The sequence below is a fragment of the Apus apus genome, chromosome Z, assembly GCF_020740795.1.
Source record: "Apus apus isolate bApuApu2 chromosome Z, bApuApu2.pri.cur, whole genome shotgun sequence".
NCBI lineage: Eukaryota > Metazoa > Chordata > Aves > Apodiformes > Apodidae > Apus > Apus apus.
The window spans coordinates 2,288,107-2,348,440 of NC_067312.1; the positions used below are offsets into that span (position 1 = coordinate 2,288,107).

Genomic DNA, 60,334 nt, shown 5'->3' on the forward strand with positions numbered 1-60,334 from the left:
ATTCCCATGGAACCTCCTGTGCTCCAGTTGGCACCCACTGCCCCTTGTCCTGTCACTGGACACCACTGAACAAAGCCTGGCTCTGTCCTCCTGACACTGCCCTGAACGTGTCTGTAACCATGGATGAGGTCGCCCCTCAGTCTCCTCTGCTCCAAGCTCAAGAGACCCAGCTCCCTCAGCCTTTCCACATCAGGGAGATGTTCCACTCCCTCCATCATGTCTGTGGCTCTGCCCTGGGCTCTTTCCAGCAGTTCCCTGTCCTTCTGTAATTGAGGGGCTCAGAACTCGACACAATATTCCAGTTGTGGCCTCACCAGGGCAGAACACGGGGAGGAGAACCTCCCTTGACCTACTAACCACCCCCTTTCTAATGCCCCCCAGGATGGCACTGGCCTTCCTGGCCACCAGGCACATTGCTGGTCATGGTCATCCTCCTGCCCACCAGGATGGTAGCCTCCCATCTCTCTATCTGAGCTGGTTTTTGAGCCATCAGCGACTGGTTCTACAAGTGCCCCGGCAGTTCCTTCCAAAGGGAAACTCTTCCCCACCTCACTACTCCAGAGCGCGCTCCCGTTATCGCAGCGTGTGGCACCAAACACAGCCTGGGTTCTTGTGTGGGCCTGAAAACCGGGGGTGTGAGCGAATGGCACGTATGCAAACAGGTGTCAGTGAAAGGGGGGTGGAACCACTTCATGTAAGCCCCATAGAAGCAGAAATCTTGGCGCAGGGTTTGGCCTCATGTTCCTACAGCGTGTGATGGGACCTGCTACGGCAAGAGAAAAGGAGCCCCGTCAACAGAGGGGCTGTAAAAGTAGGGCTGTGCACCAGAAAAGGGAATTAAAAAGCAATCCTCGTGCTAAATGCAATGCTGCATCTACTTCCAAATCACATGTGGTTTGGGTTGGACGGGACCTTCAGAACCACCCAGTTCCAACCCCCTGCATGGGCAGGGACACCTCCCACCAGCCCAGGCTGCTGGTAGAAACACATCTCTTCACATTTCAAATCCTTTATTTTTCCAATAGGACAATGAAAGAAAGATACAGCACTATCATCTAAAATCAAGCAAGAGATTCACTGCAGCAAACGTGGCCTTCTAGACCACTTCCATGAAACTACTGCAAGCAGGTGGAATGGAAAGCAAAAATGATGTCAAGTCTCTGAAACCCAAAGATGATTTGGTTCATCGAGCGTGTTCTAACAATCAGAAAAGTGCACAGGGAGGACAGTCCCTTCTCTCATGCATCAGGCAGGTCAGTAAAACAGAATTACTTCTCATTGATGAAGAGTATAACCAAGTTCTCTTTGTTTCCTTTACCTGCAGCCTCTGAGAACACTGTTCTTCCAGCAGTTGTGCTCTGCACTGTCCAGAAACCAAGAGGGAAGGACTCCAAGGACCCACGCAAGAGAGCCCAGGGGCTCCCAGAAGACTGGAGCAAGATTCCTACATTTGGGCAATTCCAGCATCTTGTGTTGCTGTCATTAGAGCAGCTGGGTGGGTAGAATTTCTCTCTGTCCTACGAGCAAAACTGAATCGAGAGCATTTTGCACAGAATTCATTGCCAGTTTAGACATCATCTGAGGCTGATCATGCTCAGTTTAACTTGCCCGAGTTGCCTTTGCCTGCAGAATCAGCCCTTCAAAATAATCAGGAACCTAAAACCTTCTGAACTTCAAGAATTTTTGTGCACATAGTTGCAGTATTTTATAGGTGTATTTCAGTCTTTGGCACCCAGGTACCTGTGCAAACCAACTCATGGGAAGTACCACGTCACAGAGAAACCTTCCCTCAAAGAAATCACACTTGAAGTGAGTTGAGAATGATAATTTTTTTTCAAATATTTTTGATTTCTTGGTTCTTCCTCCACAGTATTTCAATAAAACCAGACAGCTGGAATGCTGAAGTACTTCAGATTTGCTGAAGTACTCTGGTCCCTAAATATACCTAATCTGACATTTTCTGGAAGCCTCCAGGGTAACTGAAGCTGCTAGTTGTTCCAGTAAATTCTGCTCAACGTCCACCACAAGGTGCCCAAGACCTTCTGCAAATCTTGCTTTTAGGGAATTTAATACATTTCCAAACAGATGGATGTTTTCTAACTAAACTGAATTGATAAGAGAGATTGTTCTCTCAGGTGAGGACTTCATTATTTTCTGTCTACTTCTTGGTCTCCAGCAAGACTTGGTGCACTGCTTTGTATCCCAGCAGGTGATCTCCTGCACCCCCGGCCAGACTCAGGCAGTTCCTTTCTCTTCACCTGACTTTTACATTCTTTTTTACTTAACTCTTCACAACAGCATAGGATGATTGACCTGTTCTTGGAAAAAAAGCTCAGTGAAGTGCCTCATTTAGGCCAGCTTTGTGATACAGGTGGCTCTTGTGGAGGGTTTCACTGCAAGTAAGAACAGAAACACCATCCCAGAAGGCACAAACAGGAGGATTTAACAAGCAAGACACCCCTGCTTTATCTGGGGGCTTAAATCCAGAGCTAGGATCCAAGTTCAGCCTGTGGCCACATTTACTATCCAGTTTATTTTCCATGTTGATGCACTTCCTTGCATAGCAACATCCTAAATAACTCACACTAATTATGTCCACTTTATAAACTGCCTATGTTGACAAATGAAAGGAGCCCCAGTCCAGCTCCTCCTCTGTATTTTTTTTCCACTCATGTTCACAGCTGTTAGAGGTGAATATTACTCCAAAACCCTGGCCTGCTTATCAGAATTCCAACATTTCCTTCAAGCTTCGCACTTTCCAGGTTTAGAACATGAACTTTGATGCTAAGGGTTGAAGAGGAACTGGTTGTTTGGGGTGAGGTGAGGAGTGATTGCTTTGAAAAACCCAATCCCCACAGCAGAGCTGACGTCCAACTCTTCCCAGGTGAAGTTCTGAGGGATGAAGAACAAGGTTCATTGCAACAAGGTGGGTGAAATATCCAAAGATCAGGAGGATCAAACCAATCAGAAACTAGCGCGGCCTCTTTCCCTCAGTTCTGCTTCCCAGTCCCTGTCTTTTCTACTGCACAGTCCACAGGAGAGTGTCTGTGAGAAGACACAGGAGTGCACAGTTGGTCTTGTCATCTTTTTATTGTCTGAATTGCAGCACATCTGCACACTCAGAAGAACAGAACCAGGTTTTGGTATCACCAAGGGCAGGTACTTCACCAGCCTTGGGCAAAGATCTCTCTGTGATCCACTGACCAGGTGGGGATCACGTTCCAAGGATCATGCAAAAGCTGACTGAACAGTGACAGCAAATTCACCTCCTAACATACCAGCTCATTAAGAGAGCAATTAGTAACAGGTAAAGTCTTCCTGGGAGTTTTCTGTGATTTGACTCATTATGGAAGCCTGGAGAAGAGAAGGCTCCAGGGAGACCTTAGAGCACCTTCCAGTGCCTGAAGGGGCTCCAGGAAAGCTGGGGAGGGGCTTGGGACAAGGGCAGGGAGGGATGGGATGGATTAAACCTGGAAGAGGGAGATTTAGGTGAGACATGAGGAGGAAATTCTTTGCTGTGAGGGTGGTGAGACCCTGGCCCAGGTTGCCCAGGGAAGCTGTGGCTGCCCCATCCCTGGCAGTGTTGAAGGGCAGGTTGGATGGGGCTTGGAGCAACCTGGTCTGGTGGGAGGTGTCCCTGCCCGTGCAGGGGGGTTGGAACTGGGTGATCTTTAAGGTCTCTTCCAACCCAAACCAGTCTGTGATTCTACGAAGTACTGGTTGTAGCAACAACCAATATCCAGCTGCCAACACTGCAGATAATTTTCCAGCTTCAAGGGCTACACAAACAAAAAGAAACACATACAAGAAGACCTTTTCAGGCAGACACCCTTTAGGTAGGACTTCTGGGAACTGGGAAACCTTGAAGAGCAACCCAACATGACTGGAATGGTTTTGGTCTGAATTTCAAGAGAGCTCTGGTTTGGCAGAGAAGACAAATTTGATTCCCTCCTCAGCACAGGGACACCTCAGATGCTTCCCAACCACACTGCCATGCTGGGATGCACCAGATGCACCTTCCCAAGAGAAGGAAACTTGGGAATTGCTGAGCTCACATTTTTATCATGGCATCAGGAGTTTTATGACCCTCTTCTGCCTGTCCACAGGTTTTCAAAGATCTTGTTACCACTCCAAATATTTCTAGCTCAGAAGCCTACAAACAATTCTATGAAGCAACTTCTTCATAAATAAAGTCCTGCTTTATTACAATCCTAATTCCACAAGCACTTTAAAGAGATTTTACTTGGGTTTTTAGGTGTTGGGGTTTTTTTTTCCTTAAACTGATCTGCACCATTTTAAAGCAAAAGAAAAATAGAAAGCAACAGTGATGCCCCTGCTGCTTCTCTGGAGGAGAGAGAGGGAAAAGATACTAGGGAAAAAACAAGTTTACATCTCAAATCCAGACTCTGCTTTTAATAATTTTAAGCACAGCATTAAGATCCATGGATTTGACATGAAAATAAAAAGAATAAATCTCTCTTTTTCATAATTGAACCAGGATGCTGATCTTGCCACAGTGCAATTCATGGTTCTTCAGCCAGGTCAACAACAGCAACAGGTTTTCAGGTGCAAGCCTGAAGTGCTGCACTAGCAGTTAGTGATGCTAAAATACATTTGCCTCCCTGCTTATTCCTAAATTATTGAACCTAAATCCTAATCACACCAAATACATTCCTGGATGGGAAGTAATTCCAGTGGGGAAAAGGAATAAATTAAGAACTGTGCTGGCTGCCATTTCAGTGGCTCAAGGGACCTTTTTTCTCCTGTTAGGGATGAGGGGTTTGATTCAGCTAAAATGTGCAAAGAAAAAGGAAGTCTCCCAGGCGAGGGAAGTATCACCAGTTCACTGCAGACACCAGGGAAATCCTTAGGGATTGACTCCTTTAATCCGTTTTCTTGTCGGAAGCCTCCGTGGCTCTCCCAGCACTGATTCCATTGGCCACACCATTGCTTTCAAACTGGAAAGAAAAGACATCAGGATTAATGGGATGGCAAGGAAAAAAAAAGACCCAACCCCAGAAGAGTTGGTGAAGGGAATGACTTTTGGAAGCAAAGCCTCTGGAGGAACCTGCAGGAAGAACCAAAGTGGTGGTGCCTCTAACTCCAGCTCTGGGAGGAAAGGATGAGGGCAGAGCCAACACGGACATCTTGGCTTTGTTTTTTGAAGAGATGAGCAGCAGATGCAGGATCTGCAGAGCTGGAAGGCTGTCACCCCAACACGAGTGGCAGAGCTTTGAGCCACCTGCTGTGCTGTGCCCCTTGCTGGGCTTCCTCCTTCTCTGGAAGAGCAGCCACTCATGGCCAGAAAATCAGAAATTCACTCCCATGTTCCCAAGATTGGGTGCAGCTCCTGTCCTTCCAAGCCCTACCAGAAGCTGTCTTGAAGCCACTCTTTTGACCTGCCCCAGAACAACCCTCTTTCCTAAGAAACCACCCAAAAAAAAAGTCTGTACAACACCCAACTATTCACTCTCGTGTGGTGCCCACCCCAAGTGCCCACTGGGTACTTTATCCAGACTTTTCCCTCCTGAGTTAAATCCATAATTCATCTTACTCTGTAAATTCCCAGCTCATCCTCCTGATCTCTTTTGGTGCCTGAAGGTGCCCGTGGATTTCCAGTGGTGGCTCCTTGGCCTCCTCCTGTGGTTGTTCTCTCTTCCACAGCTTTCTTGGGCCAAACCCGCTTGATGAAGGGCGCGATGACGGGGTAGATGTAGGGCTCCAGGAACTTCTTGTAGACCCAGAGGAGAACAGGAATGACAATACAGGGAATGCACACCATGGCTTCCTCTTCCTTTGTGGCAAGGCTGGAGAGGGGAGGGGGAAAAAAAAGCCCACAACTCAGGATGACATTGTTTGGAAGCCATGAGCTAAGAGAAGTGCAATAATCAGTAAGGGTTGTAGTTGATGTGCAGATGAGGGGGGATGGTTTTAATATGGAAGAGGGGAGGTTTGGGTTGGACATGGAGGAAGAAACTCCTTGCTGTGAGGGTGGTGAGACATGGGTTGTCCAGGGAAGCTGTGGGAGCCCCATCCCTGGAAGTGCTCAAGGCCAGGCTGGCCTTCCCCAGGCTGAACACCCCAGCTCTCCCAGCCTGTCTCCAGAGCAGAGCTGCTCCAGCCCTCCCAGCATCTCCGGGGCCTCCTCTGGACTCTCTCCAGCAGCTCCATGTCCTTCCTGTGCTGGGGACCCCAGCCCTGGCCCCAGCCCTGCAGGGGGGTCTCAGCAGAGCAGAGCAGAGGGGACAATCCCCTCCCTGGCCCTGCTGGCCACGCTGCTGGGGATGCAGCCCAGGACACGGGGGGTTTCTGGGCTCCAGCGCACGGTGCCGGCTCATGGGGAGCTTCTCATCACCCAGCACCCCCAAGGCCTGCTCCTCAGGGCTGCTCCTGGTTCATCCCACACCTGTGCCCGGGATGCAGCCGCTGGAATCCCACCCCCGCCCCGCCCGCTCCCGGGTAACGGAGCCGCGGGCAGCGAGGCCAGCCCGGCCCGGCCCCGGGGAGCCCCAGGCGAGGGCTCGGGAAGGGATCCCGGGGAACGGCCCGTCCCGCCGCGCTCACCTCAGGGAACCGCCGCCGCCACCGGCCCCCGCCGCACCGGAACCGACCCCACGCTTCCGGCGGGTCACGTGGCGGAACGGGAAATGCGTCATCCCCGGGAACAGGCTCCTCCCGCCACCGCCTCCCGGGACCCCCGGGCACCTCCTCCCTCGCATGGAAACACTCCCGGGGGCCTCTTCCCAGCCTCCTCTTCCTCCCACAGCTCTTAAAATCGCCCGCCCACCGCCCCTCCAGAATCCTCCCCGCTGAGGGGCCGGGCTCTGAGCGCGGCACCTCCTTCCCTCGGGGCTCCGGGACGGGAGACCCCCCGGGAGCCAGGGGCAGCCCCCCCAGGGAGCCCCCCCAAGGAGCCCAGGGGCAGCCCCCCCAAGGAGCCCAGGGGCAGCCCCCCCAAGAGCACAGGGGCAGCCCCCCCAAGGAGCCCAGGGGCAGCCCCCTCCAAGGAGTCCCCCAAAGAGCACAGGGGCAGCCCCCCCAAGGAGCCCCCCAAGGAGCACAGGATCCCCCCAGGCAGGTGGTAGAACAGAGACCTCTCCCCCGAGAAGCAGACACAGCCACTCTGTAACTTTTACTTTTATTCCCGTACAGCCCTACTCCCGAGCCAGGAGCTTCTGCTTCTTCAGCTTCTTCTGGGATATCTGAAAGAAGAGAAGAGGAGGGAGATGAGAGAGCAGGGCCCTCCAGCTTCCCGCCCAACAGCTGGGAAAGAAGCTGGAGACACCTCAATCCCCTGGGAGAAACGCTGAGGAGTTACTTGACTAAACCTCCCCCAGCGTGGCGTTGACGGGAAGGTTGCTCAGAAAGAACCATCACGTTTGTCACGGGTGTTCCAAAGGTGTGCCAAGACTGTCATCACAGCAACCCTTCCCATCTCCTGCAGGGCCACTGGGGGCAGCCGGGCTGACAACACTTGGTACCTTTTTCTTCTGAGCGACCTCCTCCTCGGGCTTGGGGACGATCTGCTCCTTCTCGGTGAGGATCATCTCGATGTGGCAGGGGGAGCTCATGTAGGGGTTGATCCTGCCGTGCGCCCGGTAGGTGCGTCGGCGCATCTTGGGGGCCTTGTTCACCTGGATGTGCTCGATCACCAGGGAGTCCACATCCAGGCCCTGGGGAGGGATGGAAACACAAACCTGGGACTTCTCTCCCAACAACTCACCATCCACACCTTAAATAAACCGCCACCGATGGCTCAGAGAAAAACATCTTTTTCATGGTTACTCCAAAGGTGTCCTAAGATTGTCATCACTGCCATCAGCTGCCAAACCAGGAGCACAGCACAGAGACACAAAGTGGCCACGAGTCCACAGGTCCCGCTGTGCTTTGTGTCTGGAAGGCTCCACATGACTGTTTCACCCACAAAGGAGGCCTGGCCCTGCCCCCTTGCCCACCTTGAGCTCGGCGTTGCTCTCTGCATTCTTCAGCATGTGCAGCAGGAACTCGGCGCTTTTCTTGGGCCACCGGCCCTGGGTCCAGCCCCACTGCTTGGCCTGCAGGGAAGCACAGGATGCTTTGGGAAGGGACCTTCAAGATCATCTAGTTCCAACCCACCTGCACGGGCAGGGACACCTCCCACCAGACCAGGCTGCTCAAAGCCCCATCCAACCTGCCCTTCAACACTGCCAGGGATGGGGCAGCCACAGCTTCCCTGGGCAACCTGGGCCAGGGTCTCATCACCCTCACAGCCAAGAATTTCCTCCTCATGTCCAACCTAAAGCACCCTCTTCCAGTTTAAGACCATTCCCTCTTGTCCCATCACTCCCTGCTCCTTCCTTCCCCTGCCCAAGCCTGGGCAGCCCATGGCAGCCACCCAACCCAAGCAGGGACATCAGCTGAGAGGCTGAACCAGCAGGAGCCCCTACCAGAGCAAAAAGTTCTCTTTTTCTCCTGCCACAACCCAACCTCCCCTTAACACACCACCAACCATTACTTTTTGAGGAGACCACAACTAAAACCTGATCAAGGACTCAACACTGCCAACACCTGCTACATTTGCAGGGCTAGAATCAAGAAACACCCTTTTCCTCCCTCTCTTCATTTCAGATGGAATGACCACCACTCTCACCCCCACCCCCCCAGTCCCACCAGCAGTCCCACAAGTCCCACCAGCCCCAGCCCCACCTCTACCAACAATCCCACCAGCCCCAGCCCCACCCCCAACCCCACCCCCAGTCCCACAAGTCCCACCAGCCCCACCCCCACCCCCAGTCCCACAAATCCCACCAGCCCCAGCCCCAGTCCCACACCCACCCCCAACCCCACCCCCACAAGTCCCACCAGCCCCAGTCCCACAAGTCCCACCAGCCCCAGTCCCACCCCCACCACCAACCCCACCCCCAGTCCCACAAGTCCCACCAGCCCCAGTCCCACCCCCACCCCCACCCCCAGTCCCACAAGTCCCACCAGCCCCAGCCCCACCAGTCCCACCACCAGCCCCAGTCCCACAAACCCCACCCCCACCCCGAGTCCCACAAGTCCCACCAGCCCCAGTCCCACAAGTCCCACCAGCCCCAGTCCCACCCCCACCCCCAACCCCACCCCCAGTCCCACAAGTCCCACCAGCCCCAGTCCCACCCCCACCACCAACCCCACCCCCACCCCGAGTCCCACAAGTCCCACCAGCCCCAGTCCCACCCCCCCACCCCCAGTCCCACAAGTCCCACCAGCCCCAGTCCCACCCCCACCCCCACCAAGAGACCGAGCCCCAGTCCCACCACCCCCCAGCCCCCCCAGGGGGCTCCCCCAAGCGCAGCTCCCGCGGGCTCACCTGCGCGCACCGCCCCACCCCCCCGTTGTAGCGCCGGAAGGGGACACACTGCTTCTTCAGGGTGACATCCTTCAGGTACTTGGTGGCCTTGCGGATGTGCATGCCCTTGATGGCCTGGGCGGTCTCACGGGTGTTCTACCAACACAAGGAGCACAGCACCTCCTGCTCAGCACAGCTCTCCAGGCCACCCGGGGAACAAAGAACCCCCTCCTCTCTGTCCTCCAGCCTCTTCTTTCTGACACAAACTCACTTTAAAACAAGCCCTCCCACCCCAAAAATAAAATTAAAGGGTATTAACGAGGCTTTTATTTTTGCTAACCTCCTTTTCCAACCCTTGGGACAACTCCTGCTCTACTCCTCCTGCAGCTCTGGCACATCTTTATTAGTTCCTACCTAATCACTTGATCCTTCCAACCCAGCAAAATTCCAGTTCGGAAAATTTATGCTTTTCATAGCTCCTCTGTGGCCACTCATCCAAGAAAACCAGGAGCCTGAAGACTGAATTCCTACTGAAACGTGAAATGTGGCACCTCAGAGGAGATGAGAAAACAAGGTACAAAAAATCTACTCGTCCCTGTAAAGGAATCTTAAAGGAAAAAGAAAAATGAAGGATGAAGTAGAATCGGGAGTGTAACTTTCATCCTCCCTGATCACAACAAAGGAGCAAACCAGAACAACTGAAACCTCCTCCCAGCAGCACCGAGCAGGAAAAGCACCTCCCCGGCTTTGCTGTCAACTCATCCCAGTTCTGAATTCCTAGACCTTTCCCAGAGGAATCCACGTCCCCACATCACATACCTCCCCCTCCACACTACCTGACCAGCAGCGGGATCGTACGAACCCGATTTTTTCCTTCCAACCGACCCGAAGGCGAAAAGAAACGAAACTATTATCTAACAATCCTTTAATTCTTCCTCCTAAATTCACTGCAGCTCTATTACTTAAAAGTATTTTATCATCTAAGCCAGACACGAAGCTTTTTAGGACGCACTATCCTGATTTTGATTCTGTGGACAGAACAAGCACAGGCCATAAACTCAACGAGCACCTCTAAGGACCCACGTCACTTTAAAAAAAGCCTCTTTAAAAAAGGAAACCAGCAAGATCAACCCAAAGAAACCCCCCCTAAACCCACACGAGTCTGCAGGTCCCACTGCCCACCTTGAAGTGCACCCGCAGGTTGGACCCTCGGGACTTGCAGGCTGAGGAGACAAAAACAGACCGACAACCCTGGGCATGAAAACCTCCCGGGCTTGGGAGAAGTTCTCCCCGGCGAAGCCCCACAAGGAAAACAACTCACACTTCGTGGGGTTCTCCGGATCCAGGGAGTAACGCACCATTTTGGGAGCTCAGCTGCGAAAAAACAAAACACAAAAGACAAGGAAACAATTAAAACAACCCCATCTTAAGCTTCTGCCACAGACACGCGGATTCTTCCCCCTCCCGGCGACCCGGATCCGAGGGAGCTGCTCAGAAATCACAGTTTCTTTTCACGCTTTAATCCAAAGGTGTCCTAAGAAAGTCATCACCGCAGCCACGGCCTCTCCCGCCACCCCGGCCCCGCCGCCTCCGGCCCGTCCTCCCGCCGCGCCGGCCCCGCCGATACCGAGGGCGTCCGGTGAGGTGAAGCGAGGGGGACTGAGCCCGCGCCCCTTCGTCGCCTCCCCGGGGCGCCCTGGGCGGGATGGAGCCGGATGGGGACAGGATGGGGCTGGATGGGGAGCAGGCCCGGCCCGCCATGGCTGCCTCACCTCAGGGCGGCGGGGGGAAGGGAGGAGCGGGGCACGCCGGGAGCGCGAGAGCCGCCAGATCCCGCGAGAGAAGCCAGATCCCGCGAGAGCGCGGCGGGGCGGGGCGGGAGCGTCTGCGAAGTGCCCGCCCGTGCGGGGCGGGGACGGGCCTGGGGGGGCCGGGCTCTGAGACCCCCAGCCCTGCCATCCCCCCAGCCCTGCCCCGTGTCCCTCAGCACCACATCGACACGGCTTGGAAACCCCTCCAGGGATGGGGACTCCAGCCCTGCCCTGGGCAGCCTGGGCCAGGGCCTGACAAACCTTGCCAGCAAGAAATGCTGCCCAAGATCCCATCTCAGCCTCCCCTGGCACCACTGGAGCCCATTTCCTCTTGTCCCATCCCTTGTTCCTGGGGAGCAGAGCCCGACCCCCCTGGCTCCAACCTCCTCTCAGGCAGCTGCAGAGCCAGCAGGTCTCCCCTCAGCCTCCTTTGCTCCAGGCTGGACACCCCCAGCTCCCTCAGCTGCTCCTCCTCACACTTGTGCTCCAGCCCCTTCCCCAGCTCCCTTGCCCTTCTCTGGACACGCTCCAGCCCCTCCATCTCCTTGTCCCAAGGGGCCCAGACCTGACCCCAGGATTCCAGGGGCCCGGCACAGCTCCGGGGACGCGCGGCGGGAGCCACGGGAGATGAGGCCGAAACGCCCGGCTCTGTCGCGACAGACGGCGGCGGGAGCCGCGACAGGGCCAGCCCAGCCCCCCGGGCCTGCGGGGCCGGAGCAGGGATGCAGGGGAGGAAACCAGCTGCTGGAAGAACCTCTTCCCCTTTCGCTTCGGCTGCGCCCGGGGCGAGGAGTGCTCGGGAAATGCTGCCCGAGCGGCCGCGGGGCTTTGGAGGAAGAGTTTCAGCCAGAGGAGGGAGGTATTTTCAACTCTCACAACTCTTTTCACGCGGCTGGAAACGGCAGAGCTCTGGTTCTGGCTGCAGCTCTCCACTTCCCTGCCTTCACAGGTGCCTTTTGCTTTGCTTCCCAGAGAGAAACCTGCTGAAAAGTCTCTCAGAAGCCTCCTCAGAACCTGTCTCAGAGCAGAGAACCCTGCTGGGATGTGGGAGAGGATTGTTTCTTGGTTTGATGCATGAAGTTCCTGTGAAAAGAAACAATTAGGAGGCCATACTCACAAGAACATACACTGCCTTTCAGTCGTGGATGATTATTTTGAGGTACTGGAGATCATTTTTTCACTAATGAGCATGTCCATCACCATCTAAGGGATTAGAAGCCACTCAGCACCTGAGGACACTCAGCCCTCTTGGAATAGTGGTAAGGTGAAGGAGGAGCAGAGCTGCCCAAACAGATGCACAACAGCCTTCCTAAGCCAAGGGTGAGTGGAGGAAACATAAACAGACATGATAAAGTGTCCCCTCTGGGGTCTGGTGGCTTTGAGGAAACAATAAATACGGCAAAGGTTGTCAGGCCCTGGCCCAGGCTGCCCAGGGCAGGGCTGGAGTCCCCATCCCTGGAGGGGTTTCCAAGCCGTGTAGATGTGGTGCTGAGGGACATGGGGCAGGGGTGGCCTTGGCAGGACTGGGGGAATGGTTGGGCTGGATGATCTTAAAGGTCTTTTCCAACCAGATTCTCTGATTCAAAGGCAGCAGCATTTGGACAGGTGGTAGGTGAGCTCTGCAGCTGAGCCACTCACCACAACCACATCCCAAAATCTCCTGACCCAGGCAGTGAGTTCCAGGATCAAGACCTGTGGGAAAGGAGAAAGTACATCCCCAGAACATGGACTGACCACTGCCAGCAGGACAAGACACTGTGGGAGTTTTGCTCTGCATCAGTAATTCTGTCTTGGTCGCTTAGAATTGTCCTGGCTGGAAAAGGTCTCCTTGTCTCCAGGCTGGACACCCTCAGCTGCTCCTCCTCACACTTGTGCTCCAGCCCCTTCCCCAGCTCCCTTGCCCTTCTCTGGACACGCTCCAGCCCCTCCATCTCCTTCTTGTCCTGAGGGGCCCAGACCTGACCCCAGATCCCTCCCGAGGTGAGGACACAGCCCATGGAGCTGTGCCTCAGGACGTCTGTGTGTCTGTCCCCACCGTCACCGTGACGCTCTCCCCAGCTGCTCCCAGCCCACCAGGTCAACACGCAAACCCCACAGCAACCCGTGAGGTTGTCTCAACACTCAACGTGTTTTGACACATTGTCCTCCAGAGACGGGTTCACCCACCCCCAGCACGCCCAGCTAGGAGGGAACCACCAGCAAAATAACCCTCTGATGTGACTCCATAACCTTGTAGCTGAAGTTCATGTTTGCTCAGCGCGGTTTTTGGCACCCCAGCGCTTACGCAGGTTCTGCAGGACCGTGACTGCCCGTTGGTGGCTTTTAACTGCCAGGATTGGACCACCTGGAGGAGGAAGGCAGGAAGGGAAAACATCATGGAAGTGCCGGCTTGTAAACACTGTTTGGGAGAAAGTAAATCCTGGGCATCCATTTGCTCTAACCCGTCTTGGCTCATAAACTGCTTGAGATTTGTGCTTGGTGAACGCAGCCAAAATATTCCCTGGATCAGGGATCCTGCCCACCTGGGCATCCACAGCTTGGGCACACATTGAAATTTGAGGAATTCTGTTTCAATATGTAAGAAGCCGTGTAGATGTGGTGCTGAGGGCCATGGGTGTGTGGTGGCCTTGGCAGGGCTGGGGGAATGGATGGACCTGATGATCTTCGAGGGCTTTTCCAACCAAAATGAGCCTATGGTTGAATGAACATCTACTCTTTTCCAGACCCACTGTCCATGTCCAGCCCTTCCAGCATCTTGTCATCTCAGTGTCTGGTTTCTATGTTCATTCCTTCCTATTCTTATCAGAGCTTTTCCCCAAGTTTCTCCTCTCTCCTGCTCTGTTGCAGCATCTCTCTCTCCACAAGATGCAGACTTCCCCACCCTGATCCCAAATGTCACTTCTGATGTCATCCCTCCCTCTTGGCTCCTTCCCTCCTTCCAGTCATCCAGCTACCTCCTCCTTGGCTGTCCACCAGCTGGGACACAAGCCCCCTCTCTTGGAGCTTTCCTTGTCTGTCCATGCTCACTAATCCTCTCCAGCCAAGCCACCCTCCCCCTTTCCAGCCTCTCCTCCCTGCTCCTCATGGTCTTTTCCAGCCCAGTCACATGCTGGTCCTCAGGAAGGTCTTAAGATGGGTCAGGATCTCCAGGAAAGGCTGGAGCAGGGACCCCATTGGGCACCACACCTCCAGCTCCCACCCATCCAACAGCCACCCTGTCACCCAGCCCCTCTGGACGTGCCACCAACAGCATGGGATGGGATGATGGGATGGGAGGCAGAGGCCCTGGAGCTGCCTTGTAATGGAAGGAAGGAGCATTCCCTGTGGAGAGCTGGTCAGTGGGATCCTGCACCTCTAACCCAGGCCAGGCAGGGGCTCTGCTCATGCCTCCTGCATCGTGCTCTGCTTTAAAAATGTCACCTGGCACAGAAAAAAACCCTCTTGTTTTGCCTCTGCCCTGACCTTGGTCTGTCTGCCAGCCTGTCCTTGGACTGGGAGTTCCTGGGATGGGTGTTGATGATGTCTGTGCATCACAGGCAGGAACACCAGTACAAAGTACTTAGAAGTGCCCTGACCTTTTCTTAATTAATTACAGAGCCACTAATAAGAGCCACACACTCAAGAAGCACAATAAATAGAAGTTGGGCAATTAGGAATAAATGGCCAGAGGGTGATGCAGAGCCTGGTGGGAGAAGCAGTATCCAGGGCCACCTCATTCCTTCCCATCCTCTTATTCCACAAGCTGCAAAGGGATGTGAGGGATGACTTTTCCATTGAGACACCAGGGAAGGGGACTGGATTCAGGGATGGGATAACTGAGGGTTCTCAAAGCTGGTGAAAACTGAAATTGATGATACTGCTGGTGTAAGGCCAACACCTGAAGAGGCCACAGTAGCCACAGGATCACTCTGGTGGGAAAAGACCTTCAAGATCATCGAGTCCAGCCACTCCCCTAACTCTGCCACGTCCACCACTAAACCCTGTCCTCTGGCACCACAGCTGTCTTCTTAGATGTCTCCAGGGATGGTGGCTCAGTCACCTCCTTGGACAGCCTGGATCACCAAGTCCAACTCCTGGCCCAGAACAGGAGAACCCCAAAGTTCATACCATGTGCCTGAGGGCATTGTCCAAATGTTTCTTGAATATTGTCAGGTTTGGTGCCATTACTGCTTCCCTGGGGAATCTCTTCCAGTGCTCCTCCACCCTCTGGGTGAAGAATCTCTTCCTAATGTCCAGCCTAGACCTCCCCCTGCACATCTCAAGGCTTTTCCCTGTCTCAGGCAGATCCCAGCACTAGGTCCTGCTCAGATTTGAGAAGCCAAAAGGTTCAAAGGAGTAGATAGATGAAAAGCAGAGAGCAAGTGATACCAACCCTGATGATCACAGCATCATCTTGTGCTGCTAATTTCTGTGCCCCAGACTCTTTGTCCCACTTTTTCTGAAAACAAAACAAACCAGGAGATGCTGCATAAAGTCAGTGTTTGTGGTTTAAAACATCATCCCTCCTTCCTGTGATTCACAGTCAGACACTTTTAGAGGGTCTCCTGAACACCCACCACATCAAGCAACCAGGACCACAGTGAGAAGAAGAATGTGCACCAGCTGCCTGACCCAGCACAGCCCAGGAAGGAAGAATTCTCTGGGATTTGCAGCCATAAAACCGGGGTGAAAATGAGCACCAAGGGTGAGAAACATGATGTGCTTTTATGGGGTTTGGCTGCAGGAAGGAATGAATTAACTGGCTGTAAGAATTAACTCTTCTTCTATCCTGTAAGCACTGGGGGGGTTGAGTGATGGACTCAGAGGTTCCTCCTTTTTGTGCCCATCCAGATTTTACAGGATCCCTTTTGAAAGCCCAAGTGTCACCCAGATGAATTCCAAGTGGATTGAGGACTGCAGAAAACCAAGCTGTACTCAGGGAAGTTGTCACAGAAGGACATCTCAACTTCCTAATGATTCTGTCAGAATTCCAGCTTGCAAGGTCTTCAGCTGCTCATGACCAGCAATGAGCCCAAGGCAGAGCTGTGCCTGGTCTGACAAAGCCCTCTCAGCAGGCAGAAGAGCTGCTGCCTGCTCTGCCAGTTCTTCTGGTCTCCTCTGGAGCTGCAGCCCAGCACTGTCCAGTCCATCTCACAGATGGTGCTACCACATCCACTCCAGACTCGGCCCAAAAATTCCTGCAGATCTGAAGAAAAAAAACACATGGATGAGGATGTGGACTCCAAAGCAACCACACACCCCCTCCGAACTCCTCTCTGGACTCTCTAGAAGCTCCAGGCTCTGCTTACAAAAAAAGAGCAGGGAGTGGTATTAATGGTTTATTCTTTTTTTACTCTTTCTGTCTTTGCTGGATGCAGCAAAGGCAGAAGCTTCACACCCACCACCTGAAGGGTCAAATGATCCCAAACCTGTCAGACCTTTCTCCAATCCCCCACCAAAAAAGGACCTCAGAAAGGAGCAGAGCCAAACATCCCCCCTGGCCACCCACCTCACCTCTGCACTGCCAGACTTGGCTCCAAGTCCACACTCAAGCCCAAACATGCTCAGCATTCATAGGGTTTGGGTGGAAAAGTGTGGGTTTTCGGCAAAGGCAGAAGGAGACAGAAAACAGACGTCGTTCCTGGGCACAGACCAAAAGCCATCCTTGTCTGCAGAGAGGATGGAGCAGGCCCACCACCCATCAGTGGGTCTTCTGTCCCACACAAAGCAGCCCCGCCGTCTGGATCCATCTCACGTCCCACGGGACGTGCTGGGAATGACAAGCTGCTGAATTACACTTGTCTGCTTGGACACAGGGAAGGAGGCATCAGGAGGCACGGGGATCTGGCGGGCTTTCAGCTCAGCTGGGGCTGGAGATGGGGGTGAGGTCACCTGAGGGGCTCTGTGAGAAAAAGAGGCTCAGGGTGAACAACCTGGGGGTGAAGGCAAGGCCTGGCCAGGGGTGAAAACAGAGAAAAAACACCCTAAAAATCACTGGGTGTTGCTCAGGCATGTCCTGGGAAAACTGGCACAACAAAGAGTGACTGAGAAGAGTTTGTCCTTGGTGAAGAGTGGTCCAGGGACCTGCTCTGGGGGTGGGAGGGGGCAGGGATCAAAGCCTTCTGGAAATCTCCCTGCGGATGGCGCTGCCCGGAGGCAGGTACACACTGTAACCTTCGTCCCTGGGTGACAACCTTCCCAGGAATTAGCATTGCCCAAGGAATGCAGGGATTTATTCTTCAAGGCCCAGCGTATCCACCAGCCCTACAGCCCAAACACTGCCCCAGCAGAGCATGTGCTTGATAAGAACCCAGGAACAGATGCCAGAGGATTTAATGTGGGCCAGGAGGCCCAGGGCAGGTTTGCAGACTGCTGGCAAGGGTCAGCTGTAAATATTCTCTCACAATCAAAGGCATTCATGGAAGGATTACATGCTGGGGGCTTTGTGGTAAAGTAAATTTGCAACTAACAGGACCATTAATAGTCAGACAGTTTTGTTGGCTCCCTGGCTGCCATTTATTTTTAGGGTTTTTTTTCCCCCCTCAGTCATTTTTACTACATCTAAATCCCATGGGGATGGAAAGGGGGGTGTAACTTGAATGATGGAGCCTAAGAAATCAGCTTAGAAGCAGGAGAGGGGGTTACCTCCAACAAAGAGGGGCTGGAACAGAGCTATCACTCGTGGGTAATGCCACTGAAGCATGTGAGCTGATTGCATAACCTGGGGTTGAGCAGCCTCTTCTGGAAGCAGGGAAAGCTCTGGAGGGGTGTGGAGGCTGGAAAGCCCAGAGGGGCTGTGTTGGAAAGGGGGTCTGAAACAAAACCCCCATGGTTTGTTTTTACTCCAGTTTCATGCTCACAGAGCAAAAATATCCAGAGTGGAAACTGTGCCATGTAAGGAGCATCTCCCCCAGCTCTGCAGGAAGCATAAAGGATCAAGTTAATTACCAGGGGGATTTTTGCCTGAGGGCTCCCCCAGTTCATGGAGGACAAGGAACTGCTGGAAAGAGTCCAGCAGAGGCCACTGAGATGATGAGGAGACTGGAGCATCTGCCCCATGAGGAAAGGCTGAGATAGCTGGGGCTGTTCAGCCTGGAGAAGAGGAGACTGAGGGGGGGTCTCATAAACACTTCAAAATATCTCCAGGGGGTATCAGGAGATGGGACCAGTCTCTTTTCTGCAGTGTCCAGTGACAGGACAAGGGGCAATGGGCATAAGCTGGAGCACAGGAGGTTCAAGCTAAACATCAGGAAAAACTTCTTTCCTGTGAGGGTGACAGAGCCCTGGGACAGGCTGCCCAGAGAGGCTGTGGAGTCTCCTGCTCTGGAGATTTTCCAGACCCACTTGGACTTGTACCTTTGTGACCCACTGTAGGTGATCCTGCTCTAGCAGAGGGGTTGGACTAGATGATCTCCAGAGGGCCCTTCCAACCCTGACCACTCTGGGTGACTCTGTGACAGGACATACGACAAGAGGTCCTGGGCTGATCAGGGTGGTCCAAGGATGAACCTGGATGTTACTTCACTGCAGAGATGCTTCTCCAGGACCACAGACCCTCTGGGGGGCAGACACCTCTGCACACCCATCCCATACAGGGGTCCTCCCAGGGCCTTCACCCCAGCTTGGTGCATCCCAAGGTTGCTGCCATCCCAGCAACCGTTCCCTCCCTCGGGTTGTTCTCCAGCTCCATCTCTACCCCTCCTCCCCCATCAGCTCAGAAACAACCAAGGCAGAAGGAGCCAAAAGGGAAACTAATACCCTTAAATTCTATAGCCTGGGCTGTGTTTTATAATTGAAAATAAAAAGTGTTTTATAACAAACAAAACAAAAAAAAAAAAAAAGGGAACATTTCCTCTCTCTCTCCACTCCTCCTATCCTGGAAATCCAACTCCCTCTTTCATTGGAAAAAAAAATAATAAAAAGGGAGAAAAAACAGGCAGGAAGAAAGGAGGGTGTGGAAAACACTCTCAGGTTTCCAGAAGTGGAATTTAAAGTGTGCAGAAGGGTGATAATCACCCCCTGACACCAAATATCTGACCTAAAGCCATGGAATAATTTATTTGGTTTCTGCAGAGGAGCATCTCTGGCTCCTGTTGTGCTGTTGTTTCCAGGAACAAGAACCTCATGAATCCAAAAGCCACAATTTTTCCTTCCCAAAGAGGGCTCCACTTCCACCTCAGAGCACTGGGAATGTCATAGGATGTGATCTTAGCCATAGGAGTACCATGCAAATAATAGAATTCCAGACTGGTTTGGGTTGGAAGGGACCTTCAAGATCATCCAGTTCCAACCCCCTGCATGGGCAGGGACACCTCCCAGCAGCCCAGGTTGCTCCAAACCCCATCCAACCTGCCCTTCAACACTGCCAGGGATGGGGCAGCCACAGCTTCGCTGGGCAACCTGGGCCAGGGTCTCACCACCCTCACAGCCAAGAATTTCTTCCTAATGCCCAATGTTTAGAATGTCCTCCTAGATCCCACTCACCCAGGCCATGCCACACTGTCCCAGGCAGCAAAACCCTCTCTCTGCTGTTCTTCTTCCACAGTGGGTCATCCCTTCGAAAAATATGGGATGCAATGTCATTCCTTCTTTTTCTTTTCCTGGTCCTCCAGCACTGCTCCCAGCAGAATTCCTCAGCCTCTGCAGGTCTTGAAAGAGATTGTGTGGTGCTGAAGGGTTTTCCCTTTTCCTTCAGTGCTCAGCTCTTCCACGGAGAAGTTCATTCCTGCTTCTTGCTGTGATCTCTGCAACAAAAGGAAGTGTCAGAATGTTCACTGGAAAGGCAGGGAAATAGATGCACTAAAGGCAATTAGTGTGCAAAAGACTCCTGACCTCAGTCTCCGGGTGTAGGGCAGGGGCAGCCTGTTCCTCTCAGAGATGCTGAGAGAACCATGGAATCATTGTGGTTGGAAAAGCCTTTAAGACCATCCAGTCCAACCATTCCCCCAGCCCTGCCAAGGCCACCCCTGCCCCGTGTCCCTCAGCACCACATCTACACGGCTTGGAAACCCCTCCAGGGATGGGGACTCCAGCCCTGCCCTGGGCAGCCTGGGCCAGGGCCTGACAACCCTTGCCAGCAAGAAATGCTGCCCAAGATCCCATCTCAGCCTCCCCTGGCACCACTGCAGCCCATCTCCTCTTGTCCCATCCCTTGTTCCTGGGGAGCAGAGCCCGACCCCCCTGGCTCCAACCTCCTCTCAGGCAGCTGCAGAGCCAGCAGGTCTCCCCTCAGCCTCCTTGTCTCCAGGCTGACCATGGGTGGAAAAGGCAAAACCCAGGAGCCAGTTGGGCATCTGGAGGAGCCACACATTTTGGAGAAGTGTAGAACTTTGTGGGCTGACCAGGAGAGGGGGAATTCAGGGAAGGAAGGTGCAGCAGACAGAGACCATAACCCAGGTCTGACATGTTCTGCTCAAGTGGAACAGCACGCAGAGGGTCTCATTGCTGGATGCACAGACATGGAACCCTCTCAGATTCAATGCTGCTAATGAAGAACCTGTTTAGTCCTTCTCTGAGACCACCAGCAGACTCCAGACCTTTAAATATTGTTGACCTATTCATTTACACATCAAACTCACTTCTTTTGGCTACTAAGACTGAACTCTTCTCACATCCATTGTGCCTCCACATCCCACAGCTCTGCCCTGACCCACCACGTCTGGTCCTGAAGAAGAAACCAGCCTTGGTCTAAGCCACCCACCTGCAGAGAGCTGGTGACTACAGCTGAGTGGGACATTTCTTCTATATCCTATTTAAAAAAATACTCATTTCAGAAACATTCCTGTTCTGCTTTGGGCTGAACCAATATCTTAAGGAAATCACAGTGGGGATGGAAAGGAGAGAAAGACACAACCAAGATTAGCCACTATCTCCCCAGGCATTGTCCCTCTCACCTCAGCTGCTGGGATAAAGCCTTCAGCATCCCTCCAAGTGCTGGAAATATTGAGCTTCCAGCTCTTTTCAGGTGGAATATTCTCCATTTTACTCCAGTTTATTATTTATTCCTTATGACAATATCCAGAAATTCCATCAGGGAGCCACAAAATCTTTCCCAGTGAAAAAAAATAATCCAAAGTAGGAATTTCTCCTTCAAATTATCTAACTTCATGAACTGTTATTTTCCAAGCAGCTCCGGGTGGGAGCCTTGTCCCTTCCCAGGACACTGGGCTTATGGAGAGGTCAGTGAAGAGCTGTGCTCCTTGCCTTGACATGATGACCATCATAGCAGCTCCTCAGCATCTCCCAAGGATCATCATCACCTTTTGGCAGAAGCAGCCTGGAATGATTTTGGTCAGTGCACTTCTCCCTTGTTGCTAAGCTCTCCTGGCTGCTATTGCCATCCTTGGAAGCCAGAGGTGAAGAGCAGGATCCCATCTCCCAGAGAAAAGGAGGCCACATTTCAACCTGGAGCAGCTTTCCAATGGTGAGAGGCAGCAGCTGAAGGCAAAGGCACAGAAGGAAGAATGGGAAGATGTTGAGGTGGCCGAGGGTCTGGTAGGGTCTTTGTTGGCACCAGGAATTTCTGGAAACAATGAAGTGTTTGGTGATGAAGCTGAGCTGATTCGTTTCCTGCAGGAACAAGTCCAGTCGTGGGCCAGCAGCTGAGAAACCTCCATCCTTGCTCTTTTCCAGGCCACTGCTGTTGGGATGTTGCTCCTCCAGAGGGACCACTTGTCCTCAGGACGCTCTGCTCCAACCCACACTCCCTGGGGAGAAGCAGTTGAGGTCATCTCCATCCTCCTGGAACAGGGGGTGCTCAGACAGCTCCCAGAGCAGGGATTTGTTCTGCAGAGTCAGCAAGGAAGATGTTCTGGGAGTGATCCTCATGAGAAGCAATCCCTGGCCACCACCTGCTGTGTATGGGAGAGAGAACCTGGGAGAGGAGAAGGGAGAAGAGAGGAGGGGAGAGATTTCAGTTGGAAGGGCTCTTCAGTCATCCTCTCATCCAAGTGCCAACCCATGTGGAGTCAGGAGGTGGCTGGGTTGAACAGGAGAAGGGGGTGGGGACCCTGCAGTCTGGGAAGGTGCTGCTGGAAAGGAGATCAGTTCTCTCCACCAGCATCTCCTGGTGAGGGCTAAAGAAATGCCCATCCCTGACTTCCCAAGATTTAACTTGCTGTTGACTGGTTTTAGACCTTGATCTTTTCCTCCTCAGCTCTGCCCATTATTCACCTGCCCCTTTCTCCTGCCTCTTCCCCTGGTACTTTTCTAGAACACAGCCCCTGCTGCCTCCTCCTCATTTTCTGCTCTGAGTTTGGAGGGAAAGGAAAGGAGCAATAGAAGGGGAAGCAAAAAGAGACCAGGAAAGCCACATGTCCTGGAGAATTACCTCTTCTCCTTACACCACATGCCCCATCCCTGGAGACATCCCAGCTCAGGTTGGACGGGGCTCTGAGCAACCTGATCTTGTTCCAGATGTCCCTGCTCACTGCAGGGGGTTGGACTGGATGGCCTTGAAAGGTCCCTTCCCACCCAAACCAGGCTGAGATTGGACGTGACAAGAGAGAACATAAAATTTCTTCTTACGGTTCAGCAACTATTAAAAAAACAAAGTAATGAAAAGCAGGAATAAACAATTCATTTTTGATAACCAGAGGGTCCCAAACTGTTTGCCAAGGTGATGCCCCCTTGGGAAACAGCTCCTGCCCAGTGGGCCTGGAGCATCCCGAGTGGCAGAGCCTGGGGGTCCCCAGCCCCACCCCCTGGCACCTGGGGGGCGGTGGGCACAGGGGGACCCTCGGGATGACAGCGTGGGAACCCCTCAGGGCTCATCCCCCTCCCCATTGCCCCTGCTGCCCCCCGGAGTCACACCGTGGGGACCCCCGGGCTCCCCCCCACCTCCCCACTGCCCCCCCAGGGTCACACTGTGGGGACCCCCGGGTTCCCCCCCCCCCCCGGGCTCCCACTGTGGGGACCCCCGGGCTCCCCCCTCCCCATTGCCCCCCCAGGCTCCCACCGTGGGCACCCCCGGGTTCGCCCCCCCCCCCCCCATTGCCCCCCCGGGTCACACCGTGGGGACCCCCGGGTTCCCCCCTCCCTCCCCACTGCCCCCCCAGGGTCACACCGTGGGGACCCCCGGGTTCCCCCCGCCCCAAGCTCCCACCGTGGGGACCTTCGGGCTCCCCCCCCCTCCCCATTGCCCCCCCGGGGTCACACTGTGGGGACCCCCGGGTTCCCCCCCCCCCCATTGCCCCCCCAGGCTCCCACCGTGGGGACCCCCGGACTCCCCCCCCCGCCCCGTGGGGCTGGCGCGCGGAGCCCCCCCCCCCCCCCCCCCCCGCGTGACGCCGAATCCCGCCCCCTCTCCCATTCATTTTTTCGGGACGTCACGGAGGGCGTGACCAATAGCAGCGGCGCTCCCGCCAGGCCCCGCCCCATCGGGCCATGGGCCCCGCCCCCCCGCGGCCCCTTAAAGGGGCCCCGCGGCCGCGGCGCCGAGCGCCCTGCGCGTGTCCGTCCCGCTGTCCGTCCGTCCGTCCGTCCCGCCGAGCCATGAGGAGCCTCCTCCTCCTCCTCCTCCTCCTCCTCTGCACCGGCCTGAGCTGCTGCACCGCGGCGGGGACCGCGCTGCCGGCGGGAGGTGCGTGAGCGCGGTGGGACGGGAGGGAGGGAGGGATGGAGCGGGGCAGCCGGGTGCCCGGCGCTCGGCTCCCGGAGGCTTTGCTGACCCTTCCTCCTCCTCCTCCTCCGCCGGGTGTTGCAGAGGCCACCGCTCCCGCCGAGCTGCTGGAGGCCGGGCAGGAGCAGCGGGCGCCGGCCCCGCAGGCGCAGGTGAAGTTCAGCGTCCGCTCGGGGCCCCGCGGCGCGGAGCTGGGCTGTCCCCTCGCCCTCGGGCACCGGCAGGGGCTGCGCGACTGCGGCTTCAACCTGACAGCCAAGACCTTCTTCATCATCCACGGCTGGACAGTGAGTATGGAGGGTCCTGCGCGGCTCCAGGGGATGCTGTGAGTTCAGGCTGTCCAGGCAGACTGCCCTGAAATCAGCGGCGGAGGGGTTGGAAGGGACCTTAAAGGACAGCTGGTTCCAGCCCCTCAGCCTCCCACCAGCCCAGGTTGCTCCAAGCCCCATCCAACCTGCCCTTCAGCACTGCCAGGGATGGGGCAGCCACAGCTTCTCTGGGCAACCTGGGCCAGGGTCTCACCACCCTGACACCAAAGAATTTCCTCCTCATGTCTCACCTCAATCTCCCCTCTTCCAGTTTTAATCCATCCCCCCTCATCCCATCCCTCCCTGGCCTTGTCCCAAGCCCCTCCCCAGCTTTCCTGGAGCCCCTTCAGGCACTGGAAGGTGCTCTAAGGTCTCCCTGGAGCCTTCTCTTCTCCAGGCTGAACACTCCAGCTCTCCAGGATGTGGGATTTGGGACAGCTTTGCACGTTAGGAGCACTATGGCCTTTCAGGAGCTGCCCCTGAGGTCTCTGGGGCAAAGTGAGTTGTACTGAACTCTGTGAAGCCCCCAACTCATGTCCAGCTGCTCAAGATCACTTTAGGGCTGGATAATGGGACCCTGGTAAAGGGCACTTGAGATTTGGGCTTGGAGCAACCTCCTCGAGTGGGAGGTGTCCCTGCCCATGAAGGGGGTTGGAGCTGGATGATCTTGAAGGTCCCTTCCAACCATCCCATGCTCCTGTAACTGACCCCTGTGAAGGTGGCACTTGGTGTGACACACACACGGGCTTCCTGTCACTTCATCTTTGTGCCACAGAGGGCAGGCAGACTCTGTCACTTTCTTCTGCACTTCATGTGGCCAAGCAGGTGATTTAGCAGCTCTCCCAGGGCTTCTGCAAGTGGTGGTGGCAGGACTGGGAAATAACTTTGCCATCCCCTCAGAACTTCTGAAGCCCTTGAGCACAAGGGCGATAAGGTGACAGGGAGCAGGTGCCTCTCCCTCCTGCCTTAAAAGGCAAGGTGGCTCATTACTCCCAGGGCCTCCCAAAACCTGTTCTTCTGACACCAGTAGTGCAGTGCTGAGAACCAGAGGAGCTGGGGAGGGATATGCAAACGATATGCAAATAGCCCAAGCCGGGAACAGTCTCACTGCGGTCCTGGAAACTACCACCTGCACCTCCTCCTCCAGATGAGCGGCATGTTCGAGACCTGGCTGGGCAGCCTGGTGTCTGCTCTTCAGGAGAGGGAGAAGGATGCCAACGTGGTGGTGGTGGACTGGCTCCCCCTTGCCCACCAGCTCTACACCGACGCCGTGAACAACACGCGGATGGTTGGGAAGAGCATCGGGAGGCTGCTGGACTGGTTGCAGGTGAGGCAGGGGGTGGGTGGGTGCTGTGGTAACTCTCTCTCCGCCAGGGAGGGTTGCACAAGGAGCAGGAGCACACGCCAGCCCCAACACCCTGGTGTGATCCCAGCCCTGGGGTGGTGGATCCCCGGGAAGGTGCTGCTCCCCAGGCCTCGCGTGGAGCGATTCCCCCGGCGCTTTCCCGGGAGACGTCAGGTTGGAGAGGGCTTGCAAGTTGAGGAGTTCTTCCTCCTGTCCCAGCGACTCAGGAGTTGGGCATTTCCAGTCAAGAGTTAGCTTGGCAAGAGCATGGAACAGGAGAAGAAGGCCTACAGTGCCACACCTGGCACTAGAGGCCATGGGCAGGGGGCAGCTCCCTGGGGAAAGGCTGCTCCAGATGCTGCTCAGATCAGGAACGTCCTCACCGGGGCTGGGAGCTGAGTACTGTGGGTGGGGGAAAACCACAAGTGCCACCCAAACCATTCCACTTGGAATCCACTTGTCTGGATGAAATAAAGAACAAAACATGCTTGTCTGTCCCATCCCTCCAATCTCTTCTTAGGTACTTCAGGACATGCTCTACTGGCCCAGGTTGTGGTTGGGGTTTTTTTTTGTGGTGATGGTTGGACTTGGTCATCTTAGAGGTCCTTTCCAACCGTAATGATTCTGTGACTGTCCTGGATAGGAGCAGTGCCAGATGCCCTGAAAGACAGGGAGACAAATGATCCTCTTCTTTTTCATCCTTGCAGGAGAACCCAAACTTCAAGCTTGAGAATGTCCACCTGATTGGGTACAGCCTTGGTGCCCACGTTGCTGGCTTTGCTGGTAACCACGTCCGTGGGACAATAGGCAGAATTACAGGCAAGTGGCTTTTCAAGCCATCTCTTACCTTTCCTTAGCAGCAGAGTTTCCCTGAAGAGGCTCCTTTCCTGTGTTGTTGGGGCTTCCTCGGTCAGAAACAAGTTTCCTACTTGTGCCAGCAGTGGGGACCATGGGTCTTCACCTGAGAAAGTATCTTAATTTGGAAGCCCAAACCCAGGAGGGGCTCAGTGAAAATCCTTCCAGAGGACAACCTGATCTTGAGTATGTTTGAAGTTCATTGTGGGTTCAAAACAAGTCCAGCTCAAGCACTTAGTATCCAAATCCTCTGAGTGGCTACAGGTTTTGTAATTATAGCTCTTAAACTGATGGGAGAGGATTGGGTGCAGTTTGTCCCATGGGATGGTTGGTCAACCATCATCAATGAGGGGTCAACCTCAGCCCCTCATTCTGAAGGTATCTTGAAGAGGGTGCTGTGACTCCAGAGGAAAGCTGATTTCAACATGGGGAAACTCAGGGCATGGTACAAGGGGTTGCATTAAGTATTCAAATGTGACCCTGGTGGGGAAAAGTTCCTCAGAGCCTGGCAACAAAAATCTGTATTTAGTCACCTCCCAGTCAAGTTGGGGAGTAGCTGGAGCACAGCTTCAGGTTGTGGTGAGGATCAGAGGTTAAACAGAACATCCCAAACCCACCAATCCTAGAAGCAGGAATTACCTGGCACTGCTTACACTTTTATCAGGCCCTCCATATGTTCAGTCTGAAAATGGATTAAATGTTTCCCAGGCAGCTTTGGCTACTGCTGGTCTCTGTGGGGTGCTAGACCCCTTCTGGTGGTTGGACATCTGCTGCCTCCTCACCGGGACCTAGCAAAGACTCATTGCTCCCAAGAAGTGATCTGAAGCCATCTCTGCAGAGCAAACTGGTGCTACTGCTGGGTTGTATTGCACCAAAAGGGGAATGGGACATTTTCACTGGGTCCCTCAGGACACCCATGGTGAAGACATCTTGGGGGACAGTATCTGCAATGAGGCAGGGACTGTCTGTGCCCGTGGTCCTGCTAGCAGCAGGCTCCTGGCTAGATTCTCCATGAAATAACCCAGTTTCTTACCTGGCATCTTGGGAACTGTCTCCAACACCAGGCTTGGATCCAGCTGGCCCCATGTTTGAAGGAGTGGACCCCAGCAGGCGCCTGTCCCCCGATGATGCCAGCTTTGTGGATGTCCTTCACACCTACACAAGGGAAACCCTTGGTGTTAGCATTGGGATCCAGATGCCTGTAGGCCACCTTGACATCTACCCCAACGGGGGAGACTTCCAGCCTGGCTGTGGCCTAAGTGATGTCTTGGGAGCAATTGCCTACGGGAGTAAGTTCTCACCACTTTTTTTATCTCTGGTCAGTGTAGACTCCTCATAAATTTACTTGGGTTGATGCTGGGGGATGATCTGATTCACAAAGGCAGAAAAATTGTGGTTTTCCTTCCAAAAACTGCCTGTGCTACTGGAGATAAGTTGCTAGAAACTAGACCTGCTTTTAATTCTGAAGTAACATGTTCTTACTTTTAACACCTGGTTGTATAATGCTCATTGTAACTAGGAGAGCAATGAGGCTGGTGAAAGGACTAGAGGGAAAGTCTTGCAGGGAGAGGCTGAGGGAGCTGGGGTTGTTTAGCCTGGAGAAGAGGAGACTCAGGGGGGACCTTCTCACTCTCTTCAACCCCCTGAAGGGAGGTTGGAGTCAGGTGGGGTTGGGCTCTTCTCCCAGGCAACCAGTGACAGGAGGAGAGGGCCTGGCCTGAAGCTGCTCCAGGGGAGGTTTAGGTTGGATATCAGGAAGTACTTCCTCACAGAGAGGGTGATCAGACATTGGGATGGGCTGCCCAGGGAAGTGGTGGAGTCACCATCCCTGGAGGTGTTCAAGGAAAGGCTGGATGTGGCATTTGGTGCCATGGTCTGGCTGCTGTGGTGGTGTCAGGTCCTAGGCTGGACTTAAAGGTCTTTTCCAGCCTTGGTGATTCTGTGATTCTGTAATGCTGGGTCTAGAATCCTCTTCAAATCCCTTTTTATGGAAGACACTAAACAACAAGCCCTCTTGGAGTGTCCTGCACTAACCTCTTGAGTTGCTGCTGTTTGGAAAGACGTTCAAGTTTGGCCAAAAAAGCTCACCCTGTCTCACCCGCTGCTGTGGTGCCAAACGCTTAAACAAACTCTATCCCCTTGCAACTCTGCTTCTCCAGCCATTGGTGAAGTTGTGAAGTGTGAACACGAGCGCTCCGTGCACCTCTTCGTGGACTCCCTGGTGAACCAAGACAAGCAGAGCTTTGCCTTCCAGTGCACGGACTCCAGTCGCTTCAAGAAGGGCATCTGCCTGAGCTGCCGGAAGAACCGCTGCAACGGCATCGGCTACAACGCCAGGAAAACCAGGAACAAAAGGAACAGCAAGATGTACCTCAAGACTAGAGCTGACATGCCCTTCAAAGGTAGGTTTTGCCTCTTCCAAGGGGGAAGAGTCGCATCTGGAAGCGCAGACTCTCCAAAGTCAATGCTGGGGAAGGTGGAGAGGTGGGAGATGAGCATCTCCCCAAGGCAGCGCGGCACTGGGGCTCAGCACTGGGCTCTGGCTGGGCTGCACGGCTTGTCCTGAGGTGCTGCTGTGCTCCTGCCTGCTGTAAACCAACAGCATGACTGTAAGAGGGCAGCTTTAGGTTGGACATTTGGAAGGAATTCTTCACCACGAGGGTGATGAGACCCTGGCCCAGGTTGCCCAGGGAAGCTGTGGCTGCCCCATCCCTGGCAGTGTTGAAGGGCAGGTTGGATGGGGCTTGGAGCAACCTGGGCTGCTGGGAGGTGTCCCTGCCCATGCAGGGGGTGGGACTGGGTGGTCTTGAAGGTCCCTTCCAACCCAAAGCAGTCTGGGATCCTATGATTTTGGTCTTAAGGACACTCTGCCTTTTGAGCAGGACCATGGCTTCCATGTCCTACTTGCAGGACCACACCAACCTTAGAGCAGTGTAAGCTTTGGGGAGCTCTTCCCAGTGTGGGCCTGTTGTTGCTGTTGTGCAAATGTCCATTTTGTAATCAATAAAGGCAGGAAAAAGTGAACCCTGATCTCTCCATAAATAATGATCAAGCCTTTGCCAGCCAATGCTATTTCCCAGAGAGTGATGCTGAGCAACGTTGTCTCCATCTCTGCTCTCCTTGTTTCTATTCAGTCTACCATTATCAGATGAAGATGCATGTCTTCAGCTACAGCAGCTTGGGAGAGGCTGACCCCACTTTCTCTGTCACCCTTCATGGCACCAGTGGAGACTCTGAACCTCTCTCTTTAGAAATGTAAGTTAACTGCCCCATTGTGTTTGCATAAGTTGGGGTGGCCACTGGGACCAGACAAGCTTCTGGTAGCACTAGCTCTGCAGCTGGGCCTCATTTCATCACCATTCATACTTTGAATAACTTAATTATGATTTATTGCTGAGAAAACAATTGGAGGTGCCAAGGCCTCTTCTTATCAACCTTCACAGCTCATTGTTGAAGTCCTTTTGCTTTTTCCCTCTACCATTTGGATAGAGCCTGAACACACCCCATATCTCTGGAGGCATTGTTGACCTCCTCTGGCCTCTCCCAGAAAAAACACAAGGCACAAAAATTCACCTTTAAGCTATGGAAGGATGGCTGAGCCAAACAGATGTTGCATTGTGTGGAACCAGCTCCCCAGGCTCACTTTCTCTGGTGTAATCAGCAATTAAGGGGTGGCAGTTGACCGTGGAGCTCTTGATAAGCTGCAAAGGGCTCTGTTTAACTTCTCATGGAATGAATGAACACCTGGCCTGGTTCCATGAGGAAGAAATGTTGAGACTCTGCTTGTCTTTCAGGCTTGATCAAATCAGCCTGAATGCCACTAGCACCTTCCTGGTCTATACAGAAGAGGACATGGGTGAACTTTTAAAAATCAAACTCACCTGGGAGGGAACATCTCAGTCCTGGTATGATCTGTGGAAGGAATTGAAGAGCTACTGGTATCGACCTGCCAAGGCTCCCCAGGAACTCCACATCAGACGTATCCGTGTGAAATCTGGGGAAACACAACAGAGGTAATGACTGGGTCAGGCTGCACAGGAGCTGGCTCAGAACTTCAGGCACAAGGAGAAAGCGTCAGAACCCAGCAAGAAAAGTTGGGGTTTTGAACTTGGTGTCTTCAACCTGTCTTTCATTTTTAGCTCCCTTGTGGTGTCAGAGGGTGGGTTACTTGCCAGCAGGCGGCTGCAAACTACACTTGAAGCAAAACTGCAGATGAAATTTGGGGCATTGTTTGGCTTTCTTTAGATACTGGGCCACATTCTTGCCTGCCCTTGGGGAGTAAATGAGCCAACCTCAAGATGGTTTAGATCACACCTGAAGGGTTTGAAGTACTGACAGTGCCAAAAAGCCTGCAGCTGGGATGGGCAGAGTTATTTACAGGCATGATGTGCTGATCTGGCACAACTAGACCTAAAGCCACAACCTGGTGATATGGTGACACCAACTCCAGAAGCACTAGATTGTTCCTCCTGAGATCTCTGTAACTGGAAAGCACCTTCAGCAACCAAAGAGAAGTAAAGCTCCCAAATATTGTGTTCAGGTTTTTCTGAAGGTAACCCAGATCTCTCAAAGAGCAGCAGTTGATACTGACCATCTCCCACCTTCCTTAGAGCTTTAAATAACCATCACCCATCAGGTGTTGGTTGGGCACCCTGGTTTCTACAATCTATGAAACACAGGGGGAGCAGGAGCAAAGACCCCATAAATAAAATATGAATGTAGGAAAGAGAACAGCTGTTGAAGTGGCTCATGGTGTATCAAGTTGCTCCACAGGAAGGATATCAAACAGCTTGTGCTAGAATCCATGTTACATGTCATTTATGAATCATGGAGACAACAGGCACCTTCTCCTGACTTCTGCTTCCTCCTCTTAGGTTTGCCTTCTGTGTGGAGGATTCCCAGCTAACCAGCATATCTCCTGGTAAAGAGCTCTGGTTTGTGAAGTGCCCAGAGGAGTGGCATAAAAGGTAGGGGAAAAGCAGCTCAGAGAGGTCCTCTGTGATGTCTCTGGCTGTGCTGGGATTTGGTTTTTTTCTAGACTCCTGGAATCTCCTTTTCTTACTTACAAAAATTAATAAATTCTAGTACAAGATTCTCATCTATTACACTTAATTGTCATACATACCTTAATTATCACTAACCTCACTTCTGAGCTTGGTTTGTCCTCTTGTACCTTCACTTGCTACCAAATTGGTGCAACACAATCTGTGGGCCTAAAGAACCTTTTTGCTGTCGTGGTAGATGCTAAAAATGAGTTGCTACCAACACCCAAGCTCTGCAATAGTGAAGAGCTGATTAGAAGCATCTAATAACCCCTTTTTACCACTTGAGAGGACAAGGGGGAATGGATTAAAACTGGAAGAGGGGCATTTAGGTGAGACATGAGGAGGAAATTCTTTGGTGTGAGGGTGGTGAGAGCCTGGCCCAGGTTGCCCAGGGAAGCTGTGGCTGCCCCATCCCTGGCAGTGTTGAAGGGCAGGTTGGATGGGGCTTGGAGCAACCTGGGCTGGTGGGAGGTGTCCCTGGCCATGCAGGGGGGTTGGAACTAGATGATCTTTAAGGTACCTTCCAACCCAAACCAGTCTGGGATTCAGTGATCTCCTGCTATGCTCATCTCTTCTGGTTCAGCCAGGTCCTAGCTAAGCCGTTGCCAGAACATCTCAGCCTTGCTTAACCTCTGGGGGACTTTCCAGACACTTAGGATCAGGCCTCAGAGCATGACTTCCAGGAAGGCTGGTCCCAGCAGTGACAGCTTGATTGCTTCAGACCGCCTCTGGTCATGTTCTGAATGAATCCCTGCTCATTTGACTAACCCATCATCTCCTTCCGATGAAGCCCAACCTCTTGGCCTCTCTTAAATGTCAGTTACAAAGTGTAGAGCTTTGTCACTTCTAATCCAGAGACAAAATGCTCACTGGGGCTTAGCAGAGCCTGGTGAAAGTCATGCTCTGAATGACCTTCTTGGGTGGCAGAGCTCAGCAAGGTGAGCTGGGACTGCTCCAGCTCTAGCAGAAAGCAGCAAGCTCTGCTACGTCCAGTAGCCACCAGGTCTGTGAATCCAACCCCTGGGCCAAAACTTGTTGCTGTGCCACAGGCCTTGCAAGATCAAATAAACAGACCTGCAGTAAAAGGTAGTTTTACCTGCTCTGTAACCCTCATAAAACAGGATTGCTGGCAGATGGGCCCTTCCTGGAGGCACAGCTTGTGCAGGAGCAGATTTGAGCTTCCTCCTAGAGAGCACGAGCAGTTGCTTGTTCAGCTCTCCGTTCCTGCCAAGGCACTGGAAGATTCTAGTTCCCCACTTGGAGGGCAAGTCTGCAGACATCTGTCCACCCAGGATGGATCTGAGTAAGGCAGAGTCATGGAGACCTGTCATTTCTGCTTGGTGTATCATGTCTGCTTCAGGGTCTCCTTGAGTAGCTGCTTGGCCAAGTGCTGCTTTGACAGAAGAAGATACCAACCTGTACTGTCTAAACCTGGTCCTGGTGTCCCAGAGTTTCTTAGGAATGATGTATTACTCCTCTTTTAACTTTTGCATTTCACCAGGTATAATTTTTTTTGGTCTTCTCTGTTTTTTCCCAGACCTGTCTCTAATTCCCTCTGAAGACTTCTCTGAGGACTCACAGCTGAGCAACCTAGAGATGCATGAAGACTGCACAGCTGGTGAGATGCTCTGGCATGAAATCTGGCTTGGTAGCACTTAAAGCAAGTGGCTCTTCAGGACAAAACATCTTGGATCAGATGCAAGAAACTGAGGAGCAATCATGGACTGTGGTCCTAGACTTAGAGTAACTAAGACTCCATTCTCTCTTCCCCAAGGAGCCTGGTTTGTGCATTTAACCCTACCTTGACCTGTCACATGCTGCATTTCCTGCCCTGCTCCCATTAACCAGGACCACGGGTGAGATCTTCACACATCTAGACCTCAGCAATGATCTTCTGGGCTGCCTGCCAGTGGAGTTGAGAAGATAACCATGCAAACTGCCCGTCAGACTATTGGGGATATAACTGCCAGGACGAAATTAGCATCTAGTGTAGGAGTTCCTGTGGGTCCAGTAGCACTAGGGACTGTGGGGAGAGGAGACAAGCACAGGTCAAGTGTGGGGGGTTGTTCAGGGGAGGGGTGGGAAGAAGCACAATGCCACTTATCTTCAGGTTGTCCTACTGAGAACATGTTCACCTCAGATGCTTTTCCAGTGCCAACATGGAACTCACACCTTCATTTTTGTGCAAAGTATTTAACTGAGCCAGATGACATCCTACCCACATGGTCAAAAACACCCAGCTGGATTCGCTGGTGCCAGATGAACTTGACTTTGCTTGGAGTTTGACAGACTCCTTGCTGCAGCAGAGTGGACCTTGGCAGAGGTGGACCAGATTATTCTCTATTACTATTTTTGTTTGTTTGTTTGTTTCTTTTTGGAAGGAAACTTGGTGCAGTGACTCTCAAACTGTTGGCATGTAGAAAGGCCATCTCACCAAAGGGTGTTGCCAGCTGGTGCACCAAGTTCTGAAGACTCAACAAGTCCCTCTGAGGCCTGCAGTTCTCTGGTAGAGCTTCAATCCAACCAAAGCAAGCACATTTGGAGACTATTTTGGGGGGTTTCTTCCCATGGTTTTCTGCAAAGGCTTCAAGAACTGAAGCCTTTGCTAAGTGTCTGTGACTTGTCACCGTGCCATACTTGGAGTGGTTTCAAAGCCCTGTTTGTATATTGTGGTTTTTCTATGACTTCCAAGCATAATTTATTTCTCATCTTGTACATATGTAAAGTTTTCAATGTTTTGAGGAACAGTTTTTATAAGCCTTCAAGACAAGAAAATAAAGGGGCTTTGTTAAAAATCAGTCAAGTCTTGTGATTGATCTCCTGGAAGCCTTGAAAGGCCTTGCCAGAACAACAGTCTGTGGCCACCTTGGTCTTCTCCTGCAGGGCACTGAGACCAGCAGAAAGGGGACACAAAGGCAGAGGAGCAGCCAGGTGGGTCCTGGCATCTAGGTGCCCTGATCAGGCACCCTCCTTCCATGTCCTCTCTGAGCTGTGTTGCCAAGGGAGGCTTCTTACCTCCACCCACCCACCAGAAGTGCCTTCTGGAATAGAGCAAAGTCACATAATCTTGGTTGGAAAAGACCTTTAAGATCATCCAGTCCAACCATAACCCAACTCTACCTCATCTGGTGCTAAACCATGGCCCTCAGCACCACATCTACACATCTTTTAGACACCTCCAAGGATGGTGATTCAACCTCCCTTGGCAGCCTGGTCTAGTATTTAATTACCCTTTCAGTGAAGAAGCTTCTTCTAACATCCAATCTAAACCTCCTCTGTCACACTGTCTTTTCCTGGAGTGTAGCTCCTGAGATGCCCCTCACACAACACTACAGCTTTGCTTCCAGCTTTAGCCCAGGAGTGAGACCATGATTTTAACAGTGCCCAAAGGATCATCTTTTTTTCCGGCAGAGTGAGTATTCCAAAATAAAAAAGCCCTGTTGGGGTCATGGAGAGGTTTTCTGTCTGCCCTGTCCACCACAATGGCTACAAGACCTAGTCAAGCAGGAAGAACAACCCAAACCAGACAACCCAAACCATGAACCTTTCCTTCCCACCCTGTTTTCTTCCAGCCAGGGTGATACCACCAGTGGTTTGGGCTGGAAGTAAGCAAGGTTTGGTGCTACTTGCTCATCTCAGTGAGCACAGGGGACTCAGGAACAACTCTTGCTGCTGTGCCAGCCCAGCCAGGACAAGTCAGGACAAACTCCCTCTTCACTGTTGACTTCCTGCATTAATGTCTTTCACCTCCATCAAATGACATTTCCCCGCCAAAAAAAAAAAAAAAAAAGCTTCACCTTTCCTTGATTTCCTCAGTTAGCCCATTAGGGAATACTTTTTAAAACAAACTTCCCCAAATCTGTTCCCTAACTGAGGTCTTCCCAGCTTTTCCCAGCAGCCAGGCCATCAAATTTAAGGAACCCTCTCTGTGCTCTGTCCATCTCTGGCACCAACTGGTGGCACAAATCCAGCAGCAGGACTTGGCCAACAATGTAAATAACCTCCAAGCTGTGGAAGATACACATGGAATGACCTCATTAACCTTTTCCTGGGAAAAGCCCAGCAAGGAATAACAACCTCTGTAGATGTGGTAGAGAGGTGGGGAGGCTGCCTGATGTTTGTAGGGCCCCCAGTTATTCTGCACCCTAGAGCAGGTGGAGCTTTTTTATAGATGTGTTCCTGTGGGACAACCTTCTACCCTGTGCAAGAGGGAGACACACTCCTACCAGAAGTCATTCCAACCATCTGGGACTCATTTTTTGCCTGTTGCAGGGTGATTTTCCTGCAAGGACAAGGAGGTGCTGGCTCCATTCACACCCAGCTACTCTCTAGAAGGAAAAGGGTGAAGAACAGAAGCTCACAAGAAAGGAGGTGAAGGCTGGAGTAATTGCCCATCCTTGGGCATCCCCTCCAGGCCTTCCCACAGCAAATGTGGCCTCCCAGCTGCATCACTGCTGCTGCTCAATGTTTTGAGGGTAACATAACGCCTACTAGCACATCAAGGGCAGGATGGATGGGGCTTGGAGCAACCTGGTCTAGTGGGAGGTGTCCCTGCCCATGCAGGGAAGTTGAATCTAGATGATGTTTAAGGTCTCTTCCAACCCAAACCAGTCTGAGATTCTATGATCAATACACATCCCTGCACAGCTCCTCACAGCTATCAGTTTGGTTGGGCATTAGACAAGTTTAAAAAAAACAACAAAACAATGGTTCTCTGGTTGATCATGACTCAGGCAGCAGAAATCCCTGACACAGGAGGTACCTGTTGTCACACGTAGACAGTTTCCAAGCTACAAGACTCTAGATGGAATTAAATCAACACACCAGCTGCATTCAGGAAGAGAAAGCCCAGCCAGGACTTTGAGGAACAAGGACAGCACAGTCTTTGCTGCCTTCCCACTCCCCCAGGTAAAGCTTTTTAGCCCTCCCCAGAAGCAGCTTCCCAGAAAGCTGGCCAAGACTGTCCAGGAAACCCAAGATCCTGCTCCTTGGCCATGATAACAAGTTGTAACTTTATACCTGTTCAGACACTGACATTCCAACAGAATTTATCCAGCTCGTTGCCTTCCCAGCCAGCCCAGCAGCTTCTACAAACCTATGTAAAAAGCTCAGGAGACCTCATGCTGCCCATTTCACCCCAAATAAAAAACCAGATCATTTTATAATTCCTCAAATATTGGGTTTTTTTTTCTCCCCCTCCCCTCCCATAATCTCTGTCTTTCTGGTTCTGGGTCATTTTGCAGCTGCTTCATGAAGCCTCAGAATGTTTGTGGCAAACCATGAAGAAGACACCAAGTGCAAAGGTTCAGAATCCTTTTCTCCTGACATGATTTGCAAGAAGATAGAAAAAAGAGGCAAAGGGACCCATAAAATTAAGGCTTTCCAGGACCCATCTCTCCTAATTATTGATGGTGGACCTGGCTAGTTTACAGATGGTATAAGCCTCATCCCTGGAAACATTTGGGGTTCAGAGCAACCTGGTCTAGTTGCAGATGTCCCTGCTCACTGCAGGGTGACTAGGTGGCCTTGAAGGTCCCTTCCCAATCAAACCACTCCACAAAGATTATTAATGTTGACTTCATTACTGAGGAACATGAATCCACTACCAACACACCAAGAAAGCCCAGGAGTGAGGCCAGCACAACTCTCCACCCCACCAAATTAAGTTCAAACGCAACAAATTCAACCCCATGGCACAACAAGGCGAACAGCTTTACCTCAGGAGTGTTCCACAAGCCAGTGACAGGGACAAAGCCCAGGGGCCTTGACCTTAGATACCTGCTCAGCATGCACACCAGAGTGGTGCATGGTCTTCTCTTCCAAGCTGTTTTCATGCACAGAAAAATAGGGGAAAGGTTTCTTGTGTTTACTAAAGCTTTATTCTACTTGTTCAGCCTGGTCTAACATGGTCTACACCCCCATTCCCACATTCTATGCCAGAAGCTGAAGGAAACTGAGAATTAAAAGGGAGAGAAGGACAATCCTCATGGCTGTTATGGTACAATCCTAATTGTTTTGGGTGGAAAAGGCCTCTCAGATCATCCAGCCCAACCATTCCCCCAGCCCTGCCCAGGCCACCCCTGCCCCATGTCCCTCAGCACCACATCTACACGGCTTGGAAACCCCTCCAGGGATGGGGACTCCAGCCCTGCCCTGGGCAGCCTGGGCCAGGGCCTGACAACCCTTGCCAGCAAGAAATGCTGCCCAAGATCCCATCTCAGCCTCCCCTGGCACCACTGCAGCCCATCTCCTCTTGTCCCATCCCTTGTTCCTGGGGAGCAGAGCCCGACCCCCCTGGCTCCAACCTCCTCTCAGGCAGCTGCAGAGCCAGCAGGTCTCCCCTCAGCCTCCTTTGCTCCAGGCTGGACACCCCCAGCTCCCTCAGCTGCTCCTCCTCACACTTGTGCTCCAGCCCCTTCCCCAGCTCCCTTGCCCTTCTCTGGACACGCTCCAGCCCCTCCATCTCCTTCTTGTCCTGAGCGGCCCAGACCTGACCCCAGGATTCCAGGTGCCCCCTCCCCAGGGCCCAGCACAGGGGGAGCAGGTAGAACATCTACACTCAGGACAGAAGCAGAACATTTACACTTTGTACGTATTTGCCTTAAGCGTTTCTGTAAGCAAAGCTGCAAAACCAAGGACACTTCAACTTTTCTGTAAGTTGTGTCTGCAAAGCTTCCTCTTGGCCAAGAGTCCTCATCTCAAGAGCTCTGACCCAGTTTTGCCCAAGCTCAGGTTCACAGGAGGGGACACTGCTCAGCAGGACACGCACACCCAATGCAGAGAGACACGTGCACGTCTTCCAGCTGCCTTCCCTTGGACATCTGCAGTTCTTCCCTCAGACTTCAGCAGAGCTTTGCTGGGTTTTAACCCATGGAGAGCTGCTGGTCCAGGAAGGCAGCAGAAGCTGACCTGCTGCTGAGATGCCCAGGTGAGGAGCACACTCTGCACTTGGCAAGACCAGTTGCAAAAAAAGGTGTGAATTTAGAAAAATTAAACTTCAGACACTTTCCCCCCCCCCTCCCCTCGATTCTTTTTCCCATCATCCTCAGTTACTGGCTTCAATTCCTGCCTGAAGTACAAGCCACAAGCTGCCTCCAAACCAGCTCCAGTAACAACATCAAAGCCCTGACCTAGACTGATTTTGAGTTCTGGCCAAGAGCTTCTTAACAGGACACGATGAACTTTGATCTAGAGCATCTTTACAAACCCCAGCCAAAAGAAGCTCTGCTTTTGCAGCTTGTTCACAAGACCCTCAACTTCTGCTGCTCTCCAACAGGTTTTTAGTGTCCTTTCCAGTTCCTTCCCCTTCCGAACTGGAAGACCAGGAGAAAAACCTGCCAGGTGGGTGGGAGAAGCAAGGAACCTGCTTATGTACATGAAATGGTGTCAAATGATCAAGGGAAAAAATGGAAAACCAATCCCCCCATTAGTGTTTCCTTTTCTTTTAGGTCATCATACAAGTTATTAAGTAGCGGAGGAGATGAGGACAAAATTTTAAAAATAGTAATTATATTTAAAGAGATATTTCCTGAAGACAATAATCACTAATAATAGAAATAAGTGGGACAGGAGAAGGAACCCAGAAAGTTTTTTTCCACTTCTACAAAACTTGTGTGTTAAAAAATAAGTAAATGGTGAAGATCATATTAACTTAAGGGCTTGTAGTGAGAGGACAAGGGGGTTGGATCAAAACTGGAAGTGGGGAGCTTTAGGTTGGACATGAGGAAGAAATTCTTCACTGTGAGGGTGGTGAGACCCTGGCCCAGGCTGCCCAGAGAAGCTGTGGCTGCCCCATCCCTGGCAGTGTTGAAGGGCAGGTTGGATGGGGCTTGGAGCAGCCTGGGCTGGTGGGAGGTGTCCCTGCCCTTGCAGGGGGGTTGGAACTAGATGACCTTTAAGGTCTCTTCCCACTCAAAACATTCCATGATTCAACGTCCTCTGCCAGGCTGCTCTGCCTAGAACATCCCATCCCATCCCATCCCATCCCATCCCATCCCATCCCATCCCATCCCATCCCATCCCATCCCATCCCATCCTCATCACTTGAATGTGTCTGAGCTCCAGAAACAAAGCTAAGCACCAAGTCTTGGCTTGGGCACACTCTGAGGTAGCTTTTTCCTCCTGCTTTTTGGGAACAAAAATTATATATATATATTCAGAATCCTTCTGGACTCGTTCCTGTGGGATCTACTGTATGTGGTCCTACTCTAGCAGGGGGGTTAGACTAGATGACCTTCAGAGGTCTCTCCCACTCCTGATGACTCTGTGACTCTACATAATGTTACCATGGAGCAGTTGGAGCCCAGCAGGCTGCAGATTTTTCAGAGCTGTTAAGTTGAATTTTGCTCCAAATGGATCCACTGCCCCATGGTGGAAAGTTCTAGGGAAGGGCCCAGGAGCCAACAAAACATCTCCTAGTGCCCCTAAACTGCAGATGGTCTCTGTACCCACTGCAATTAGGGCTGACCTATTGCAAAACACACCCTAAGCATCTCCCTCCTGGCCCCTGGACTCCTGTTGACTATCCAAAGTCCCTGGAGATGATGCTGAAGCAATCAGAGATGTAATATTTTGACTGGCTGGTTGACCACAAAAAGGGTCTTTGGTTATAGCACAGACCAGCAAAGTAGATCCAAGGTTGGTCATCAAGACTGACACTTAAGGACAGCTTTGAGGTCACAGACTACCCTGGACACACCAGAAGTGCTCTAACCCCCTTGGCAAACTGCCAGCACTTGAGCTCCAAAGTTGCTGGTCTCTGCTCCTGCTGGACACTTGAAGCCTCCCCAGGTAGGTAGGTCGTGAGCCCAGAAAACACTCAACATTCTGCCCAGAACTTGCTGCACCTACTGTCCACAATTACAGGTGAAACTGCTTCAGGTCTGGACACAAGCTGCTTGTTGAGGCTTGAGAGGTGGGGAAGGACGTTGCCAGCAACCCCAGCCTGCTGGAAGATGATTTTTTTTCCAGGCTGAAATCCAGTTCAAGACAAACATTTATGCTGGCCCCATCTTCAGCCTGTGGTTTCATTCTGTTGAGCTTCAGGTCTAATGGCTTGAGAAAAGAGTCTTGCAGACAAGGGGGAATGGTTCTAAGCTGAAAGAGCAGAGATTTAGATGAGATCTTAGGAAGAAATTCTGTGCTGTGAGGGTGGTGAGACCCTGGCCCAGGTTGCCCAGAGAAGCTGTGGCTGCCCCATCCCTGGCAGTGTTGAAGGGCAGGTTGGATGGGGCTTGGAGCAACCTGGGCTGCTGGGAGGTGTCCCTGCCCATGCAGGGGGGTTGGAACTAGATGGTCTTCAAGGTCTTTCCCAACTCAAGCCATTCTATGACCAGTGTTGAGCAAAGGTGAATAAAAAGACACACCTATTTTGGCAACAAGTGCCTTTTTCAACAGCAGGAGAATGTTACCAGAGCTCCTACCTCACTGAAGTCTGCAGAAGAAATAGTCCCTGATGTTGGGTGGCTGAGCAGTAGCTTTGAACTTTGAGCTTTCGGGTACAATCTAGTCCCCAGGGTGTTATGTGCACCCTCAAGGGAGCACACCAGAAAGACAACATCACTGCTGAGGTCCCTTAGTAGCTTCTGAAGAGGGGCAGGGCAACTTCCATGTGGCCCTGCTGCCCATCCCTTGATGATGTCCCCTTGGTACTCATCATCTGCTGTTGCCATGTCCCTTATTCTTCAAAACAGCCAGAAGCCAAGTCTAAGACAATAATCCCTGCAAGAAAGCCCCTTCCTACAGCAGAGGAGACCACACCATCCCTGAACCTGAGGCATCAGACCAGTTCTCCAGCATGTTTGTGAGAGCTTCTGGCAGAACTTGGTGTTCTGTGGACTTTGTGCTTGATGCTCTTCCTCATCAAGAGACAAGAAACACAGGTTTTGCACAGGAGTTGCTACAGAGACAGGAATTTCAGTCTTGGAGCACCCCAGATTTCTAGATCTGCAGATAAATCCTCTTCTCAAGTCTATGCTCACCTGTCACACATGGCCTGGGCTTCATGACAAGCCTCCCATAACCTCTTTCTGCTACCTCCTGGAAAAAGCAGCCCAGGTAAAGTGAGAGAGGCCTGGAGCAGGTTTCAAAGTGCTCCAAGCCCTGCTTTTGGGGTGAAAAACAACAAGTTCAGGAGATTTTAAAAATTGTTTGAGTTCCAAGTGCCTCCTCCTATGTGCTTGTCATCCTTCCACCATGGTGGGGTCCTGCCCTTGGCCAGGGCTCTTTGGCTATGGGACAGAACACAAAACCTCCCCAGCCAACCAACAACTACTGCAAGAAACTCATATTCTCCCTTTTTTTTTGCCCTTAAACCTCGTGAACCCAAAAGCCACAATTTTTCCCTCCCAAGGAGGGCTCCACTTCTACCTCGGAGCACTGGGAATGTGATGGGATGTGATCTTAGCCACGGGAGTATCATGCAAATAATAGAATCCCAGACTGTTTTGGGTTGGAATGGACCTTAAAGATCATCTAGTTCCAACCCCCTGCATGGGCAGGGACACCTCCCAGCAGCCCAGGTTGCTCCAAGCCCCATCCAACCTGCCCTTCAACACTGCCAGGGATGGGGCAGCCACAGCTTCTCTGGGCAACCTGGGCCAGGGGTCTCACCACCCTCATTGTAAAATATTTCTGCCTAATATCTAGTCTGATTCTCCCCTCTTTCAGTTAAACCTATCACCCCTTGCCTTACCTTGCTGAGAAGTCTGTCCCCATCTTTCTTCTAAGCCCCCTTAAAGTCCTCAAAGGCCACAAATAAGGTCTCCCTGGAGCCTTCTCTTCTCCAGGCTGAACACCCCAGCTCTCCCAGCCTGTCTCCAGAGCAGAGCTGCTCCAGCCCTCCCAGCATCTCCGGGGCCTCCTCTGGACTCTCTCCAACAGCTCCATGTCCTTCTTCTGTTGGGGACACATCACTGCAGGGGTGGGGGGTCTCATGAGAGCAGAGAAGAGGGACAGAATCACCTCCCTCAACCTGCTGATCACACAGCTGAGGCCATGTTGGCCAAAACACGGAGTCCTAGACTCTGTGTGGCTGGTCCAGGGACAATTAAGACAACAATTATGTGACACATGCAAAAGTCAAGAATTTCTTATACTTATTTCTTTACTCAACAAAAAGGTCATATGGACCAAACAACAACCTAGGTGGGGCTTGTTCTCACTTACTCTTCACCTATTAGGTAGTAAGAGTTTGCATAAAGATAAGAAGTCAGCCTGCACCACGGAGCTCCTAGTCCAGGATCAACTGCAAAATCCTTTTTACGTTGGCCAGTGTGAAAAGCTGGAGCAGGTCTTGGGAAGAAGAAGCCCTGAGGCTTGCAATCTTAGATGCAATCTACATGATAGGTGGCCACACCTGCAGTGCAAGATGTCCTCTCTAAAGAGATTTTAACTGTCCTCAATGCTGCATAGTTTTTGTTGGCAGGGCAATATCAACTTCAGTGTCTCAGCAACTTGCACGCCCAAATTTCTAGTTACCATATTTGTCCACACAAGGCATCAAAAGCTTGTGAAGATACAGCAAAAAAAGTTTACCAAGAATGTGAGGGCTTGTCACAAATCCAGTTTAAGATCTAGAGGGTATTGTCCAGGTCATCAGTTATCTTCTTGGAAAGTTTTACATGATGACAGAATCCCTTATCTTTAAAACAACCATCACCAACAAAACAACCACCAGCAGCAGAAGAGATTCAGTTTCAGGGATCATAGAATGGTTTGTATTGGAAAGGACCTTTAAAATTAACTATTTCCAACCCCCTGCCATGAGCAGGGACACCTCCCACCAGCCCAGGTTGCTCCAAGCCCTATCCAACCTGCCCTTCAACATTTCCAGTGATGGGGCTTCCACAACTTCCCTAGGCAACCTGTTCTAGTGTCTCACCACCCTCACAGTGAAGAATCTCCTCCTAATGGAGAATGGAAGATCTGAGAAAGAAACCATCAGTGGAAAAGCAAGGACAGCACCTGAAAAGCAGCTGAGAATGGGAGATCACTCTTAACTTTGTATTTTTAGGTTTCCGTGTTTCCAAACTGCAGGTTTCCTTCTGAAATGACACATTTTTGTGTTTCCAGAGAAGACGGTGGTTAAATGTCTTCCCTTCCCAGGGATGTGGCAGCTCAACAACACCTCCCACCAATGTGCAACTACTCAGCTGGCATCACCTGGCTATGGATGGGGAGTTTGGTTCCCTGTCCAGAAGACACCTACAGAAACGGTCCAAGCTCCAATTAAAGAATTGGTTGAAAAACACCCTTAAGATCATCAAGTTCAACCGCTGACCTAACACTACCAAGTCCACCACTAAATCATGCCCACAAGTGCCACATCTACACATCTTTTAAATACCTCCAGGGAGGTTTAGCTAAATGTTGAAGGTCATCCTGTTTGTGGCAAAACCACTGCACTAAAGCATGTTGAGCATCAGCCAGTAAGGAGAAAAAAAAAACACCTCACCTTGAACCTGAGCAGCTGAGACTTGGTGAAGGTGAAGAAAGAGCAAAGCTTGGAGAAGCTGAGCTGGAGCAGAAGAAGCAAAGTGATAAGAGTCTGAAGGTTCAAACCCCTGCCAAAAAAGATGACCAAGAAAGGCTAGGATGAAAATGACAAAAAAAATGAAATGCAGAGGGAAACAAGCACGTGGTAGGAAGGAGAGTGTTTTGAGACTTGGTTCAGAAACACCACCAGCCTCAACCGGCAGGAGCCGCGCGGGGGGAGAATGAGGCAAGTGGGCAAACAGCCCCAGGGAGATGTGGCCCAGAGGTTACCAGAAAGGAGAGGTTGATTGAGGACAAGGGTGGAAGCTGGACGTGGTTGACACGCATGAAAAACCTCAACGATAACAGGGAATGTACCAAGTGAGAGGGTTTCAAAATAAAGCTTTATGGGCTTCCTAAATATACTGATGCTGACTCAGCACCAGGTTCCCACGTGATGGAAACAAGTTGAGTGCAATTCAAGAGCTGAGAAGGTCAGTTCAACAGGGTCAACACTCAACCTATGGAAATATAAAGCCATCTGGGATGAGAGATGACTGGATGAAGAAGTAAGATACCTAGGAAGGAGAATCATTGCTTCATCAGAAGCCCAGGCACATGGAAAAGCGACCAATGATCTAAAATTCATCTCCAAAGTTACTTGGACACCAAAGGAAGGCCCTGGAACTTCAAAAATGCCAAGGGGTGCATCAAAACTGGCTGGAAGTGGCAGAACTGAAGCTCCTTTTCCTTCACAGTCTGAAGGGGACCTGTACTTCTTAAAATCTCTTCCAGCTTGTGGGCAGCTGGAAATTCAGCCCAGGCTGGGGTTCTGTCACGGGAAACAGGGCTTTTCCTGCCAGATCTAAAACCACGTGCAAATACCCAGGGAGAAACCTGATCTATCCACTCATGGGGGCTGAGCAGCAGCACAGAGAGCACTCTCCTGAGCTTGAAGAAACTTGCTTGTGGACTTTCCACCTGGATCACTGATTTGGAATATTATCAGTTACCTATGTTTGGGGGAGTCTGGTTGGTTAAGATCCATCTGTTTCTTCTGGCCTAGAACGGTTTAGGTGGGAAAGGACCTTTCAAGGCCATCCTGTCCAACCCCCTGCAGTGAGCAGGGACATCTGCACCTAGACCAGGTTGCTCATAAACCGGTTCAGCCTGAGCTGTTTCCAGGGATGGGGCATCTCCCACCTCTCTGAGTTTTGACAATCTAGACACAGCCAAGGCACTCATTCCTTCCCGCCAAAAGTTTCACTTGTGATGAGTTATGGATTTAAAACATACACATGAAGTAGATAAATAACCAGGAACATTTCTGTTTATGGGAAGCCTACAGAAACTCACAGTGCCAGAACAAAAGCAACAGGTTCTTCTCCATCCAGCCTCCATCCCCTGCTTGGTCTCTGCTCCCCAGGAACAAGGGATGGGACAAGAGGAGATGGGCTCCAGTGGTGCCAGGGGAGGCTGAGATGGGATCTTGGGCAGCATTTCTTGCTGGCAAGGGTTGTCAGGCCCTGGCCCAGGCTGCCCAGGGCAGGGGGGGAGTCCCCATCCCTGGAGGGGTTTCCAAGCCGTGTAGATGTGGTGCTGAGGGACACGGGGCAGGCGTGGCCTGGGCAGGGCTGGGGAAATAGTTGGACTGGATGATCCCAAAGGTCTTTTCCAACCAAAACGATTCCATGATTCTATGAAAACCTCTTTCCAATGGGCACTCACCAGCTTCTCCTCAGCTTTCTGGGCCTTGGGTGCAGGTAATTTTGAGCCAGGTTAACCAGACATCTCTGCTTTACCCTGCTTCACTGCCTTGGCTTTTTCAGGGTGTTTTATGGATTGCAGAAATTATCAGAGACAAATATGCCCAGTGAATATCTAATTGTGAAGGTACATGCGTGTTTATGTCATGATGGGCCTCCCCTGGTAGGATCCTATTTATCTGGCCATGGAGCTCATGTGTATTTTCAATCCCTCTACTTTACCCCCAACTGAGAATCTCCATTAAATCCTCTGAACGCTCCTAGAAAGTGCAAAATTAGATCAGATCTCCATGGGTGGCTCCTGCTTCTACAGTGGATGACATCCAAACATGAGACTGAGCTACAGACAGTTTGAAGGCTGGTCTGGAAGACTCCATCCATCAAGTCACCCTTGTACCAGGGCCAAAACCCTGATATTTGCCCAAAGCATAACCCTCAGAAATTATCAAAGCTGGGATCAAAGAACAGAAGAAATGGAGAATCACTGCTGGACTGCTAATCCTCCTCACCCCCAACACAGGACCAGTTTCATGCCAACAGAAACAGTGATTGTTGGTTTTAATCACTTCAAGGTCTGCGTGGTTTGTTTGTTTTTGTGTTTGTTTTTTTTTTAATGCTTCTTCAAGCTTCTACATGAGCCAAAATGGGTAGAGGTGCATGAGGCAGGTGTCCTGCAGAAGGACACAATTGCCCACATGAAACTGGAGGGTCACATTTCCATCACAGCATTTGAGCAAGTGGAACAGCAAGTCAGCGGGGATGTGTCTGTCCCTTCACTGTACATCAGCATTTCCCTAAGTATCATTGAAGTCACCTCTGGGAAACCATCTGTGCCAAATCTGGATCTCTACATAAGGTCTTCAAAGAGACAGACTGTGTTTGCACAGCATCAAGGGTGATGAATTTCCAATTCTGACAGACAAATCCCACCAAGAGTAAATATTCACAAAGTCCAGTAGCTTTCTTCTTCAATACAAGACAAAAATCAATCAAAAAGTCTAGGGATATTTTAGAGCAGAAGTGCCAAGGCAGTCAAACAAGAAACAGGTCAGTACCCTTTTCAGTGTCAAAGCTCAGACACAACATGGAGATTCACTTCCCATTTATCCAAGGTAAAAGGTTCACTGTAGGGGGTGATTTCAGCTGAAGAAGGAATTTGATGGAAAGTTTCTCCTACTTGGTAAGGTTAGAATGACTCAGAGTGGATGCAACAGGGCCTCAGGTGTCCCGCAGCCTCAGTCAAACATCCTGCCTGATCACTTCCCAAATGTTACCTGGAAAATCCTGCACATTCCTTCCTGCACTGCCGAGGTTCCTTGCCAGACCACACGCACCTACGTTTGGCAGAGCTCCACCATCCATCGTGCTCCAGCCATGAGTAACAGCAGATCTCCCATGGATCTTGGTAATTCACAATGCAGACACTTGCAGGTAAAAGGAACAGATCAGAGTCCCTCCCAATTCCTAAGGAGTTTCCAGTCTTCCCATGAAATGAATTTTCCCTCAAGCACGGCCGCCGTGTTGAATGACATGTGAGTCTTGCTTCCCTGAGAGCACCTGGATCCCACCAGGAATGCTGGGAGACTGCCAAGATCTTTGTCCTTCCTACATCTCCACTACATCATTATAGCTATCCATGGAGGTTAAAAAAACCCACCAGTTTTGGCTCCAAGGTGTCAATATTTCCACACATTTAATATCTTCTGCCTACCAGCTGGCCAGGCAGATGCCTGAAAGGACATTCCCAAGCCTTCCTCTCCATGAGTTGAGGGTACATTCTGCACCTGTCCCTGCCTGACAGCTGAGCCCCAACTCCCTCAATCCCAACAGATTTGCCAGGGAGGCTACAGAAGAGACCTCTTTAGAGGGGACCCAAGGAGTCATCTCTCCTCTGGGAGCTGCTGAACCTCAAAAAGGTTCAGCCATCCAGAAAACCCAATTCATTCTTTGCAGAGAGCAATCCCCAGCAGGGAATCACAGAATGCCTTGGGTGGGAAGGGACCTTTCAAAAGCCACCCAGTCCAACCCCCCTGCAGTGAGCAGGGACATCTGCAACTAGATCAGGTTGCTCAGAGACCCATCCAACCTGATCCTGAATGTCTCCAAGGATGAGCCTCTGCCTCTCTGGGCAACCTGGGCCAGTGTTACACCAGCAAGCAGCTTCTTCCTAATGTCTAATCTAAACCTGCCTTGGTCTAGTTGAAGACCTTTGTCCCTCACTCTATCCCTCCCCAGCTTTCTTGTAGGCCCCTTTCAGAATCATCTGCACAACAGGCCCACACACAACATCTCTGCAAAGACCTGAGGATGCCACTTCCTTCCTGGAGCAGATCATCTACCAGCACCATCAGGTTATAGTTGGGTCATGTTTTTTCAAGATGTTGGGTTGCTTTTATTTTCTTCCAGTCAAGATGGCCAAGAACTTTGTTTATTTATTTAACAAAAGCTGAGTCTCACAAACACAAGAAATCAGGCTTTAGAAAAGCAGCACAGCAAATTGCAAGAGTTATGAAAGAATCCCATGACCTGGCAAAGCTACAATTACATACAGGAATTTTGGGATTTAAGTAATCAGGGCTTCGGAAAAACGTGTGTACGAAGAAATGCTGTGCTGGAGAATCAACTCCAAAGCCAACACAAAGACAACCAGTTGTGCAGCAAAACTCCTAAATACCAGCTTTTTTTTGGCTTTCACCCTCACCCCATGAAAATCCAGAGGAATTAAATGCAGTAGCTTAGCACTGAATTAGCAGCTGAGGTTCTCACGGCCAAACAATTCCCAAACTGAGGTGTTTTCCCTTCACTTACCTTGTATAAAGACTTACATTGAAAATATAAATGGGTTGAGATCTACTGAACTCCTTGCAGTACTATTAGTTGTCTTCTAGAAACTTCACTTCTCCTTCTGCAGAGCCAAGGGTTGTGTGGCACATTCAGGGCCTTAAGGAGCTGCAGTGTGTGATTCTCAAGAAGCTCCAGGAGATTGAAACTCCTCATTATTCAGGTTAGCTAAAGTAAAATTCAGTCTAGTCAAATGGTTTGAATTTGAAGACCAAAAGTCACCATATTCATTTGATCTTATAATCATAGAATCACAAACTGGTTTGTGTTGGAAGGCATCTCCCACCAGACAAGGCTGCTCCAAGCCCCATCCAACCTGCCCTTCAACACTGCCAGGGATGGGGCAGCCACAGCTTCTCTGGGCAACCTGGGCCAGGGTCTCATCACCCTCACAGCAAAGAATTTCCTCCTAATAGTGGTTTAATATTTTTTAAAACCTGTTCATAGCAAAATTTTGAGATTCCTGACACATTTTGTTGTTGCATGGAATGTTACAGAAAGCAGAAGAATGTCATTGTTTCTTACAATGTTTTTGAGAAACAAAGTCTCCTATTTTTAGTTGTCTTTGGAAAAAAATCCCAAAGAACAAAACAAAACCCCACACTCAAGAAGCCACTGCAATTTATATTTCCCACTGCTTTGCCCATTCCTGTGGGCTCAGACCTCTTAGAGAACATCCTTAGAAGCTGTCCAGCTTCTCACCACGCCTCCTGGTGATCATGCCACAGTCTCAGCATTAAGGGAGTTTCTACCCTCTAATCCCTTATGTGTTCCCCTTCCTCCATCTTCTACTCTTATCAAGTCTTTCACAGCCTTTATTTTGGCACATAAAGGGAACTGTAGGACACACTGTATGAGTTGTGCTGCTACTCATGTGCACATCACAGTTATTTCACATCCATCTTGACCCTGTTCCTCTACAAAATGAATCTTTCCTATCAGGTATTTGTCTCCCAAGAAAGAAATGGCAAAATGCTCCAATAGAGTAACCCAAAATCCTGACTGTGCCTCACTTCTCCAAAGCAGCATGAGTCAACAAACAGCAAAGACACCTCTGAGAAGGTTCTTCTTGGTACCTGTGGCTTCATTTCCCATTAAGCTTCATGTGACTCACCTACACTGAACCCATTCTGGCTCCTAACATCTCGTGGCTTTTGGCAGACCACTGATATGAACAGCTACAGATCTTCAGAAGCTGTAGCAAGGTGGGTCTTGGTTTCTTCTTCCAAGGAAGAAGGCACAGGACAAGAGGAAATGGGCTCCAGTGGTGCCAGGGGAGGCTGAGATGGGATCTTGGGCAGCATTTCTTGCTGGCAAGGGCTGTCAGGCCCTGGCCCAGGCTGCCCAGGGCAGGGCTGGAGTCCCCATCCCTGGAGGGGTTTCCAAGCCCTGGAGATGTGGTGCTGAGGGACATGGGGCAGGGTGGCCTGGAGTAACCTGGTCTAGTGGGAGGTGTTCCTGCCCATGCAGGGGGTTAGAACTAGATGATCTTTAAGGTTCCTTCTAACCCAAACCATTCTTTGATTCTATGAAATCGGGAAAACCCACGGACATAAAACCACTGGTCTCAGTGACAACAAGTTGGAAGCAGGAACTTTTAAAACAGCAAGGTCTACCCAGAAATCCCAGCTGCTCATAGCACATCTTGCCTTTCCAGCCCTTTCCCTGCTGTTAACAGCTGCTGCCTCACTGTTTATGTAGGTGGAAACCCTACAGAAAAGTGCCAAAGTGGAAACTTCAAAAGGTCTTTTTAACAGGGACCTGTCTCCTTTCTAACTCTCTCCCTGATGTGGGACCAAAGCAAAGCAGGGAAATAGAAACAATAAAGTATGGTGATGACTCTTTTGCCTCCTGGAGATTGAAGCTGGTTCCTAAGGGGGAAGTGACATTTCAGGGGGTTTTATCTCCATGTGTTTTTATTTCAAATACCTGAATACTCAGTAGTCACTTCAACTGGTCTCGGATCCGTTCCCAGATCCCGTCCCTCCGAGAAGCCCCGTGGGTCTAACAGGCCAAGCTGATAATCTCTCATCAAGTTGTTTTGTCTAAGTCCAAATTCTTTGTTTTAGGAAATGAAAAACAACCTTTCCAGTCACTTTCCCCAGGGTTTCAGGCACAAGGACAATTCTGCAAAGCTGCCATCTCAATGACCCAGACAATAATTAGCTGCACCATGAGAAAAAAATCTTCCTTGCCCCAGAATTTGGGAGGACTGGCTTTTTCAGCCTGGTTTGATGCTGAGTGTAGCATCACAAGTGGAGAAAAATGAAGATTTGCAGCCTGGAAGAGATTTCAGTAGAAGAAAATATGAATTTTTAGGAGTCAGAGTAAAGCCTTGGCAGGAAAATAAACTTCTTGGGCCTAAAGAACCCAAAGAATGATGAAGAAAGGGCCTTTGAGATGTGCAGGGTACCCATGTCCCCCTCCCTGCCCCCAAAAGGGACACTTGGCCTGCCTGTGCCTACTAGGGAGGTGATGGAAGGCACGTGGACTCTGCAACCTGGACAATGATGATTCCTCCTTACCTTGGGCACTGAGCTTTTCGGCCCCAAAAGCTGTGTCACTTGTGTCAGGGAGGAAGTTGAAGCACTGAACCAACTGTATCTGCATCACTGAACTGTTTCCATATTTACCAGCACTTTTTTTTCCCAAGCTAACGTGACTCCAAACATGGTTTGGGCATCGTAAGGAGAAAAGTTCACACCAGGCCCCATTCCCAGAGGTAGCACGGACAGGACTAAGCCAGGCTGAGGTCCCACCACCCAAGGCTGGGCTCAGCAAGGTTTGCATCCACAGACACACATACTCCCCAAACTCAGGACACTTTTCCATACACTCCCAAAGCCCCAGCCACGCAGAACACACCTCCAAGCTCCAAAAACACCTCCCAACCCAGTCAAGGAAGGGATATCCCTTTTGTTTAGGACGTTTCAAGCAGGGTGAGGGAGCATCAGGTACAAATCCTCCTTGATTGGTTTGAGTCTGGGCCCTCTGCCCATATCTCCTGTTGAAACAGCTCTCATTTACGTAATCAAGTGTACAGCTTGAAGAAGAGATGGCAGCTCAAAGATCTACAATATCTCAGGTGAGTGGTCTCTCCACTAAGTCTGAGATAGGCCTTGCTTTGCTTGGCTTTCATGAAAAAACCCCACCCTTACCATCCTGCTTTAGTACCACCTCCCAAATTGGAGATAAATGCTCATTTACCTCAGAGGGGCCAAACTCCAGCCAATCCATCTCTCAGGGTCCCTGCCTCAGTTTCCCTCTGATTCCATTGCTTTCTGTCTCTCAGTTCGACAGGCCCAGGTTTGGAAAGATTCCCATGGGAAGGGAAAGGATCTCGCAAGCTCTGAGCTGGTAACGACCTTGAAAGGTACAAACAGAGGCCAAGCTGATGTTCCTATCACCAGCTGCTCTCCAGTGTTGAGGAACACAGAGCCCAGCCCAGCCACAACTAGGCCCAGAACTGAGATAAAGTGGGAGCAAACAGATAAACTTGGGGAGAAAAGGGCCTTGTTGGGTTTTTCCACTGGTTTCCTTTCATTCTTCAATGAGAGATGTTGGATGGAGGACTCAATAGTTAAATGACAGCAGTCAACCCACTTTCTTCTAGAAAAGCTTGGTCCCACCTTTAATGGGGGAGACTCCCATGGTTTCCCAGGAGGCTGCTGGACCTTCTCTCCAGCAGGGACACCTGCCAGAGGGATTAACTCTCAAGAATTAAGACCCACCCAGGGACACCCAGTTGCTGCCAGGCAACAGTGAGAGTTACTAACTCACTTATTGTCTTTATTAGCAAACTTAACATTTTTCATTGTTAAGTTTGAAGATTACAGGATCCTTTCAAGCCAATACTTACAGTCTAGACCTAGTGTAAAACTTGATACTAAGTTGTCAACATTTTAATGATTAACCTTTATTGTTTGATCTAACTACTAGCAGTATGTTTTATTGCTAAGATAACTTCTGCATTCTAACCTTGGCTTCCATTCCTATCTCCCAGCTTCCCTACAATTTGACAATCCTTATGCCTCCTACTTTCAGGAGTTAAGACCTCAGTGTTACATGCAATAAACCTTGATCTGTCCATCAGTATCTCATCTGCTATCTCACCCCATTCAGGACAACCTGGGAGGATGCTCCAGTAGCTCCGGTGCTACCCCACCCTGATGTCTCTCCTGGAGTTCCACCATGTGAGGAGCAAAAGGGATTTGGCTCCTTGGGCTTCTTTTCCACAAGCCCCTCAGTGGATTTAGCCCCTAATTCATAGTGGATCACCCGAGCAAGCCTCCAGACCTGAACACCTTCATGACACCACCTGCTGCCTCTCTGCAGACTCTTTTCAGCACAACAGGTACCTCAGCACCACCATCTCTTGCAGCAGAAAATATCTCCAGAGCCAATTTGTTAATCTCTGTTCCTCGAGTCACAAAAATCTAGAGGGGTCAAAACAATAAAAGCACAGGGGTGTGTAGAGGTTTATATTATAAAAGTCTTGGCTCGTTGCATTGTGTTCAGCAAATTAGAATAATAGAATTCCAGGCTGGGAAGGGACCTCAAGTATCATCTGGGCCAACTTTTCTTGGGAAAAGCACAGTCTAGACAAGAAGGCCCTGCAGCCTGTCCAGCTGAGACATCCAGGTGTCCAATGTTGGGGAATTCACAACTCTGCTGGGGAAATAACTCCCATTCTCCTTTGGACAACTAAGTTACTTGCACTTGAAAACCATGGAATCACAGAATGTTTGCATTGGAAGGGACCTTAAAGATCATCCAGTCCCACCCCCCCTGCATGGGCAGGGACACCTCCCACCAGCCCAGGTTGCTCCAAGCCCCATCCAACCTGCCCTTCAACACTGCCAGGGATGGGGCAGCCACAGCTTCCCTGGGCAACCTGGGCCAGGGTCTCACCACCCTCACACCAAAGAATTTCCTCCTCATGTCTCACCTAAACCTCCCTTCTTCCAGTTTTAATCCATGACACCTTATATCCTACATCCTTTTATAGTACTTTTCAGATTGTTGCACAATAAACCAGCACAACCGGCATCAGCTTCAAGAAGAGTTTCAGCTTTCTAGAAAGGAACACTGCTGAGAGAAAAGAAAACCTCAGCAGCTCAGAGAGGAAGAGACAATTCCGTGCTTCCACAGCTTTTGGTCATGTGCCCAGTTTCTGCAGTCTCCAGGGATCTTTCAAAGGCCATGATTACAAAATGTGGGAAGGTGTGTTTGGGAAACTGTCTTGAGAATGATTTCTGTAAAAATGTCCTGTCTTCTCAGATGATGAAATCGTTAGAAAATGCTGCTGTGACACCCAGGAGATGAAGGATTTGTTGCTGTTATTGCATGATGTCAAGAGGGATGTGCCATGAGCCCAGGTAACATTGGGAGTGAGAAACTCCTCACTGCACAGCACCCAAGGGGCTCCTCAAGGCTTCAAGAGATGCCCCTGTGGCTTTTTTGATGCCAAGGAAAGAGAAGAATTCTGATTCTTTTTATTATTAGGGCCATGGTTTAGTGGTGGCCTTGGAAGTTCTGGGTTAACAATTGGACTTGGTGATCTTTAAGGTCTTTTCCAACTAAAATGATTCAATGAGTCTGGGACTTAAGTACCTTGTCATTTGAGATCCTTTTTCCTAGGACCACAGAGAACACTCATGCCAAAAGAAACTACCTTCAGCCTCACTAGGCTTTTACTTCCCACCCACCTCCTTTTTCCACAAAAAAAAAAAAAAAAAAAAAAAGGATGTGGGGAGGAGAGGAAAGAGAGAGGGCAAGCACTGCACAGATCCTGCTGTTTGGGAATCATGATCCTATTTAATCACAGAATTCCAGACTGGTTTGGGTTGGAAGGAACATTACAGATCACCTAAATCCAACCCCCTGCATGGGCAGGGACACCTCCCACCAGGCCAGGTTGCTCCAAGCCCCATCCAACCTGCCCTTCAACACTGCCAGGGATGGGGCAGCCACAGCTTCTCTGGGCAACCTGGGCCAGGGTCTCACCACCCTCACAGCCAAGAATTTCCTCCTCATGTCTCATCTAAATCTCCCCTTTCTTTTAAAATCTATTACCCCTCATCTTCTCATGACACATCCTTGTAACCGTATCGGGACAATGCTGGAAAGAAATAGATGTCAGTTTGGGAATATTTTGCAGGTGGAATCATAAATCAAGTAGAAACCAGAACAAAAAGAGAAAATAATCTCCTGGCATCCTGTTTTCACATGCACAGCCAAGATTCCTGCTTTGAGGTGGCGCGGAGCGAGGGAGGGAGCTCAGCCCGTTCCTCTGACGCGCCACGAGGCAAAGGGTGTTTGTTCTCTTATCAGCAAAGAGCAGTTATCAGCTTACCAACCTGCTCCATCCATGAGATAATCTACTTCTTATTGTTGTGGTTTGGAAGAAGAACAAAATCCCCCCCAAAAGTGAAAAAAACTCTCCTCTTTTGCATTTGTGATGAAGTCTTTTTCCATCAGAGGAGCCATCCTGAGAGGTGTTTGAATAATATCAGTGCTTGTTCCATGGAGAGTTGGCTTTTCATGTCACATGAGCCAAGGTTGAAACTAATTCTCAGCCCCTCTGTGATATCCACTTGATCCCCCTGCTGAAATGCAGCTATTTCCAGATGATCCAAAGCACCTGTTGAACAGGGGCGGGGGCTGGGGCAGGAACATCCCAGATTCCAGCCAAAACAGCAGGAGGAACTTCTGGACTCTTTAACGGAATTACTCAGTCAAGCACGTAAGATTACAGGTTAATGTCATACTTCAACTAAAATTGCTCCACCATCAAAGTGTCCCAGCAACTTCTTGAGCAGGGCTGAGTCAGAGAGAAGTGTACTCTGCTCCCACCCCAAGCACACAATCAGCACGACCATCATGACTACAGCAGACCAGGGTTCAGCCAGCACTGTTAACAGGCTGACCAGTTCTTAGCATAATTACAGGGTTTGGAAGAGAAAAAGATGATCTAAGTATTGGTCACACTATGTTCCTGCTCATGGAGGAGACCTCTGAGCACATCCCAATGTGAAGCAGGACATGCTGATCACATTCTCCTGTAAAACACCACAGAAACATCTTTAGAGATATGAGGAGCTGGAGACTATTCAGGATGAAGTATTTGCTCAGGATAAATGGCTGGAAGGGATTCTGCCAGAGATCCCCCTCTACAGAGACGCCCCTGCTGGGCTGGGTCCACTTCTAGGGTCCCACACAAGGAGGACATGGAGCTCATAGAATCTAGAGGAAGCCACAATGACTATGAGTGGGCTGGAGCAGCTCTGCTCTGGAGACAGGCTGGGAGAGCTGGGGTGTTCAGCCTGGAGAAGAGAAGGCTCCAGGGAGACCTTAGAGCACCTTCCAGTGCCTGAAGGGGCTCCAGGAAAGCTGGGGAGGGGCTTGGGACAAGGGCAGGGAGGAATGGGATAAGAGGAAATGGACTAAAACTGGAAGAGGGAAGATTTAGATTAGACATTTAGACTAGACATCAGGAAGAAATTCCTTCCTGTGAGGGAGGTGAGACCCTGGCCCAGGTTGCCCAGAGAAGCTGTGGCTGCCCCATCCCTGGCAGTGTTGAAGGGCAGGTTGGATGGGGCTTGGAGCAGCCTGGGCTGGTGGGAGGTGTCCCTGCCCATGCAGGGGGTTGGAACTGGATGATCTTTAAGGTCCCTTCCAACCCAAACCAGTCTGGGATTCTATGATTCAGGGATCCGTTCTGTCCGTGCTTGCAAACTCCACATTAATGGGCTTTATCCAGATTCAGTTCCTTGTTGTGGCAGGCACATTACAAACTCACTCATAAATGCAGAGTAAAATTAAACTGACCTCTCCCCTTCCTGTCCTCCCAACATGACACAGTAATTCATGGACTCACCTAGAAGTCCAAACCCATACATCAGTTGCAGGATCATCCACAAAGCATGTGGAGCCCACGCCACCTTGCTCTAACTGGCCAACCCTCCCGGTCACTCACCCCCAGGAGTTAAACAACACAGAAAAACATCAAGCAAGTCACAGTGGCCACAAGATGCTCTGCCAAAAATCTGACCAGAATGTCTCTGATGAGCAAGAGTGAGCAAATTAAAGAACAACAGGATTTCTAGGAGACAAAAGGCTTGAAATCTGAGCCACACTTTGCCTGGGAAGAGCCTGTTAAAGGAGAAGGATCTGCAGCCACCCTGATTTTTGAGGTACAATCAAGGCACGAAGAATGAAAACATCTCCATAAATCTGGAGAAGCACAGAGACAGCTGGAGCATCCAGCCCAGCCACACAAAGCTCCTGTGAAGGACAAAAGTGAAGCAGCAGCCCTAAAAGTCCTTGACTGTCTAGATGTTTCTGTGCCGTTACAAAAGTCGTGCCCACATTCAAAGTTGAATAAATGAAGGGAAAGAACCACCACTGACTAAATAGAGGTGAGACCTGCTCATTCCAAGCATCCAAAAAGGATGAGTCACAGGCCCCCTCCAACATCACAAAATTAGACACCAGAAATGCTTCTGGTGTGACGTTGGAATGCCCAGGGCATGGTTGCTTCATGTCCAACTCCCCAGCTGTGCTGATGAGCAGACATTTCAAACTAAAACTGGGTATCTCAGACTTCTTGAAATCCAGCCTGTGGGAAGGACCCTTTCGGAAAGAAACTCCTGGGATGTCACAAAAACCATCATGCCACAGTGCTGGGTGACACTGCTGGGACAAGGGGTCTGAACCTCCTTGTCCTGCCAAGGGCTGACACACCAGAATGGAGACTGGATCTTGGGCAGAATTTCTTGCTGGCAAGGGTTGTCAGGCTCTGGCCCAGGCTGCCCAGGGCAGGGGGGGAGTCCCCATCCCTGGAGGGGTTTCCAAGCCGTGTAGATGTGGTGCTGAGGGACACAGGGCAGGGGTGGCCTTGGCAGGGCTGGGGGAATGGCTGGACTGGATGGTCTTAGAGGTTCTTTCCAATCAAAACAATCCTATGATTCTATGAGACACTGCTCTGGTCCACCACAGAAGAGCTAAAATAAATACTTCAGAGGTCACCAAGTCAGAGTCACCTCAGTTAATCTTAGCCTGCTAAAAGTTGGATAATAAGGTCTCAGCAAGAGGTTTCTTACAGTCAGTGGAGATAATGGGCACTTTAGAAGATGATTTATGTCATGTTTATCCTCCTTCTTAGGGAGGGATGGACATTCCTGAAGAGCCCCTCTGGCTCTGCTGCCTGGGAGAGCTCCTCCATGACCATGTGAGGGGAGTCCACCACAAAGCTACTCTAATTCCAGATGTCTCTTCTCCAAGGAGTTACTTTTATCTACATTAATGTTTGCATTTTTCATGGTCTCCTTTGTTTCCCCACTCGATGTCAGAAGAACTTAATCCTTTCAGAGCACTTCAGGACGCTCCTGAAATGGTTTTCAGTGCAGTTCTCGTACTGGTCACACCACTAGTACATCTTGGAGCATCACAAAACCATAAGTGAAGTGGCAAGTGAAGCATCATCAGCTGCACACAGGGAAGGGTTTTGCTTTTTGTGGTTGGTTTGGGGTTATTTTTGGTTTATTTGGGATTCTCCCAAAGTTTTCCAGCAGGTCACATCCCACAGTAGTACAGCCCTGAAACTGCAGCCTAGACACACTTCCAGTTTTCCCAGCTTTGGTCCCAGTATCAACTGTTTGCAGGCAGTTGTCCCTGGAACCTGCACATAGCAGCTGGTATCAAGGAGAAGCCAAAATCATGTGTATTACAGGAAAACTGGTGGGCAGAGCTGCTCAGGAATGTTCTCCCTGCCACTAGTGGAAAGGTGTATTTATTTTTGTCTAAAACAACATTTTGGAGGGAGAAGGAGAAGCTCAAGGAGCCCGTTCTGGGGAGTTACTGAGAGTTTCAAATTTGCAGTTAGATCTCGTTTTTAATTGCTATTCTTCCATTTCCCTGAATTTGTCTTTCTGTGAAACAAAAACCACATTGTCTTTTTCCTCCCTACCTCTCAGGTGTTCCTGTTGCCACTTGCTGACAGTGACAAGGAGCCTTTTGCACTTCAGTTTCTAAGAAAAGCTGAAAAGACCTGCAGAGCTTCTGCTTAGGGACATGCAGCCACATGGAAGGACCTATGCACAACCAGGAAGTGCCACCAACTAATCATTAAGCATCTTAGCCAGGTGGACATTGAAATCCAGCCAATCCATCTCTAATCTACATAGGAAGAGGAGAAGCAGACTGATGGACAACCCTCATTCCTTCACCCAGAGAGGTTTGATGTTTTGAAGGGAGGAGAACTCAACCTTCAGCTGGATCCCCAAATCCTCTTCATCCTGTTGTGACAACTCAAGTGGATGAAATGGCCAGGAAACAGTTGTGCCAGAAATGGCTGTTATTATGGATATAAACATGGAGGAGCCATTTTTCATGCAGAAGAGACAGTGTTTACTGCTGCTGAGCAGTAGAAGAGATAAATAAAAGGATTCTCAAGTGTGTTCAGCTGCAAACTGCTGCAGGGAGCTACAAAAGTGGTTCAGAAAACCTTCACAGATGAAATATCAGTGTTTTTTCCTTTCCCAGGGCTGTCTGCACACCTGTGTTCATGGGAGCAGCTTTTGGTTAGCAGCAAAAAAATTGTTTAAGGACCTTAATTATTAAAGGCCATTGTTAGCTCTGGGGCTCCCAACTGAAGAAGGACATGGAGCTATTGGAGTGAGGTCAGAGGAGGACATGGAGATGGTCCAAGGGCTGGAGCAGCTCTGCCCTGGAGACAGGCTGGGAGAGTTGGGGTGTTCAGCCTGGAGAAGAGAAGGCTCCAGGGAGACCTTAGAGCACCTTCCAGTGCCTGAAGGGGCTCCAGGAAAGCTGGGGAGGGACTTGGGACAAGGGCAGGGAGGGATGGGATGAGGGGGATGGATTTAAACTGGAAGAGGGGAGATTGAGGTGAGACATGAGGAGGAAATTCTTTGGTGTGAGGGTGGTGAGACCCTGGCCCAGGTTGCCCAGAGAAGCTGTGGCTGCCCCATCCCTGGCAGTGTTGAAGGGCAGGTTGGATGGGGCTTGGAGCAACCTGGGCTGCTGGGGGGTGTCCCTGCCCATGCAGAGGGGTTGGAACTGGATGATCTTGAAGGTCCCTTCCAACCCAAACCAGTCTGAGATGATATGATTATTTTGTGAAGTATTTATGTGGTGCTGGTCCTTCTCCCAGCAGGAACTGGGAGAGAACCACCGTGTCTCGCCAGCATCTTCATGTCATTCACAGCCTGGGGAGATTTTGCTCACTGCAAACACAACTTGTACCAATCACACATAGGTAGGATATTCATTTCCCTCATTTTTGAGATATCTTGAAATAAAATTCCTTCTTGAAGGATACAGGTGACAGATCCTCACCCCCAGGAAACTGGGGGTTGCTCAGGAAATTACCTTGCACCTAAGAAGGAAAAAAAACCCAACCCACCAATTTGCCACCACCATAAATCAACCATCTGCAGAATGTAAACTGGGGTAATCTGGCTCTATCAGCACTTGCAACAGCAGTGGCTTTTCCAAGGTTTATACAACATGAACCTTTCTGTCTTTCCTAAAAGGTGCTAGAAACTAACTAAATTTCCAGGAAACATGATAAAAAATCCACTCATTGCTTTTGACCTCCAGGGTTCACCTCAGAAAAAGGAGAAGCTTTCCTTGCTAATGAAAGGACCTAAAAAGCTGAGTTTATCTTTAATTGTTAAGGGAAGAAGTTCAATTGTGTGATGTCACTGCAATGTGAGAAGGTGTTTTGGGAAGAGTTTGACAGATGATGGAGGAGAAGTAAGCAGGAGACCAACACACTCTGGTCCTTTATGGGTTCTAAGGACATAACCCAGCATCAGCCTGAACCAGCAGTGAAACTCCTCCTGAACCCACAGGCAGATGTTCCTCCATTTGTCATTAATCATGTGTATTCTCAGCTCTGCCCTGGCTGCAGGAGCTGAGGCTTCTCCAAGTGCAGCAACACTTCTTGCTTCTGTTCT

At 50.9% G+C, this 60,334-nt stretch overlaps 3 protein-coding genes and 3 non-coding genes across 8 annotated transcripts; 1 reads left to right on the top strand and 5 right to left on the bottom strand.

The window, feature by feature from the left end:
• Positions 1-4,177: 4,177 nt before the first annotated feature.
• On the bottom strand, positions 4,178-6,631 carry LOC127395468 (UPF0729 protein C18orf32 homolog). The gene is made up of 3 exons (XM_051642546.1): positions 6,565-6,631; positions 5,555-5,807; positions 4,178-4,958 (listed from the first exon to the last, which is right to left on the bottom strand). The coding sequence occupies exons 2-3, from the start codon at positions 5,780-5,782 to the stop codon at positions 4,884-4,886; spliced, it is 303 nt and encodes a 100-aa protein (XP_051498506.1). The 5' UTR covers positions 5,783-5,807; positions 6,565-6,631; the 3' UTR covers positions 4,178-4,883.
• A 491-nt stretch (positions 6,632-7,122) lies between these two features.
• On the bottom strand, positions 7,123-12,020 carry RPL17 (ribosomal protein L17). 3 transcript variants are annotated; one of them, XM_051642544.1, is made up of 7 exons: positions 11,998-12,020; positions 10,632-10,684; positions 10,493-10,533; positions 9,332-9,466; positions 7,956-8,054; positions 7,482-7,673; positions 7,123-7,202 (listed from the first exon to the last, which is right to left on the bottom strand). In XM_051642544.1, the coding sequence occupies exons 2-7, from the start codon at positions 10,669-10,671 to the stop codon at positions 7,155-7,157; spliced, it is 555 nt and encodes a 184-aa protein (XP_051498504.1). In that variant the 5' UTR covers positions 10,672-10,684; positions 11,998-12,020; the 3' UTR covers positions 7,123-7,154. The 3 variants fall into 3 exon arrangements, with proteins under 3 accessions (XP_051498504.1, XP_051498503.1, XP_051498505.1); XM_051642543.1 differs by lacking the exon at positions 11,998-12,020 and adding an exon at positions 11,083-11,157; XM_051642545.1 differs by lacking the exon at positions 11,998-12,020 and adding an exon at positions 10,938-11,042.
• LOC127396104 (small nucleolar RNA SNORD58) lies at positions 7,356-7,425 on the bottom strand. Its single transcript, XR_007891904.1, has one exon. It is a non-coding gene; the product is annotated as a small nucleolar RNA SNORD58 (small nucleolar RNA).
• LOC127396115 (small nucleolar RNA SNORD58) lies at positions 7,752-7,818 on the bottom strand. The gene has a single exon (XR_007891914.1). It is a non-coding gene; the product is annotated as a small nucleolar RNA SNORD58 (small nucleolar RNA).
• LOC127396116 (small nucleolar RNA SNORD58) lies at positions 10,797-10,865 on the bottom strand. Its single transcript, XR_007891915.1, has one exon. It is a non-coding gene; the product is annotated as a small nucleolar RNA SNORD58 (small nucleolar RNA).
• An 11,695-nt stretch (positions 12,021-23,715) lies between the features above and the next one.
• LIPG (lipase G, endothelial type) lies at positions 23,716-33,366 on the top strand. Its single transcript, XM_051642709.1, has 9 exons — positions 23,716-24,006; positions 25,175-25,354; positions 26,080-26,191; positions 27,292-27,516; positions 28,387-28,629; positions 29,362-29,482; positions 30,022-30,240; positions 31,102-31,194; positions 32,810-33,366. The coding sequence occupies exons 1-9, from the start codon at positions 23,716-23,718 to the stop codon at positions 32,829-32,831; spliced, it is 1,506 nt and encodes a 501-aa protein (XP_051498669.1). The 3' UTR covers positions 32,832-33,366.
• Positions 33,367-60,334: the final 26,968 nt, after the last annotated feature.

Bases quoted from the DNA above. Each gene is read 5' to 3' on its own strand.
- LOC127395468 (XM_051642546.1), bottom strand. From the start codon at position 5,782: ATGGTGTGCATTCCCTGTATTGTCATTCCTGTTCTCCTCTGGGTCTAC. The intron at 4,959-5,554 runs GTAAGATGAATT...TTTTCTTTCCAG, and splicing joins ATGAGCTGGGAATTTACAGA to TTTGAAAGCAATGGTGTGGC.
- RPL17 (XM_051642544.1), bottom strand. From the start codon at position 10,671: ATGGTGCGTTACTCCCTGGATCCGGAGAACCCCACGAAGT. The intron at 10,534-10,631 runs GTGAGTTGTTTT...TTGTCTCCTCAG, and splicing joins TCCGGAGAACCCCACGAAGT to CCTGCAAGTCCCGAGGGTCC. The intron at 8,055-9,331 runs GTGAGCCCGCGG...GCTTCCCTGCAG, and splicing joins GGGTGGGGCGGTGCGCGCAG to GCCAAGCAGTGGGGCTGGAC.
- LIPG (XM_051642709.1), top strand. From the start codon at position 23,716: ATGGAGCGGGGCAGCCGGGTGCCCGGCGCTCGGCTCCCGGAGGCTTTG. The intron at 26,192-27,291 runs GCAAGTGGCTTT...CTCCAACACCAG, and splicing joins GACAATAGGCAGAATTACAG to GCTTGGATCCAGCTGGCCCC. The intron at 27,517-28,386 runs GTAAGTTCTCAC...CTGCTTCTCCAG, and splicing joins GGGAGCAATTGCCTACGGGA to CCATTGGTGAAGTTGTGAAG.